General features: G+C 37.1%; 4 protein-coding genes across 4 annotated transcripts; 1 reads left to right on the plus strand and 3 right to left on the minus strand.

Annotated features, from left to right (window-relative positions):
• Positions 1 to 384: 384 nt before the first annotated feature.
• On the minus strand, positions 385 to 11,203 carry LOC131317780 (uncharacterized). Its single transcript, XM_058347409.1, has 8 exons — positions 10,671 to 11,203; positions 6,888 to 7,061; positions 4,982 to 5,241; positions 4,654 to 4,881; positions 4,493 to 4,585; positions 4,166 to 4,348; positions 3,568 to 4,065; positions 385 to 550 (listed from the first exon to the last, which is right to left on the minus strand). Exons 1-7 carry the CDS (start codon positions 11,092 to 11,094, stop codon positions 3,586 to 3,588), a joined length of 1,842 nt encoding a protein of 613 aa, XP_058203392.1. The 5' UTR covers positions 11,095 to 11,203; the 3' UTR covers positions 385 to 550; positions 3,568 to 3,585.
• On the minus strand, positions 7,518 to 8,757 carry LOC131317781 (uncharacterized). Its single transcript, XM_058347410.1, has 2 exons — positions 8,644 to 8,757; positions 7,518 to 8,559 (listed from the first exon to the last, which is right to left on the minus strand). Exons 1-2 carry the CDS (start codon positions 8,740 to 8,742, stop codon positions 7,822 to 7,824), a joined length of 837 nt encoding a protein of 278 aa, XP_058203393.1. The 5' UTR covers positions 8,743 to 8,757; the 3' UTR covers positions 7,518 to 7,821.
• Positions 11,204 to 20,838: 9,635 nt separating the features above from the next.
• LOC131317785 (dammarenediol II synthase-like) lies at positions 20,839 to 33,252 on the plus strand. The gene is made up of 18 exons (XM_058347422.1): positions 20,839 to 21,053; positions 22,010 to 22,198; positions 23,474 to 23,563; positions 24,356 to 24,553; positions 25,597 to 25,681; positions 26,123 to 26,289; positions 27,533 to 27,721; positions 28,391 to 28,504; positions 28,615 to 28,734; positions 28,812 to 28,934; positions 29,029 to 29,127; positions 29,204 to 29,263; positions 29,472 to 29,518; positions 29,614 to 29,757; positions 29,895 to 30,072; positions 30,866 to 30,946; positions 31,735 to 31,818; positions 32,898 to 33,252. The coding sequence occupies exons 1-18, from the start codon at positions 20,856 to 20,858 to the stop codon at positions 33,018 to 33,020; spliced, it is 2,289 nt and encodes a 762-aa protein (XP_058203405.1). The 5' UTR covers positions 20,839 to 20,855; the 3' UTR covers positions 33,021 to 33,252.
• A 12,858-nt stretch (positions 33,253 to 46,110) lies between these two features.
• LOC131317787 (beta-amyrin 28-monooxygenase-like) lies at positions 46,111 to 48,985 on the minus strand. The gene is made up of 4 exons (XM_058347426.1): positions 48,528 to 48,985; positions 47,902 to 48,378; positions 47,171 to 47,358; positions 46,111 to 46,498 (listed from the first exon to the last, which is right to left on the minus strand). The coding sequence occupies exons 1-4, from the start codon at positions 48,964 to 48,966 to the stop codon at positions 46,196 to 46,198; spliced, it is 1,407 nt and encodes a 468-aa protein (XP_058203409.1). The 5' UTR covers positions 48,967 to 48,985; the 3' UTR covers positions 46,111 to 46,195.
• Between the last annotated feature and the right edge of the window lie 23,104 nt (positions 48,986 to 72,089).

Raw genomic sequence — 72,089 nt, forward strand, 5'->3', positions numbered from 1 at the left:
GGGAATATATTACCTATTTGCCAACTAATTATTTAGTCGGGGAATGGTTTTAATTATCACCGACTAAATTTTAGTGGATAAATGTCTTTTCAAATCAACTAATTTGTAACCTATTAGCGACTAAACTTTAGTCGGAAAATGTTCCATACCAATTCATCATTCCAAAATTTTTTACAAATTTTTTCCATATTATTATTCCCTATAAATTTCAACCAACAATCATTAAAAGCAGAAAATTGCCAATCTAATGCAATTAATACTAAATAAAAATTCCAAGAAATAAATACAAACTTTTATAAATAAAGGTGTCCACCAAATAGTTAAAAAACAACTTGTATCCAAATTCCTAAAGTGCAAAATAACACGTTCACCGTAGGGGAAAAAAAAAAAATCCAAGCTCAGTAACAAAATATATCCAAACCTCGTGAACACTCAACTTCAACAAACGGATAACCCAAAAAAACCCAAGCACGTCCACAACCAAAATCCAACGTCAATCTTCATAATCAATAACCAACATCCTGCACGATACTCCATTAAAACGCCGTCCCTGAAAAAAAACCAAAAAAAAAACAATCTATCATTAGTATTTAAAGTTTTCTATGAAAACATCCCTCAAACTATCACTCATTTTTCTACTTCATCCTTGAACTATCAAAATGACCTATTTCGTCCTCGAACTATCCATATCCCACCCTACTTGGTCCATAACCTAACGCCATCCAATATTTTGGATGGCAAACCCAACAAAAAACTGCACTATGGCAGAGCTGAAATTCCACCTTCCCAACACATCTGGCGCCAAGCCAGATGGGTTTTCCTCCATTTTGTGCTCTATATAGACTCACACATGGGGCAAAAAACAAAGTACTCAAATTGCATCTATTTTTCAAGTCACAAACCAAGGTCAAACTCTGGTTCAAAACTGTCAAAAACCAAGTCATTATAGCAAGTTTCCCAGTACTGGAAAGGACGGGTTGAGCTCAAATTGCCCAAAATCTCTAGCAAGTTCTACATGCATATGGCTGAAGACAGAACTCAAAATATGGGTAATGACATTAGAGAAAATAAAGTTGTACATCATCATTATAACTTAGTTACTCAAGAACTAATGCACTTATACCATTTTTTTTTTTCAGTCTTTCCTTTATTGAATCACAATTGTCCGATTTCCTTTATAAGTCTGACTTACAAAAGCCAATTCAACCCTTCATCAGAATATCGTTTATCAAGTAACAAATATGCCCTAATGCCAAACTATTAGTCATACTAACAAATCTTCGGGGAACTCACACACACACACCCACGTCACTCCTTCAAACCTCAGGTTATTATCTATTGAATCTCTTTTCATAAATCTCCTTTATGATTCCAACTCGTGGATTCTAACCTAGCTTTTCACCAATGTATCATCACTATAACAGTCAAAATATATCTTCCTAGTAAATCATTAAGATAAAAGAAATAATGTTTGACTAAAGGTAGAGCATACAACGCTATCTTTATTTTCGACAACATAGAATTCTCTTTCACACAGCTGGTGGAATGATAATAAAATAACAAAACTTATATTGGTAATGGTAAGCTGTAGCTTAAGTAAAGGGTGTGTGTACATGCGTGTGCGTGGGTGAGAGTACGTGTTGGTACATTCTCGGTTCTCTAACAACTATTTTCTCTTTCTGTCCCATTTGACTAACCAACTTATCATCGAAATATATACCCTACTCATGAGGAGGAGAAACATAATGCAAGAAATGACACGTTGAAAAATAACAACACAACATCAAGACACTCAAACATACATTCAAACCTATCTATCAATTCTCAAGTTAACATCTATCGTACCCTTCTTCGTGTCCCCTTATAGGGATGTAAGCACATTATAGGCATGTAATAACGAACAGCGAATCACATTTTCATTTACTCAAACATGACCCACATATCACATTTGCATCTACACGCCATCTTATTCTAGAGAACAAGTCCAACAAGCCGTCATGAGGCTCCGGTCAGTCTAGGGTGCTTCCTACGTTCAATCTGCCAAGAACTCAGCAAGCTGTCCCTTCGTTCAAAAATTCGAATAAAATAGAACAAGCACTTTACAAACCTCTCATTCACCCCTGTTAAGCAAAATTTCGTTAGGGACGCAATGGTACTCTCGGATTTGTAAATGAAGGTCTACTTCTTGAGTTTTTGAAAGAAACCTCAGTGCTGGTCTTGAACGGACCAGTCCCCGAAAAGTAACCATAACTCACTCAAAACTTCATCAAAATAGATGAGACCAGTTGGGTTTAAAAGTTAACTTCTTTTTCTTGCTTTGTGTGAAAGAATCACTAAAAAATAGGACATGTGGAAGAAATGAGACTGTCTCAAAGTTGACAGCTTGGAAGAAGGAAAAACAGGGGTCCAAAACTTGTTGGGTTTGACCTACTTCCTCCAAATAAACCATGTTCATAAAAAATCACGCTCATAGTAGATAACAAAAGGCATAATCAGTCCAAAAATCAGATCATTTGAAGGTCAATTGATGCTCTTAAAAATTCGTGCAAAACAAGAATTCTGCAGAAAACAGAGACAAGGTACAAGCCCCTTGCTAGAAGATCACCAAAACCTTGGAAGAACATGCTCAAACACATGGCTTATAAGAGCTACTACAAGGACCACGAATTTTATGGATCGAATGACTTTGAATATCAAAACCAATACTCAAGTCAACACATAGCCATGTAAAGAGAGAGGAGAAATCCCTACCTCATGGGTTTTGAGCAACCCAGTGGTGAACATGGAGTTGAAAACATCCATACACACAAAAAAGCACAATGCACCCAGAGAATAAGAATGCACGGCAAACACGTGGACAGATTTTTGAACCAAACATCTCTCAGAACCAAATCTATGATACCATGTTCAATCACCAATTGTTCCGAAAGCGTTAGCGGCTACCGCCAACTTATATCAAGTTGCCCAACACCAACAACAGCCTAACAGCCTTGAAATGACGGATGTAAATAATGCATGCATGTAGGAATAAGTTACGCAGAAAGGCAACAAGTTATGGACTGCCAGAGTAATTTTTTCACTTGGTTGGCAATGGTTCAACTCTATAGCTTACACATACTGGTGCAGGTTTGATACCAACTTCTAACCAATACTCTAATGTATCTTAAAGCATCATGGCTGCAAAAAAAAAAAAAAAAAAACAAAACCTGATCTTTGGGCAGGACACAAAACATCTACGTCAAGTGAAAATAGATTTTAGGATTTTAGGCTCCAGCTATCAATGTACCCACAATAACTACCCTTAAAATGTCCAGATCGGGATGTCTTCACTGGCAATAGATTTGGAGTCTAAGCATGCCACAAACTTTATACACTAGTTGACAGACTACTTCACGACTATCCAAACACACAAAGTAAATGCAACACATGGGTACTTGGAACTCGTAGCTTCCCAGTCATAAAACCATTGATTATTCAACCTCAAAAGAATTAAAAAAAAATTGCAATTCCAAATTTCCTACTTAGCATCAAAGTAAATTCTAAAAGTGATATTCTCAAACTACGTACCATAAATTTGAGCCACCATCACCCTGCTCCCATGTTGCCTCGTCCACCATTCTGCATTTGGGTCATAAAGCTTTTGAATACCTCCATCTCTTTTAGAAGTATAGACCGCTCCTCATCTTGTCGCCTTTGTGTCTCCTCCCACCGTCTTTTCTCCTCCTCATACTTTTCCTCACGTCGTCTTTGTTCCTCCTCGTGTTGTCTTTGTTCCTCCTCCCTTTGCGTCTTCTCCTCTTCCCTCCGCGTCTTCTCCTCTTCCCTCTTTCTTCTTTGCTCTTCACGAATTAAATCCAACTCATGTTGAAGTTTTTGCAGCTGGTCCTGGCGTGCTGCTGACTGTGAGTTGGATTTGGAAAGATAGGTAGATGGCTTTGGCCCATTCCCTAATCCTCTAATGTAGTTCTTTGTCTTCGACTCCCCAAGGCACTTTATTGAAAGTTCTTCGGCTGATAATGGAGTGCCAGATAGAGCTGCCTCATCACGTATTCCCACCATCATCTCCTATCATTTCGGAAAAAAGAAAACAAACAACAAAGACATAAGGAATGGACTAATTAAAAAGCAGACAACAAAAGTAAAGGATTGAACATTAAATGCATACATGTTTCTCTTGGCATGATGAATTGATCCATTCATTTGTATCTCTCAATCTATGTGATGCCTCGAACAAATCACATAAATCGAGCTTCTTTGTTCCCACACTACCCTCATTACTGTTTGACTCATTACCGTTTCCAGCATCATCATTTCCCTCATTGGCAATTCTTTGCTTTTCTTGATCAGCCTAGCATATTCAAATAACCATAGCATATTAACAATCCAACAAATAGCATCGACAGAAATCATAACAGAATAAGCACAACCATATATCATCAATAGCAGCACTACGAACAAAAGTAAGTACAGCACTATGAGCAAAATGTCTCACCGCAATAGTCATCACGGCAGCAAAGGATCGAGAGCCCGTAGTATGACCATACGGTACAGCCTCCCTATTTAATTTGCCAGCTATTTTGCGGGCCTAAAAAAATCATTTGTTAGATATTAAGTTAAAGTTGGAAATGTAACTCCAATAAGTATTCAATTAACCTCTCGTTTTGGATCCTTGAATACATGATCGATCAAGTACTTCCAGTCATCTATGGGCATCTCTTGAAATGGATGATGATATGCGTCTAATCCAGCTTCCAATGTCTTTGTATAGAAATTGTTCATTCTCCATTTCCAATCTTTGTATATTAGATTTGCCTTTTCTTGAAAAATTTGCTCAACTAACTCGGTGCCCTCAACGCCATTTTCGGTGACTTTAAATTTGTCCTACAAACATATATGAAAGAATTCACTAACAGAATGCAATCTGCAGTCTTTATATTATGAGGGTGTTATGCTGGTAACCATTCAAATTTGACATTCTTACCCGGACTGCTTGTAGGACAGCACGTTTCAAGTCATCACTAACATCATTCCACGAGGCGTAAAATCCCTGAATAGGACATATCCACCTAATTTGTGTCCCTAGTTCACTTGCCACCTTGTTTGCATTTATTCCACAAAACGCTCTCATTTCTGGCGTCACATAAGCTGAGATCCTCTCCCCTTTATTCTCAGCAATTATTCTTCTAATTCTTTTTCCACGTGTTGGCCCTCGCACACACCGCCGCTTTGCTGAAGGTGCACCTGTAAACTAACAGTAAATAAGCCAAGTGGCTACAAGGATCTAAGCCAAGAGCTAAAAGAAAAATGGACGGATTGGGCCATAACAAACACCACATGTTTGGGAGTGAAACACATGCAAAAGAGAGTGATTGGCAGCAACTGAACCGGACAGTAGCAGCAGAAAGAAAAGTGATTGGACTCCTAAGCATTACAAAAGCATTACAAGAGTGATATGGAAGTAACGGACAGAACTGCAACATCCAAAACAGGATTCAAAGCAACAAAATACGAAAGCTGGACAGATTTTGCAGACAAGGAGATACAGACAAAACAGAATAGAAACTGCTAATTACAAGGAGATACAAACAGTCCAGTTCAGAAATGAAAGTGTCCACAATGGTTAAGATCAAATGAATATGCTAACCATAACTAACACTACTGGAACTACACAAATGTGCTGACCAAAAGCAGACAAATGCCCATCAATAATACACTTGAAAACAGTAGAAGCGAACCATAGTGCAACTAGCAGAAGCAGTAGCAGTAGCAGAAGCAGAATAACAACTCCAACAAGTTAGCATTAGCTTGTAGCATAACCTGGACAGAACCATGTGTACTAGTAGCATTAGCTCCACAATGCAACTAGCTAGACATGAAGCATAACTTGGACAGAACCATGTGTACTAGTAGAAGTAAGAATGTACAAGTACACATATGGGATCCAATACTAAGCCAAGCATTGCAAAAGGTTGAGAACTTTGTGTAATATGCAACAAAACTTTGGACCGTATGTATGTTTCTGAACAGCTCCAATGTAGTGGATGCGAAGACCAACATGCAGAGTGCAGACAAAACAGCATGGAGATCCATCAATTGACACTTCCAATTTGATATAAGAAAAACATTTGTTGCCTGTCTTAACTATTGTTAACATCAGAAGAACGAATAAAAAGTAAAAGAATGATGAATATATAACTAGCATGGTCAATTTCCCCCCAAAAATGAGCAGGGTTCTCATAGTTCTGCACTTTTTTTTGGTAAAGAAGCCAAATGTCTTTCCAGATGAACCATGACCAATGCGGTTTTTACTTCACAATTATGTCAGCAAGTTTCAAACATTCAGCATATTACATACTTTTTTCTATCGTAGAGCTGCTCTGCGTTCTGCAGATGAGTCAGAGAGTCTGATTGTGGCAAGAACTGATTCTAGAACCTTGTATGATTGAAAGTGTCCACAAATCCTCATGCTTACTTCTAACGCTGAACTATAATGGACTCAACTCAAGTTTTGAAGAGACTCTTACGTCAGAAACGTTATGATTTTGTTACAATCAAAACTACATGTTAGAAGCCAATGGACGTGCCACCATAAAAAAATAGCTTCCCATACTCTCCTAGCCACAATGCATAGGATAAAGATATGGTCAAGTGATTCTCCCATTTAGAGTGTGCAGATTTAACTGAGAATGTGACATCATTGTTGTTTAATGGTCTTATCCACAGGTCTGGTCATTAGTGCTTGTGATCTTTGCATGATCGGCACGTTAATGATTCAAATTCCTCAAATACATGACATGACAGATTCAACTCATACAAAAGGCATGTAGTGAGATACATATAGAAAGGGAGGGAGGGGGAGAGAGAGAGAGAGATACAGGTGCATTAACCTGAAGCACTAGCATGGGTAGAAGGAGATGCAACAGTCAAAGGAGTAGATGTCAGAATCTCTGAAGCGGGTGTTGGAGCTTCTGTTTCAACTCGTACTGCTGCAGTGTTACGCATTGTGCTAGTCGAGTTGGAGGATGCACTGCTCTTTTTTGATCCAGGAGGCATGATGCAATCTGTCAAATTTTGAAACACTCCATTTACATACAAGCATATCAAAGAAGTGAATTATAATGAGAGATATGTAAGACAAACAATGTGCAAATTATGAGGTATGTAGCATATGATAAACAATCAATAACCATATTGCTCAAGAAGTCAATTACACTGAACCTTTGTCACCCATATGTAAGCATAGATGTAGATAACTCTAGATCAGAAAACAAAATACAATTTTTTTTTTTTGGATAGCTCTAGCTAATTGGGTAGCAGTTAAAGCTGCTACAAGCATCATTAAAATCCAGCACTACCAATTGACAAGTAAAGCATAACACCATCAATATCAAAACCATCACAAGTAGCTTCATAGTAGGAGCTGCACTAGTGGAATCTAAATCCAGATTCTTCAAGAACCAAGTATAAGATGCATACACAATTGCATTTCAATCCATCAATAGCACCACATGCAGCTCAACCTGTTAGCATAGAATCACAACTGGCCACCACCAACAGAAACAGATTTAGAAGCAAACACTACTTGAATTCAGCACTAGAATTCTCTACTTGAACACAGCGTGACTAGCTAACCACAAAAGATAGTAGCCACCAACACAAACCTACATCTGATCTTCCAAGGGACATCCCCCAAGGCTAGGAAATGAACAAAATCAATTGAAGTGGACAAATCAATGGGCCACATACAACAGCAAAGTAGCTAAAACTAATTTCAGCAGTTAATCTTAGGTACAAGTAGGGACCACCAAATTTCTTGGTACATTAAGCTTCTATGTCAAAATCATCATCAGAATCACTATGATTTTCTTCCTCTTCTTCATCGTCTAGATCAGCCATTAAGTTTTCTTCATACTCATCGCTATGATCTTCTTCCTCACTAGTAATTGCAGGTTCAATATCATTTCTCCGCAAAGAGGATACGATGGGAGGATCTTCAACGACAATTGTTGGAACCTCAGTAGTTATTTCCTGCTGGAAAACTTCATTGGGAGACCCGCTGGTTTCAAAACTTTCCGTCTCTGGGACATTCCAGATTCCTCGACGGTGAATTCGTTCTACTACTTTCCAATGCTCACCCAACTTGGTATCTGCAATGTAGAAAACTTGTTGGACTTGACTTGGAAAAACGAATGGGTCATCCTTATACCATCGACTTCTTACATCAATACTTGAGCAATGTGCATCAACCCGAAAAAATCTACTACAACCAGAATTGTACCATTCACACTGGAACAAAACAACTCGATGACCGAATAAATAGGCCATTTCCCATACTTTGGTTAAGAAACCGTAAAAGTTTATTGTTTGGCCTTCATGCTCCCCTTCCACTACCACCCCACTATTCTGAGTTGTATGACGGTTGTCCCGTTCAATAGTAAGGAAACGGACGCCATTAGAAATGCACCCTGAATATGTGTTTATTATTGGCCCGGGTCCGTTGGCCAATGACCATAACTCATTAGTTGCTTCTGGAGACCCTTGATTCCGCAATTCATTCACCTACATTAAAAATTACTATTATGCTACTTTAAATAAACATAGCTTAATGCGACAAATGAGAAAATTCAATTTTGTATGTCTTACATGCCGTTTGAACCACTGAGGAAACTCTTTACGTTGTCTCTTCGCAATGTCAAGTGTATTGCCATTTCCCAACAAATTCTTGTGTATCCTAATTAACATAGAGAATTATGAATGATGATAAAACCACAACCAAATATAGAAAAAAAATTGTTGTAAATACGTACTCTAGATATGGTTCTACTTCAGGGCTATTGTTCAAGATAAACCAATGAGCCATGTCACGTTGGTCAACAGGTACATCAGGTGCTCTCCGGATTATACTAAAGGGACGGATTTGCTGAGTGAAAGCCCTTAACCCCACATCGTGCTCACCACCATCGTCATTCCGTTCTTGGCGATTAAACACTGTCTCAATTCCATCGAGATACATAGAACATACATTCTTTACAAACGTAAGCCTCCACAATTGAACCTTCAGGATGAGCTTTATTGCCAACTAATTTTTTCAAAACTCCAAGTAGTCTATACAAAATACCACAGTATTAGGTTATGGTTCAATGATTATAGCTAAATGACACAATTAGTACAATAGGTATACATACCTTTCAATGGGGTACATCCATCGATAATGCACTGGCCCTCCTAGTTTAAGCTCGCGAGGCAGGTGAATAGCCAAGTGTACCATTACGTCAAAGAAAGCGGGAGGGAAAATCTTTTCAAACTTGCAAAGCACAAGTATAATGTTCTCCTGAAGTTTATCCAAATCGCTCTTCCTCACTGTTTTTGAGCACAACTGTTGGTAGAAGCTACTGAACTCAAATAACGCGGTTCCAATTTCCTTGTTCAAATAGCCACGCATACCAATCGGGAGAAGCCTTTGCAAAAGGACATGACAATCATGACTTTTGAGCCCCGATAGCTTGCCACCACGAGTGTTCACACATTTAGAGATGTTTGCAGCATATCCATCTGGGTACTTGATCGATTTCAAGAAATTGCAAAAGCCTTCTCTCTCTTTCGCTGATAATGTGTACATGGCCGGGGGCTTTTCAAATGACCCATTTGCACGCTACTTTAGGTGCAACTCCTTGCGTAATTCCTGATCCTCCAAATCCTTGCGTGCCTTTTCCGTATCCTTGTTCTTTCCATCTATGCCCAAAAATGTCCCCAACAAATTTTCACATATGTTCTTCCCTATGTGCATGACATCGAGATTCCATCGAAGATTGAGAAACTCAAAGTAAGGGAGCTCAAACAAAATGCTTTTCTTTCCCCAATTCAAATTTTTCTCAAACTCATCTCTTTTTCTTTTCTTGCTGTTACTTGGATGTTTCCCAAACGGCTCGTATGTCCTTGAGTTAATTTGTTCTAATATTTCTTGGCCCGACAACTCCACAGGTCTGGTCCTATCCTCAAATTTCTTCGCCAAATGTGGTTCTCAGGTAGCCAGCGGCGCGCACCCAAATATCCAATCTTACTCCTCAACTTAACTGATGAGAAATCACAATTGCAAATGGGACAAGCCAAATAACCCTTCGTAGACCACCCAGACATCATCCCATATGCAGGAAAATCGTGGATGGTCCAAAACACACATGCACGCATCGTAAATGTTTTTCCAGTAGAGGCATCATAAGTTTGTACACCATTCTTCCACAACTCTTTCAACTCATCAACTAACGGACGCAAGTAAACATCAATATCTTTTCCAATGGATGATGGACCAGGAATAAGCAGTGACATGAAGCAAAAGGGTTCTTTCATGCACTTCCACGGGGGGAGATTGTAAGGCACCATGATTACCGGCCACATACTATATGATTGACTCATGTGTCCAAAGGGATTGAAACCATCAGTAGCCATCCCAAGCCTCACATTTCGTGGTTCAGCAGCAAAATCGGGAAATCGCTCATCGAAGTTCTTCCATTCCTGAGCATCAGCCGGATGACGCAATTCGTCATCATCTACACGTTTGTCTTTATGCCATCTCATATCAGGAGCTATTTTCTCACAACAATATAGCCTTTGTAGTCTAGGAGTCAATGGTAAGTACCGCAATATCTTGCGGGGGATCTTTTTACCTGTACCATCGTTCACCTTGTACCTAGGCTCATTACACTTTGGGCAATTTTCCATATTTGCATTCTCCTTCCAAAAGAGTGCGCAGTCATTTATGCATGCATGAATAGGCACATATCCCAAACCCAAATCCCTTAAGAATTTCTTCGCTTCATAAGTGTTCCAAGGAATAGCCTCATCATAGTCAGATCGCATCCCTTTAATAATATTCATCATAATATGGAACGTGTCATTCGGCATCTTCTTGTAGACTTTAACATGAAGCAACTCAACAATGAATGCTAGCACAGTCTTTTCACATCCAGGATAAATTTTACGTTGAGCAGCATTGAACAACTTATTGAAACTCCGAACATCACCCCTCCCAAGATTAGCAGGCAATTCATCGCTATCGTCATCCAAAAGGCCACCAACAAAGACCTGTTCCAACATATTTTGCAATGGGTTGCCATCCTTAGGGACCTCCCCTCCAGTTTCATCCCCAATACCTTCATTGGGGTGATGATGGTCATCATCATATGCTTGAGGTGCGGGAACAAATTCCCCATGGTGCACCCAAGTCTTGTAAGAAGAGTCAAATCCTTTCCGTATCAAATGGATCTTAACAACTACAAAGCTATGTTTTCTGCCATTTAGACAATCATTACATGGACACCGAATCTCAGGCTGTGGTCCTAAATTCGCCATCGCAAATTGTAGGAAAGATTCCACCCCTAGTATATACTCTCTACTTGCCAACCTATTTCTTCTTATCACCATCCAACTCTTGTCCATTACTTATAACCTACAAAATTAATTAAAGGTTACACAACATTGCTATGTTTTTTTTACAACACTACATATGGCCTAAGTATATGCACAAAATAGAAAGGAATAAATAATGAAGCATAAGAACACCGTCAAAAGAACAATTGTTATTCATTCACTTCCAATAACAACTGTTACTATCCACATGTTCAGAACAAATGTTTTTTCCCTTCCATGCAATCAGAGCAGTAAACCATTTAAGAGAATAGTGGTATATCAGTTTTTTTTTTTTTTTGAAGTTAGAATTGTCACGTTTTTCGGCCCTTTTTGAACTTTAAAAGTGGAACAAATAAACGTACAACAAAACTAACATGCACTAATAAACCCGCCTTTATTGTTAGCTTCTTCTTTTTTTTGTCCATTTCCTTGACGATATTCAAATGATTGGATTTTAATTCGCAAAAAAAAAACCATCACGACATCATAGTAGTGGGGTTATCCTCAAGTATCAGGTCTTTCTATTCTTGCAGCAAAAACATTTGCACTGCCTATGAGACTATGACCAAAAAATGTTATATGGAATAGAAATTCTGGAAGCAAAAGACAATAACAGAGCTAAACTCACTATAACGAATCCAAAGCAAATGGCAGCAGGTCATTAATGGCAACTGTGATACAAAGAGCTCGAATGAACACAATAAGAAACATGACAATGAAAAATGTTCAACAGGCAGCACATTTTGACTCAACCAAACAAAAAACTTAAGGAACACAAAAAATAGCAAGGTACAACACTTGAAATGCCAAAAAAACAGCCATGTACCAGGACTCAAGTTTCAGAAAATATTATGCCAACAACTGGCATAATGGCTAAAGCAATATCCAGAATCTCACATGGTTGGGGGTCAATAAAGGTGTGCCTTAGAATAAAGAAAAATCAGTATGATGCCCATGTCATCAGAAGTACCAGAAAGTCAAGAACAAAAATTAATCAAACACAACAAAGTGAACAAAAACTTACAAGCTAACATATTTTACTGGCTAATCGAAAATATTACTCAACCACAATGATAACCTAACAAGATAAGAAGTGCAGATCCACTTATAAGTTGAGATCCATGTGCACGTTCAGAAACACGCAGCAGCAGAATCTTTCTCAACATGACCTTCAGTATAATTTCATTCTTTATTTTCGCCTCCTAAGGTGAGGGGGAAATAAAGTATCGCTCATTACATATCTTCCCATAATTATTTGTTAGCATGCTGAAATGTGTTGTGACACTACAACAAAATGGGGATTTAGGGGCACTTTTGAAATGGCATTTTTTCAAAAATGCCTTATCAAGTTATTAATGCGGCACCATCTTCTAAAATGCCTCATTTGATTCCCCTTTTGCGGCAGTCAGCATTGATTCCAAATTTAACATATTTATTTTTTTTATGGTAATTTGATAAGGCAGTTTAAAGTGCCTCGAAAAGCTAGATTTAATAGGACACTTGCTTGGAGATATAAAACTACGACGTTTTTGTAATCGACAATTTTTTAAAAATTCAGCTAGGGAATTTTGGGCACTTTTTAAAAGGCATTTTTACAAAACTGCCTCGTCAAGTAGTTAATGAGGCACTTTTAAGTGCCGCAAAACAATTTCCTCACCAATTTTCTATAATTTGCGAAATTGGAAAATACATCCTTTGTTGAGTTTCCTCTGAAATTGGAAAATACAACTGTGTTAACTATTCGGCGTTTTGGTTGCATTATTCAGCTGTTGGATAGTTTCAAAGTGAGAAAACCTTGGAGACGTATCTATTCAACACCAAGCGTTCCTAGTAAAAAGCCAAATGAGCTTTCTGTGGAGGAGTTTTTTTTTTTTTTTTGAACACGAGCACTTTCCTTGTAATATGGCTAAAGTACATAAATATATACATCCTTAGTTATGTATACCCATGTGTCTAGTTAACGGCTGTAATTTCTATTCCCTTTTTGTGGTTGACTCCAACATTGGTCAGTTTGTGCAAGGACATGGGAGGGGTTGTGCATTGGAGTGAGTTGGGTTATGATTAACAATACTACACAAAATTACCCTTCAAAAGGATTGTTTAATTGTGTTCTTGATGTCCGCAGTTCTTTCCCTAAACCCTCTCTTTTCCTTCCGAAACAGGTGGTAATTCCAGATGAATTGAAGGCGGAAAAGTTTCCCCACTATATGGGAAGGACAAACAGCTACCACTCCGCTTCTGTTTTAGGACCTATTTACGACACTATAGAAAAGTCATCCCAATCCGAAGATCTTCCAGCCAAAGGTGAGAGTTATGTAAATAGTCCTTGCACTTAAATTCCTTGATGATGATATTTTGTTCACGGGTTCCATCACTAGACATCTAGTTAACGGGACAAGATTGAGGTTGTGGATTTTTTTTGCTATGCCTTGAATGTCCTACAAAACATTACAGTTAGAGTGGGTAAGGTAGAAGCTAGACCTTTACCGAGAGAATTGGTGGATGGTGCCGTCACTGCCATCACATCGGTATTTTATATCCTTAGGCCAAGTTTGTTATTAGCTTATCACTTTGTTAGGCAAAGTCTGTAAGCATATCATTTCCTGCTATCCAAAAGCCCATAATCTCACACGTTTTGTCTCCCTTTTTTATGTTGAATTTGAGGGCATAGATATAATCTTGTTGAATGTCTTATCTGATGAGATTTCTATGTCTTCCTCAGGTTGCAGTCATCCCAAACTGTAGCATTTTGGCAGCAATGGGTATTATTTGGCCTGGATTGATTGGTAGCACCCTGCTTGACCAGCTCAGGGATCAGTTACACTATATTTCTTTACAAGTCACTGCTGCATTATATGTCTTATTATAGGTTCTGGTCTATGGAATTTGATTGAATCTAGGCAATACATGGCTTTCATCATTCTGTTTGGCAATCCATGATAGTAATTGATTTAGTTAAAGTGAACTTGTCTGATGTTAGAACTATGACTATAGCAGGTATTTGTGATTCAGGAACGCTTGTAGATTAAGTATCTAAAGCTGATGGAAAGCTACAGAGTTGATACTGTCAATTCCATATGGATACGAATAGTTAAAATGGATAGTGCTGTAGCCATGGATAATTTGCTAGTATAAATTTGATATTGCAGAATTTCAATATGATGATTTCTTATTGATTGATGTTAGGTATTTATTGGAAAAAGTATGAGGTACGGTAAAAACAATACAAAAAAAACTTCGGTAAGTACCGTCGTGCCCTCAATCCTTTTAATCATTGTATCCATTACTATGAGTCTATGATTAATAGCTCCCTTTTGCTTAGCCCAAAAAAAAAAACTATCTCCTGCTCTACGGACAGCAGCACCAACTAGAAAGTTTATAGCCACCCTTCATCAGATCATAGTCTAAAGCAAGGACAAGCAGCACCAACTAGAAAGTCTATAGCCACACTTCATCACATCATCAATAGTACGAATGGAGACTCTAAAGCAGTTGGCAAGAGAGAAAATAAAACTCCACATTTATTGGTACTACATACATCCGTGTAATCTTCTTTTCTTTTCTTTCTTGCTAAGTCCATGCAATATTCTTAGGAAAAGGATTTCTTGTCCCCCAAAGAATCGATTATCCATAGGACCTAACCAATAATTTCATTAGTATTACAACGATTCCACCTCATCATAGGACATAGGGCCCATGCCCACACGCACAAAAGAAAAACAAAAAAAACCTGAGTAAGCCCCCAAAAAGGAAAGAAAGATAACCAAAAAAAAAAAAAAGACAAAGAAAAATTGGTTGGGAGGGGAGGATGTGTTTGTGGTTCTGCTGCCTTGTTACGAGAAAGTTCATGGGATTCGTCTTGCTTTAAGTGTGTATTGTGCTCACTATAGGAAGATTTCTTTTTCGAGTTTTTTCTTTATCTCAACACGAGATATTGTGTGATCGGTGTCCTTTTTACTTCTTTTTAGGTGGGACTTGAAGGAGAGTACATTGGACTTGGTAACGTAAGTCTTGCGAATAGTTCAGTATGGATTCAGGGCAGTGCCATTCCATTTAATGAAAGTTTGATATGGTACAAGGTATGTGGATCAGACAACGTCTCATAATTATGGAACATGAAACAATATTGAATAAAATTGGTTGGTTATTTTGTCTGCATTTCTCATATAAAATTGCTGTTGGACAAAGCCAAAATTTTTTGGACGAAAAATTCCAGTACTGAAGCTTTGAGGCCCTGGGACTTGGGTAGGAGTATCAAGTACTAAGGAACCCAACCCACACTAAGTCATTCAAGAAACTCACACTCATAGCCCCCTGCTCCCATTTTGGAGCAACCTAATGAAGTCTAGAACGCACACTTAGAGAAAGACACTCTCAAGTAGTATGTTACTGAGGCATCTTCAACCATCAGCAGGCACAAAACTCTCCTTCTGAACAAGTTTGGCTTACCCTTCCTAATACCATTTGACAACCCACCCCATACAACTCTAAACATCGAATGGTATTCAGCCTATGGTCGACACCAAAACTGGAATCAATCTCCAGTGGACAAATAATTTGTAGGCCCAATTACTGTAAAAGGGATCCCCACCGCATCGAGCCTCCAAATAATCTCCCTGGATTACAACTTATTTCATTTGCATATAATCTCCCTGTATTACAACTTTGGTTGCACTTGTAGCATAGCGATACTTATTCGTAAAGTTTGAAAATGCTTTCAAACAGTATGTTATTCGGCCACTTTTGGGTCAAACGGTATTGAAACACATTTTTTTCAAGAAATTTCACACTATCGATGCTTAACAAAACTCTAACATACATCTTTGACCAATAGTTCGGCAATAGGGCAAACCAAGATTAAGAGAGCAATAAACCAAATCAGTAATTAATGTGACAGTAAATTTGGGGGTTCAATGTGGTACATTTTTCACCATATAACAGTCACATGCAAAACCCAGATTATGAGAGAAATCAACCAAATCAGTAGATAATCAATATATTTAACACATGCAAAACAAAGACTGAGCTTGGATTGTACCTGTTGAGGAAAAGCAGAGCGACCTCAGCCTTGAATAACGAAGACTGGGCTCTGATTTCTGATGTAGTTCGAGGAGAGAACACGGCTATAACGAGGACGGCGTTGGGGAGACAGAGACAGCGAGCTATATACGTTGGGCGTTGGAGAGAGAGAGAGAGAGAGAGAGAGAGAGAGAGAACTCCAGATTATGCGCCCATTCTCCTGCAATATTCATTCACGCCAACAACTATATGAAAGCTACGGTTGAGTCCCAGCCGCCAAATTGGAAAACCGAGTAAACCCAATTGATTTTTTCGTTTGAGCACTAAAAACCCAAGTCGATTTGTTCATTTGGAGCACTGAAATCCCAGATTGGAGCCGGGGGTAGAGAGAGAGAGAGAGAGAGTGAGTGAGTACCTAGCAGGAGCGAGCGACAGAGAGACACAGCGGCTCGACCGCGGCTGGAGATGCAAAGTCGAAGGAGAGGGGTTTTCGTCGGGGGGTTTGATTGAGAGGATCAGGAGGATCTGAGACCACAGTCGGAGGAGTGAGGGATTTTCGTCGAGGGTGTGGCAGCGGCGGCGGTGCTGAACGGTGGAGACCGCGCCTGGAGAGAGTGATTGAGAGACCACGGTTGGAGCAAGGGTCAGAGGTTCGATTGAGAGTGGAATCGACTGATTGTCGATGCGTGAAGGAGATGAGGGAAGGGTATAACTGGATGGGTTTCGATAACATGTAACGGCGCCGTTTCATATTATAAAATATTTGCCGACTAAATATTTAGTCGGAAATTACCTAAATCCCGCCATTTTTTTTCCGCAAAAATTTCAGATTGGCGCAAAAAATTCAGATTGGCGCAAAAATTGTATCATTACCGACCAAAAATTAATTAGTCGGTGATTTTTTTGTCTTGGCCGACTAAATATTTAGTAGGGAATAATTCTTTGAGTCGGAATACCTTGCTGCGTCTAAAAATATATATTAAAGTCTTATAACACATCACCCAAGCCCCACTTGAGATTTTTTTTGCTCGATCTGAACCATTTATCTTCTCTAATATTATCAGTTAGATCATTCTTACTAATATTACAGATGATTTGTTTCCGTTAGACAATTGATCGAACAAAAAATACCATTTTTCTAATGAATTCACGTCTCGATAAAGGCATATTCTAAACTTGATTGAGCCGCAAATTTACTGGAATGAATAATTCAACAAGTGCAAGAAAATCAACAATCTTGATCGTCAAGATTGTCTCGCGATCTTGTGGCTACTATAATAACAAGTACAACATAAGAATTAGTTAACTATCAAATACATCAAACATATATATAGTTAAGGTAACTGTTGAGTCATTTTTTATAATGATCGATCTGAACCGTTAGGATTTCATGTCTTACTTGTTATAGCATTGTCACTAAAATCGGAGATCATTTGGTTTTGGCGACCACATTATCAAAAGACATTTAATGCATTTGGAGACGTTTAAGTGTAATAGTGAACTAACCGAGGCCCACTTGAGATATTTTTTCACAATCGAAATCATCTATCTTTGACGTAATACGAATTTGAACATTCATACCAAGAATGAAGTTTAACTGCATATGGATAGGCACTTAATCGGACAACAAAATTCTTTACATTTAAGAATTTATGTGCCAATAAACAGGCTTCCTTGGCCCGATCAAGCCAAAATTTTACGACAATCTTATAATTAAGAAGGAAAAAAAAATGAGCAGTAGTGATCGACAAGGTTGCATCGTGATCAATGTCGTTGGAACAAATATTTCATTTCTTTTGACATTTTTAAAAAGGGGGAAAAGTTGATATTCCATGACTAAATCTATTAGTTGGGAAATGTATTTGATTTTTTAATTCGGATTAAATGATATTACCCTACTTAAATATATTTGGTCGGAAAATGTAATTTCGTTTTCCATTTTATTAAATTCAAAAAAATGATATTTCATGACTAAATTGAACTTTTGTCGGCAAAAAAGAAAATTACAAACTAAATTTGTTTAGTCAGAATTCATTTTCTATTTTATTAAATTCGAAAAAATGATATTTCACAACTAAATTTGTTTAGTCCGAATAAATTTTTTATTTTATTAAATTCGAAAAATGATATTTAATGACTAAATTGAGCTTTAGTCGGCAAAAACGTAAATTACTGACTAAATTTGTTTAGTCGGAATTAATTTTTTATTTTATTAAAATTCGAAAAAATGATATTTGACGACTAAATTGAGCTTTAGTCGGCAACAAATAAAATTACCGACTAAATCTGTTTAGTCGGAATTAATTATCTATTTTATTAATTCGAAAAATGCTAATTACCGACTAAATTGAGCTTTAGTCGGCAAAATATAAAATTACTGACTAATTTTGTTTAGTCGGAATTAATTTTTTATTTTATTAAAATTCGAAAAAATGATATTTGCCGACTAAATTGAGCTTTAGTCGGCAAAATATAAAATTACTGACTAATTTTGTTTAGTCGGAATTAATTTTCTATTTTATTAAATTCGAAAAAATGATATTTCACGACTAAATTGAGATTTAGTCGGCAAAATATATGTTTTGGCCGACCAAAATAATTTAGTCGGCAATTGTTTTATATTTTACCGACTAAAAATTATTTAGTCTGTGAATGGCTTATATTTGCCGACTAAACAGTGTTTAGTCGGCAAATTTTAGTCGGGAATTGTGTATTTTGTTGTAGTGATGCTTCATCAGTCAAACAACATAGGGGATCATTTGGATTGCAATCCATAATCGAAGGACGTAGCCCTGGATCCGCGAGAATTTCAGTCAAATTGAGTACCACACAACTCCGTTTGGAAAGAGGAGAGCTCACATTTTGTTTTTTGAGAATCACGGATTTCGTCAATCTTTTGCTTTATTTTATAGTATCTCGCCGTATCTGTAAACAAAAAATAGGGTATGCTTCATCAGTCAAACAACAGAGGGGATCATTTGGATTGCAATCCATAATCGAAGGACGTAGCCCTGGATCCGCGGGAATTTCAATCAAATTGAGTTCCACACGACTCCGTCTAAAAAAAGGAGAACTCACATTTTGTTTTTGCGAATCACGGATTTCATCAAATTTTCGCTTTATTTTATAGTATCTCTCCATATCTGTAAGCAAAAAATAGTTTATGCTTCATCAGTCAAACCACAGAGGGGATCATTTTGACGGCCGTGGGCATTATTTTGTTGAATCGATGAATAAAAAACAGTGTATGCAAGAACAAGAAGAACATTCTAACAACTAAAAACAAATTAGCTACCGCAAGAAAAAAAAAATCGAAAAGATTTGTAGGCTTATTTTATTTATCTGTTGTATGACTTGCTTCTTTAACTAATATATATAAACTATAGGTATGTGTCACTCTTTGAAAAGAGTGACGCATAGATAGTTTTTCGAAAAACCTGAGCTGCGTTGTTATATAGATGTATAATTATGTGATATTTTTCCCTTGTTTTCCCCACAACGCCACAAGAAGCAGATCAATCGCAAAAATACGAAGACGGAAACGGAAGGAGAAACAACCCTAGTTTTTTGAGTGAAGGAAGGAGAAAACGAAACGAAGAAAGAAAAATACCCCCACTGTCCAAGCTCCGGCATCCAACGATTTCTGGCGATCGGCGGTGCAGCTGGTTCAACGAGCTTCGACGACGACGATCGGCTCTCTGCTCACTGGGCCGCTGGCGATTTGGGTGGGTTTTGGAAAAAGGGAGGAAAAGGCGTGGGTCTTGGAAAGCCGGGGAAGGGGACAAGAAGGTAGAGTATTATTATTTATTCGTTTAAGTTAAAAATCAGATTTTAAAAAAAAATCTGAATTTTTGGAGCAGTGGGGGCACAGTGGTCCCTTGATAAATCAGCCACGCTGCCTTCTCCAATATATTCTGTGATGGCACATGATTTTCCTTAGATTTGTTAGGAATTTGATGCCGTTCTCCGAGCATAGGATTTTTCTTAGCATGGCATCAAATATAAATAACTTAGAATGGCGTCGTTGTCGTTAGAATTTGATGCCATCACAGGATTTTAGTGTTTGATGCCATGACAGTAGTTTTCTTAGCCCAGCTTTTGTAACACTTCCATTATCGCTAAAATATAAAAAAACCGTCGCCATAGTCCATGTTTTTAGTGAAAATACATCCCATTTCTAGTGACGCTTTGGGAAGCGCCGCTACATGCCAAATTTCTATATACACCTGCTCGTTGCATTTGTATCCAAGCTAACATATCATTTAACTTATGAAGGTCAAGATACTTTCATTAATTTGTATCATACCCTGCTCGTTGCCTTGTTGACTTTATGCATGATTGTTTTTGAAGTTGTTTCATGCAACGTCAGCTACCAAGAGAAAGGGCAAGAGCCATTGAACTGAGTTCGAACTGAGTTCAAAAAAGAAAAGATGTGGAAGCTAAAGGTTGCAGAAGGCCAAGGGCCATGGTTGTATAGCACCAACAACTTCGTTGGTAGGCAAATTTGGGAATTCGATCCTGATGCTGGGACACTGGAGGAGAGAGAAACAGTTGAAAAAGCTCGAGAGGACTATCGGAAAAATAGATCCCGGGTTCGTCCTTGCGGAGATGTTCTCATGCGAATGCAGGTAGATAAAATCTTAAGAAAAAGTTTGTGCACGCAGCAGATCGTACACAGATTTTGACACAAAATGTGGATGGTTCCATCCGGTGCACATTAGCTCTAAAAAATAATACTCCCTCCGTCCCATTTTTAATGTCCAGTATTCCCATTTGGGCTGTCTCTTAATAAGTGTCCATTTTGTAAAGTTAGTGGATAAAAGTGGGTACATTTTCCATTTTGCCCCTAAAAGTAGATTCCATTTTGAAAAGTTAGTGAGTAAAAGTGTAATGATAATGTCTCCATAGAGGGAAAGTAGAGAAAGTAGAGTTAAAAGTTGATGTGAAAGGTGTAATGATGATGTTTTTTTAATAAGTAGGAGTTATGAAGCGGGACACTTAAAAAGGGACGGAGGGAGTATATGGTAGCTCCACGTGCTAGACATATATTTAACTGTTTAGCATATCTTGTCAACTTTCTTAATTAGTCACCTATCTCTATTGACAAAATTGGGAAGTTAGTACTATATTGGGCCTTGTCTCTTGCCCCAGCCATGTTCAAAATATTCTACAGGAGTTGTATGCAGTTTGTAATATTATTTCTAAAATTTATTTTATCCCACATGCGATTTGTGTCACTTTAAAACACCAAAAATATTGTTTTTCAAAATAATTTTGAAATTTTAGTGTATCGTATGAAAGAACTCATTGAGAGACTTTCACAACAATGCAAAAAAATAAAAAGTTGAATATTATATTTGAGAAATGTATGTTCTTTTGGGGTTCGAAAATGGCATGAAATTTGTGGAGGGAGAACAATTATGAGACAGAGGGACTATTTAGTCTTAAACTCAAGTTTTTTAGAATAATTACTTTGAGAAAATTAGTTTTCTTTGATACACCAATAATTAGATTGTGTGTAGAAAATTCTTGAATTGTTTTCTCATCAGTTTGCATGTATTGATCGATGAAACCAAAAACGCAGCTTAAAAAGGAAAATAGCAACATCGATCTAAGCATACCACCAATGAGACTAGGGGAAAATGAACAAGCCAACTATGAAGCTGTTACAACTGCTCTCAAAAAGGCCGTTCGATTGAGTTGTGCAATTCAGTCAAAAGATGGACACTGGCCAGCTGAAAATAGTGGCCCGCATATTTACACACCTCCCATGGTAAGTACTACTTCATATGGTTGCAATGAGGAAGATCCTCAAGTCCCATCTAGTCTATTTAGCCTGTTTGAAGGCCCTATCCATGCCTACTTTGATAATCGAGACCGTTCAAATTTTAGCTCTCATTGAGAATATAAACACGTCGAAAACTATATTTATCAAATATTGTTTAAAAGTTTTCAACACATATCTATGTTTAAAAAGGGTTCCAATGCAATGTTTCAAACTTTATGGTTTTCGTTTTCCACATCATAAATGTGATTCAAGAAAATAATACTTGATTTTCAGTAAGTATGATTGGGGTGGATGATTTGCAAGCTTTAAAAGCGGTCTCAATTTGAGAAACCGAAAACGAGTTGGACCGGATGGTCAAGGCCCTTTGCTATAAATTGTAGCTTCAGACATTGCATTGTTGATTCAGAATTGTTAGCTTTTATATAAGGACTCGTTCCTTCCGTGTGATTCAGAATTTATTAAACGTGATTATAATCGGGCTGCATATTTGAGGGCAAAGAAAGCCCTCTCTAGTGGGATGTCCAACTTGTGGACTATTGCTTTGCCCCGTTCCATACTTTCTGATGTTTATGGTTGTTCGCCCTTCAGATGAATAATATCGTTCCATGCACTTTGACAAAAAAATAAAAAAACCATAAAATTAAGATCTACCATTTGTTTCGAAGAACCAACATTGATTTTGTGTCTTCGTGGTATTTGGTTCTTTCAATGATTGATGTACGTCCATCATCTTATTTCTTGTCGACCGTATGATCGATGCAGGATGTATGCAGACTCGCAGAGTAGAAGAATTCATTTATGAATTTTTTTTTTAAATTTCGTATAATTATTTTAGATTTAATCTTCCATTGTAAAATAATTAGGAAACAAGGATAAAGATTATCACTTTGTTAAGTGGGGGGTTCTAGTTTCCTTTTCAGTTAGAACTCTTTAATTTATGCAGACCTTACATCATCATAGCGTACTGGACACGGCCTCCGATAAATTTTCTCTATCTCTCTTTACTCGTTACTCTCAAAAATCTTCCTCAAAGTCCAAACCGAATAGGAAAGAAAGAGACATAAAAATCACCGATACTTTCCACTCAAATACGGTTTTTCCCATCACACATTTTTGTGGGGCCCCAAACCAAATGACGGAATATACAGAAATATGTGCTGACGAAAGGTGTTGGGACACTATGTGGTAGTGCCAAGACGCAATGAGAAAAAAAGAGGTGTACAAACTCAATTTTGATCAACAATTTATTGGAATTTGCAGCTCATTAGCCTATACATTAGCGGAGCAATCAATACTGTATTAACAGCAGAGCACAAGAAGGAGATGATTCGATACCTTTACAATCACCAGGTAGTAATAAAAAATCTTGCTTGCAAAATATCAAAAAACCAATGATATAGACACAGTCAGACACACACATATCTAAACACATGTGTCTAAAAGCGTCTAATGCATGTGGGTCCCACAAAGTAAATGTCAGACTCACAAACATTGAAGGGTTTAGACACACGTGTCCAGAAATTTGCACTTTCATCTGTCATTCACATTTTTTTATTTCAAAGAGCACCTACATACACACACAGATCCTAATATAGATATGTCTGCAACCGGTGTCTTATGCATGTGAGTACTACACACGTTGAACGATTTCGAATACATTTGAGTACGGATGAGTATAATGTTCTGGCTGTATTTGTAGAAATTTCATTTAAAAAATACTAATATTACTTGCACAGACGTACGTAGCAGACACAATGTACAAATAGTTTTTGGGACTCATCTTAGGTCACACAAAGATGATCGGAGCCCCTCATTTTGTTCAAAATATTTTGTTTATGGTCCTTGTAAAAGACCAGTTCAATCAGATACTCTGGTAAAAGCCTTTACAAAACATCAAACTTTGTCTCAAAATTCAGGCTGAATTCTAAAGCAAAGTAAAATGTTTTACCGATATCCGATTGAACTGATTCTTTATAAGGACCATAAACGAAATATCTTGCACAAAATGAGATGCATCGATCATGTTGGTGGGATTCGAGACGGGTCCCAAAACCAGGAGTATGTACTGCTATGTCTTTGCAAATTGCACAACTCTAGATTTGTGATATGTTGTCTAAATTCATGAATGTTTTTACTATGCAGAATGATGATGGAGGATGGGGATTCTGCATAGGGGGTCATAGCACTATGATTGGCTCGGCACTTAGCTACATTTCGTTGCGTTTGTTAGGAAAAGGTCCTTATGATGGAGAAAATAGGGAAATGGAACGGGCTCAAAAATGGATACTTGATCATGGTGGTGCAACTCAGATACCCTCCTGGGGCAAAGTCTTTCTTTCGGTGAAGCTCTCTAAACCTAGTTCTCTTAATATCTTTTGGCTAAAGTCAATTTTGTGAGTATGTACGAGTATATTACTGCTTGCTAGGTATGAGGAAGAGATAAAGTTGTGTGTATCGGCCATTTAACTCTACGAGAATGATGGCAATATTTTATTTCAATCTATCGAGGACGTACTTGAAGAATATAGCAAATGAGACTAACAACTCCTAAAGCAACAATGTAAGATAAGTCAATTTTTTGTTGATCAAGACAGAAACTGTTAGACTTGTCCCACATTGCTTATCTAAGCCACCCAAACTTGGTTAATAAAATCTAGAGGTTACTCTATCTATTGCCAATTGGTTTTAGGTTGAAACCCTCCAAGAAATCTAACATGGTATCAGAGCTAAGTCTTGGAAAGTCTCACATCGTATGGTCAAGTCTCCGTCACCCGAGTCAAATCTCCTGGTTTCCTCAATTAGTACCTCCATGTGCATTCGGACTGCACGTGAGAGGGAGTGTTAGACTTATTCCACATTGCTTATCTAAGCCACCCAAACTTGGTTAATAAAATCTAGAGGTTATTCCATCTATTGTCAATTGGTTTTAGGTTGGAATCCTCCAAAAAATCTAACGATAGAGGATTTTTACGTAAAATCAAGAAGCATGGAGGTTGTTGGACTTTTCGCAGATTAGTGCCTGGATCAATAAAAAACGCAAGCCATCAAATTGTTTCAGAGTTTTCAGATGAGAGTTTAGAGGTTCAGATATAAATGGAAGAGGATAAAACATGAAAGTGGGTTGCGGTTGATCAGGATGGGTAGTTTTTAATTTCTCATTTACGGCCTTCGTATGTTATACTAGATACCTGCACAAAACTATCTTACATTTTGCATCGAATTCGTTGCATATTAAATCTTAACGCCTAGTCGTTTCATCAAACAAGAAAATGAGCCAATTGGATAGCTGAGCGTTGGCACCATTATCTGCTTGCCTTAGTGACATTGTTTGAAAGAGGATGAATTGTTTAAACATTAAATTGTGTATAGACTCTACTGTGCAGGTTCTTGGAGTGTATGAATGGTCAGGATGTAATCCATTGCCCCCTGAGTTTTGGCTTGTCCCTTCGTTTTTGCCCTACCATCCAGGTGAATTAAAGATGGACTTATACTAGTAACTTTAAATGCACTTTTGTGTCCAATAGAAGTTCTTTGCAGAAGATTAAAGTATGCGAAATATGCGTATTTGGCTTGTTTCGGCATCTATGCACTATGACTAAGACAAGGCGTTAAATGCACACGATCCTCTGAATTTTCAAGCACCGCCAGGAGCACTATTTGTCCTCTTAAGCGACACAACTGATCAAACTCATTTTTTTTAAAACAAAGAGTCGGTGGATTTGAGGAGGGAGATTTGGAGGATTGTGTGTGACCGTTTTAGTTGCGTCCGATTCTCGGATGCAGAGCTTTATGTGGTATTGAGTTAACCAACTTGTTTTTGTTTTTGCAATTCACCTAATTTCTTTTAAACTCTAGAAGCTTTATTACTTGGTTTGGTCTGACATTAATTTCATACTTTGTGTAATTCAGCAAAAATGTGGTGTTATGCTCGCACAGCTTACATGCCAATGTCGTACTTGTATGGGAGAAAGTACGTAGGGCCGATCACAAAACTTGTCAAATCATTGAGACAAGAAATTCACCGACAGCCATATGAGGAGATAGATTGGAATAAAGCACGCCATAGTTGTTGTAAGGTTGGTGCATGAATTCTAAAAGTATTTCAAGCAAGATTTAATGAGAATTACATTTGAGTATCAACTTGGAAGTCAGTTTGTGTTGGATATAATTCTTATGTTGAAGAAGGGTTAAACATGCCTCGAAATTATGTCGGGTATAACCTAAGAACTAAGCAAAGACACTTATAAGAAGGTGACATGTGTCAAACACATACACTTATATGGAACTTTCCGGACCCTTATTCAATATTCGGACATGTATTCGATACAATTTTTTCCTGTCCATAATTAAGAAATAATGATCTCTATTTAAACACATGTCCGACACTCTTTTTGCAATGTTTTTGGTATTTATTTGGTGTCCATGACAAAGACATTAGTAATATATAATCGATCGACACTTCTAACAATGTGATCATCAAAGCAATCAGAATATGACACTATGCTACTTCCTCTATTGTGAATGGTTTACCCCCTACGAAAAATCATGCAATTTGAATATAAATAATAACAAACTTTAGTGCATAATTTTTAAAAATTTTACTCCACATTCAAGAACTCCCCAAGTACTTTAACTTGGTGCAAAGAAATTTTAACAATTATGCACAAAAATACTTTAGCTATTGATCTAAAAATGGCACGAAATTTCGTAAGGGATAAGGAATTTGGGACGGAGTAAAACATGCGATCATTAAAAAAGTCGTTATATGACATTTCAAATGCTATACAAATCCACTTAACGTGTGTACACAAATTCATCAAGAATCTTTTTAAGAATTTCTAACCATGACCATGCCCTATTATTAAGGGGTTTCTCGAGTCCCATGTCAGAGTCCTATATCAGGCTAAATTCTTCATAACTTACTGTACCTTGTCTATTATTTTATTCGGGATTGGAACGCAAACTGATGGTCATACAAATGTACAGAAAACATGTTTGCGTACGTAGTATTGAATGTATCCAAAAACGCTTCTGTATCATACCTTTTAGAGAAAAAGCATATCCATGCATCCGTGTCGTGTAGTGTCATATCCCATTTTCCATCCGTGCTTCTTATTATATAACTAGTAAACAAAAATTCTAGTGATGTAATATACCTCAAGGAAGGAGGACACAAATGCTTCCAATTAAACAGCCGTTTAAAAAATCTCAGTCTTCCCATTTGTCCAGCTCTGCTAACTCTTAATTCCCCTGTATTGGCTGCAATTGGAGAAACTATTTGAACAAGTTAAAGCTTAAAAAATATAAATTTCAATGCAGGAGGATGTCTATTACCCTCACACATTCGTCCAAGATCTGCTTTGGGATTGTCTTCATTATGTGAGCGAGCCAATCATAAACCAATGGCCGTTTTCCAAGATTAGAGAGAAAGCTCTTCAAAAAGTAATCCAGCACCTACGGCATGGAGCAGAAACTACCAGATACATTACTCTAGCATGCATAGAAAAGGTGAGTAACACAAACAGGTGAATGAATTTATTATCAGTACGTTTTGTCCGTTGATACTAAGAGCAGTTAGAAAAGATGTATTTATCTATGCTTTGAAAGTATATTTAAGGCATAAGGTGTCCCTCCCGTGACACTAGTACATTCTTTACATGGGTGCACTTTCACTCCACCTTCTTAATTTCTTATCCACGTCGATATGAAAGTTAGCATGAATGCGAAAGAAAAAGAAGGCCTTCATCCTTTTCAGTAAGCAAAATTACCAAGTTCAGTTGTAATTCTCTAGGCCAAGATGTACATCCGTCTTGGTAGAATAAAAGGTACTACTCAGTGCACAAGAGTTCTGCTGCTAATAAGTCACGATAAAGGCAGTAGTTAAACAATCTTACCACATTTTCTGTACGTACGAAGTCGAACTTTCTAAATGGAACCAACTTTTCAATGCTAGAGTTAACAACATTTGTAATGACTCCATGCATTATGATTCTTAGATGTGAAATTCACAAGGTATTTAAGCTTGTGCAAATACATCGTAACATATAAATGCGGATTTATCCCATGAATCTATCTCCGTAAAGATGTGCTCTTGGTTGTGAATGTTTTCCATCATTTTTCTAGGGAACCAAACTCTTAAGAATTTTTATCAGGAAATGGTTGTTTATTGCAATGTAGGGTTTACAAATGATGTGTTGGTGGGCGGAGGACCCCAATGGTGATGAGTTCAAGTATCACATTGCCAGAGTTCCTGATTTCTTGTGGCTTGCAGAAGATGGAATGAAAATACAGGTCCACATTACAAATTAATGATGTTGGTTGTGCTTGTTCGATTGTTAGTTTTATATGTCAAACATAGTACCGCGCACTACTCATTTGCTGACTAGTGGCTTGGATTGCAGAGTTTTGGCAGTCAATTATGGGATTGTACCCTTTTGACTCAGGCCATTATGGCAAGTAATTTTGTAGATGAATATGGAGATACTCTCAAAAAGGCGCATTTTTACATAAAAGAATCACAGGTATTTTTCTGTATACCAAAAAAGATTAAAACTTTGTACAACTTCAACTTATTCCTTCTTTGTTACTAAATATGAAGGTCAAAGAAAACCCTGTTGGGGATTTCAAGAAAATGCATCGTCACATTACTAAAGGAGCATGGACTTTCTCTGATCAAGATCAAGGTTGGGCTGTCTCAGACTGCACATCTGAAGCATTGAAGGTAATTTAAGTCTTATTAGCTCCACGACACTATAACAAGAAAGATTACTTGAAATTCAAAAGCATGTTTTTCTAATCAACTGACCGTTCTACAGTGTCTATTACTACTTTCGCAAATGCCATTGGATGTCGCAGGAGAAAAAGTGGATGTTAAGCAACTATACGAGGCCGTGGATGTCCTCTTGTACTTGCATGTATGAAAAGCATTGTATCTTAGTAATTTTTATACGTTTTGACTAGAACTGTGACTCTTAATGTGATTTATTTCAGAATCCTAAAAGTGGTGGTTTTGCTATTTGGGAACCAGCAGTTCCACAACCATATTTAGAAGTAAGTTGTTCTCTTGTTCCAAATTCCTAGAGCATTGTATATACATGTAAAACAATAAGTAGTTATACATTACTTTGTTTTCTTTTCTCTTGGTAACTCCAAATTACAATAGGTTACTCAAATAAGACAATGTTTGGAGTCTAATGGAATATTGCGTTTTTGAAGCTTATTTGCTTACTCGGTCTCTCATTTTCCCCCTTTTGTTCAGGTGCTGAATCCTTCAGAACTTTTTGCAGATGTTACGGTCGAGCGAGAGTACGCTCTTGTACTAGTTATTTCCTTGTATTAGCCCTGGAGAATTTTCAATAGCTTAAACAACTGTTATTGATTGTGGCTATACTGGGATTTAGGCATGTCGAGAACACTGCATCCATAATTGAAGCTTTACTATTGTTCAAACGCTTATACCCAAGGTATCGAGGGAAGGAAATAGATACTTCTGTGGAAGGAGCAGTACGTTTCCTTGAAAATAGACAACAACCCAACGGTTCTTGGTAGGTTCATTTTCTTTTGAAGTAACTTGAGCATATGAGAATGCATACATGATTACATGATTTGGGTTTTGCCTGGAGAGATGATACAATGCATACAATTTGTGACCTAATCGAAAGGCAATTTTAAACATTGACAGGTATGGCTACTGGGGAATTTGCTTCATTTATGGTACATTTTTTGCGCTAGGAGGGTTGACTGCTGCTGGGAGTACATATGACAATAGTCAATCAGTTCGTAGAGGTGTTCATTTTTTGCTTTCAATACAAAATGAGGAAGGTGGCTGGGGGGAAAGCCAGGAATCATGCCAACTTATGGTAATTGACCTCTTCTATCATCTGTTACTACCAAGGTTGTCAATAAAAAAAAAGCCTGGCAAAATGCACCGATTTGGTGCAATTGGTACTTTGACCATGGTACCGGGCGATACATATCGGATTTTTAAATTACTAGTCGGTACTGGCTGGTACCGATCATGCATGTTCGCATTTCTTTATTTTTGTTTTTTAGGAACTAATTCCCTACAGCAAAGAACTATTGTACTGATATATTTTGAAAACAGCTAATTCATTCTTTTGTACTTAAGAACTTATAATTTCAGTTTCTCTGATATATGATCTTCATAGTCTCTGTAATTATTGTTTTCGAGTACAAATTTTCACGTCAATTGGATATTTCAAAATTTTAAAACATATCTACGTATGTTGTATTTATAACAATCAAATGGATATATAAAAAATGGAATTTGTAATTATGTACATGTATGCACCCTACCAATAAAAAAACCAATACCAAAACCGGTAGGGTATGTACTATGTAGAATAACCTTGGCTACACACAATGTTGGTTTTGATGTGAAACCAAGCAAGAGAAATAATTGCTAAGTAAAATAAGAAATATATTACTAGCATTCTAAGCCACATTTGGCCTAAGTTATTTTTTAGATTTTTTTTTTCATGTTTATCTATTTTTTATTTTTTTAATTGTGACCATAAGCTTAAAAAAATTCACTAAAAGGAAATCCAAAACAATCAGATTACTTTGGATTGTTTTGTATCTCTACTATCTAATTACTTGGTTTCTATTTGATTATGTCATTCTTAAAAACAGATATACAAACCGCTTGAAGGAAATCGAACGAATTTTGTACAAACATCATGGGCTATGTTGGGTCTTATTTCTGCTGGACAGGTGAGTATTTACTTATTATGATGAATTGTAAGTTCCTTTTTTCATTCAAATTTATTTGTTTAGGGATCTATAGTGCACAAATATCCTTCTCAAGAAACAACAACTTCTTCTTCTTCTTCTTTTTGTGGTAAATGGAGATCGCTTTAAAGAGTTCAAATATAGAAAGTATGTCGTGTTTCATGAAAACCAAATATAGCCCCAAAATATTTTTGGTTTAGAAATGTTCATGATACAAAGCTCTCGAAAGAACTCACCTTGAAAACCAGCTTGCAAGGAAAAGGTACCCAGGAGCTTATAATGTACCTTGCCAAGATCAAACTTAGCCGATGTAGAACATTAATTAAGATCGTAACATACCACCACGCTCCGGGGTCTACCCCACGACGCACCACTTTATAGACTGAGTGCCCCATTTTTGGCAGCTCTGTACCTATCAATTTTCAATCTTAATCCAGCCTATAGATCGCATCGTCCTATTTGCAGCTCAAATCACATCGTGGTGATTAGCTCTAATAGTAAAGGATCTAGAATCTTCGATAGGACTTATCATTGAAAATTGGGGAAGGATGCCCGAGAACTTATATAAACAAGGCCAAGAACTAAGTTGATGCGGGACATTAGGATCGCAACAGCGCATGCGTGGTGAATATTTATTCACGAAATAACTTGGTTTACAATTCAAACATGATATATTCTTTGTAGTAGACATATATAAGTGCACAATATTATTCCTTGTTCATCAAATACACTATTCAGAAATTTATTAGTTTTGGCTTTTCTACTACTAGGCTGATAGAGATCCCACCCCATTGCATAAAGCAGCCAAACTGCTAATTAATGCACAGATGGAAGACGGTGATTTTCCGCAACAGGTAATATTGATTGCCTAATTTTGATAGTTGATCATATCTGTAAGTTTTGTTGTGGAAGATTCTTCTTCTTGCATGATATCTTTTATTTTGTCCTAGGCATCTAGCTAGAATGACCTACAATTAGATTCTCATCATTCGGTCAATCCAATATATTACTAGAGTTAGAATTCTGTCCGTCGGCAGTTTCCACAGCGGAATAGAGCCCATAGAGTAGTCTATTCACGCAAAAAAAAAAAATCAGCTTTATCAGACATAGACATCGATAGGGATATATCAAAAATAGAATTTTTGTTTATAGAATAGTTAGTCTGATTCTATTAGTAATTTTAAAGTTATACTGCTCACGATTGTCTATTAATTTTATAAATCAATTTTTATTTTTGATATACCAATCTATGTCTCTGATCACAGATAAATTTTCGCATGGATATACTACACTACGAGTCTTACAACATAAATGGTTCAGATTACTACAATAACTATATAGTGGGCAATGGCGGAGGCAAAAAACCTACAATTTCTACCGCTTGCAGAAAGAATTTGAACCTAGCTAGTTCTACGCAATACTTTTCCAAAATTACTAATCTCTAAAAAAAAAACTGCAGTTTCCCATTGTGTTCGTTATTGTTCAAATAAGGTTATCTCATGAAGATAAAATTCTTGTTTTGGTGCACTGTCTGAAATGTTGATTTTTTTCTAAAAACACTAGAAATGAAGTTTTTGTTTTGGTTTTTTGTCTGAAAAGTTCCAGTGTTCTAAAACAAGGAATTAATCGGCGATTAATCACCGATTAATAGCTGGCGGGGCCTATCCGATTACGTTTGAGTAACGATTAATTGCTAATTACTAATTAATATGCACCGATTATTTGCCGATTAATCCGATTAATGGCTCGAAGGTGGCCGACTGCCCGATCGACTAGCGCCGAGCGACTTTTGGAACATTGCTGAAAACAACATAATTTAGAAAACAGTTTTAGGAAGATATCTGGCAAATAGCTAGTTTTCAATGTATGTTCTAAAATGAGAATTACTATAATACCATTCTACTAATATTCTTCAAGCTATGTATCATCTCAGGAATTAACTGGAGTCTCTATGAGGAATTGCATGCTACATTATGCTCAGTACAAAAATACGTTCCCCACATGGGCACTGGCAGAATACCGCAAACATGTTTGTTCTTCTATCCCAAAAGCCTAATCATGAACGTAGTATGCGTACAGTCCAACTGCACGCAATGTGTGTGTATTTTTGAATCTAAATAACCAGCAATGAACTTGCGCATCAACGAGGGGTCAAATGCCATGCAAATAATGCGAGTTCGGATGCATTTACAATCTTCGTCGTTGCATTGAAGTACAAACAATGCACGTTCTGTGTATCCGAGTCGCGTGCAAGTTCTATGTAATGTTTGCAATTCGTCTATTTTCAATCTGGCTTGAAAACCTTTCAATAGTTTACGTCACCGCAACTCTTTTCCAGTACTTAAATGAAACTTGGCCGGTATTTACTCTATAGTTTTCTTTGCAACCCCCGTACCAATTTCAACAGAAAGGAACTTTTAGAAAATAAAGGTAATTTCAAACTCAAAAATTATGTGTTTACGCAAATAATTTTCCTACCAATATGGATCTTGTTTGATAGATTTCATTGAGATCTTTTAAACGGTGAAAAAAAATTAAAAAATTATTTTTTATTTTCATTATATTTGAGCTTAAAATTACCTTATTTTTTTTTAAAAAAAAATTTAAAAAGAAAGCGGAACAGGACAAACAAATTCTTTAACTGGTTATTTATAGCCATATATGTACGACCAAACTAGACTCTCTCTCTCTCCAACGTCTTAAATATCATCTATGCCAAAAATGAGAGAAGACTGGAAAACAGGGGAAACAAATGATGACCTTAATGATTGCTTAGCGATTAGACAAAAAATTGGTTAGCAGATGCATAAACAGACCAGACATTCAGAACTTCAGGCATGGTCTGAGAAATAAAACTACGGTCTTGCTATTGTCAGCCTACTGGGCTGATGATAAACACACTAGAAGACAAGAAAAACACGTATTTCTGTGTACTTTTTATACCATTTAATATACATTCACACACTCATTATTGTCAGTCCACTGGGCTGATTTTAGAATTTTCCATAAAAAAACTAACCAGAAAACCCTAAGTACCTGAAAAACAGTGGATGGAAGATCGCTCTAGCCCGTGATTGCAGACAACAAGAGCTAACTCATGAAACACAAAATTGGGCGCCACTTCAAATGCAAACGGGATCCTTCCCACCCAAAAATAAGCACTGTTTCTTTACATTGGACGCTTCCCAACCCCGGAGGACCTCACTACATCTGGAAAGATTAAGTGCTCTGCCGATATGTCAAAATTTTGAAGTATAGTGAGCTTTGTTGATTGGTGATCTTTCCCATAGCAAAAAAGTGCGCAGATTGAAGAGAAAAAAAAGAATTAAATGGAAAAAAAGAAAGACACCAAATTATCATGGAAAAGAGAAATACTTGTTCTTAATGTGGGATTGTAGGGAAGAGAGATGTGGCGAAGTTAAAAATAAAAAGAAAGAGGGCACACATTGTTACATTTGCGCGCCCTATGTGAATTGTAGTGAGTCATTCTTGGACGCTTGAATGTTTTACCTAGCCTTGAAACGTTTTAAATACCCAACGTTATTAACCAGAATTAAAGTCCTATTTGATCCTAAGGACAATGGGCTGTGGATCGATGAATAAAGAGAGTTTCGAATACTTGGCATTCCGTTCATGAGATCGTGCGTCCACTTTATAAAGTGTTTCTTTTCATGTCGTCGTGTGTTAGATACTTTGTTTTAATGTTACATATCTTCCGTTTGCACACTTGAGAGTTCAAAATATTAGAGGTGATTTTGGTTCAGTTCGGTCAATTCAGTTTTTGGAGATTTGGACAACCGAATAATCGGTTTGGTTCTCAATATTTAGCTACCGAACACCGAACCGATTGATCATCAGTTTTTCGGTTTCGGGTGGTTTTTTCGGTTCTGTTCCGTTTTAAGAGATGAACTCGGAAACAAAGAAAATGTGGTGTTGAATCCTTGGTTCATAGCCAAAGGAAAAAGCAAAAGAAAAAAACCAAGAAATGAAAGAAATGAGCAGACACCCATTTCAGCATATGTGTTTTTGAATCATTGGTTCATACCCGATCCTTGAGGAGAACCCAAAAAACCCCGACACCTTCAGCAAATCAATAGGAAAAAGACCCAAAAGATTGTTGTCACTGCTTTTGGGTTTTGTAAATTTTCTTTGTAAGTGCATGACAAGGTGAGAATTGAAATCGAAACTTGGTCCGGAGAGTACTTTCTATGACATTTCACTTTCGACCGTTGCCCGTATCCACACGCTATGATAGGTCTCATAACTTATTTTTATGACTAGATAGCATTTAGAATTGGTTTTCGAACATGCATGCCACTAAGGGAAATCAGAGAACTGAAGCCAGGAACCGAGCCTCAATGTCTTCGACCCCGATGTCTGGCTAAACCCCTCTTCTAGGGATGTCCGGCTATACCCCTCTTCTAGGGCGTAGATAAAACTCAAACTCCTAGCAACATTATTTATGTTTTGATTTAGGTTTCATTATTCGAATCACGGTTGTATAACTTTAAGGATTTTTTATCTATAACATCAAATTTATTCCATCAAATCTTGTGTATGAATTCATAGATTTTATGCACATTCATATAGCGATTTTAATTGTTTTATGATAACTGGTTGGATGGATTATGGAGTACTACGTAACACGCGTCGTGCCGATGAGACAATCCGTACTTTGATTTGAGACAGATCGCGCTAGTAAGACGATTCGTGCTAGGCGGAGATAGTCCCGATTGGTGATTCATAAATTATCTTTAGGAGATACTACGTATTATACAAAGTACAATCCCTTGAGAACAGAGTGCTCAAAGATCATGTACCAAGGAAAAGTGGAAAAATCAACACAGTACTTGTACAGAAACTCAAACGAGATCAAGAACTGCGTTAGGGTTTCAATCACGTTGGATATCTTTCTTTCTTGAATGAAGACAAAGAGTGCACAGGAGGTTATATACTCCTCACTTAATATGAGATTAGCTAGCCCTTAACTAACCGACTAAACTAATCACAAACACTAACCAATTGCCAGCTATGCTTGTCTAACAAATACAGAAATTGACCAACAAAATACAGAAATTATAGAAATCACCCTAATGATTTCTGCTTACAGTCCCCTGCAAACTCATGGGGGTATCAACCACCATGAGTTTGGATTTTAGAAACAAAAACCTATCCACAGAGAGATTTGGTGAAGATATCAGCAATCTGCTCTATAGTGCCAATGTGCTGAACCTCCAATTGTTTGCTGAGAAACTTTTCTTGAATAAAATGATAGTCGACCTCAACATGTTTAGTCTTGGCATGAAAAACAGGATTAGCAGCTAAAGAGATGGCTAATTGGTTGTCACACCAGATAATAGGAGAACTAGAACCAGAAACATGTAAATCCACCAAAAGTTGTTGAATCCAGGAAAGATCAGCTGCTGTATGAGCCAAAGACCTATACTCAACCTCAGTAGAAGAACGGGCAACGGTGTGCTGCTTTTTGGCACACCAGGAAATCAGATTTGAACCCAAAAACAAGCAAAAACCTGAGGTAGACCTGCGATCAAGGTGATCACCTGCCCAATCGGCATCTAAGTAGGCTGTAAGTGTTAGAGGACTTGGTACAAACAGAAGACCTTGGTGTAAACTACCCTTGATATATTTGAGTATGCGTTTCACAACTATAAAGTGACTATGTTTAGGATTGTGCATATGCTGACATGCCACATTAACAACAAAGGAAATTTCTGGTCTTGTCAATGTGAGATATTGAAGAGAACCCACTTCAGTTCTAGACCACTGTTGGTCAGAGAAAAGGGGATCAGGATCCAATACAGCAGGCTTCACGGAGGAAGGAGAAAAACTAGGTTTGCAATCTTGCATACCTGTTTTGACTAGTAAATCTGTAGCATATTTGGTTTGAGATAGAAGCACACTAGAGCCATGTCTCAGAACTTCTATACCCAAAAAGTAGCTCAAAGCCCCAAGATCTTTCATAACAAACTTAGTACCAAGCAGAGAAATCAGATCAGCAATATATGAAGTATTACTTCCAGTGACCAGTATATCATCAACATATACCAGAATAAAAGTAGTCCCTTTATCATTGTGAAGAGTAAAGAGAGAAGCATCAGCCTTACTATTAACAAACCCTTGACTCAGCAAAAATGCAGAAAAAGTGGAGAACCATGCCCTTGGTGCTTGCTTGAGACCATACAAAGCTTTATTTAACTTGCACACATAGTGAGGAAAAGATCTATTTTGATAACCAAGGGGTTGTTTCATAAACACTTCTTCTTCTATCACTCCATGTAAGAATGCATTGGACACATCTAATTGACGAATGTTCCAATTACGATGGACTGCCAAACTCAATACCACCCTTACAGTAGGCTGTTTAATAACTGGACTGAATGTCTCAGTATAATCCAACCCTTCAAATTGCTGGTTTCCATTTGCTACCAATCTTGCTTTATACCTTGCTACACTTCCATCAGAGTGATGTTTAATCTTATAAATCCACTGACATCCTATGATATTGGCATTAGGTGGTGGTGGAACAAGTGTCCATGTACCTTGTTTGACTAAAGCTTGAAATTCTTCCCCCATGGCTTTTTGCCACACTGTATGTTTCATAGCTTGAGAAAAATGTGTAGGCTCTGTAGTGGGCAAGATGGAATCAGAAACAACTGCACTGAGACTTAAAGGGATATTTTGGTTTGACAATGCCATTCTTAGACCTTGTGATCATGGAATGAGAAACGGGATGTTGAATAGTAGTTGAAGGTAAAGAAACAGAAGTAGGACTATGAGACAAAGAAGATGATGAAGGAGAAACAGGAGTAGGACTAGAAGATTGAATAGGAGAAAATCCATTAACATGAACAGAAATAGGCAAGGAAGAAACAGAAACATGAGAAATTGAGAAAGAAACAACAGGAGAGATAGATTCATGTGGAACAATAGGAGAAAAAGAAGGAAGAGAAGATACAGAAACAGAAAAATGTACGACAATATCATCAAAGGATGTAAGAGGAAAAGACAAGGAAGAATGAGGTATAGCACAGGGAGAAATATGAGAAGGTTTAGAAAGAGATACAAAGGGAAACTCATGCTCAACAAATTTGACATGTCTAGAAACATAAACTCTATCTTTAACTGGATCATAGCATTTATATCCCTTAGATGTTTCACTATACCCCAGAAAAACACATGGTGTTGATTTTGGAACAAGTTTATGAGGAACATAAGGCTTAAGCCAAGGATAACAACAACATCCAAAAGGCTTCAAAGCCAAGTAGTCTGGAGTACATCTGAACAGAACAGTAAAAGGAACTTGAAAATTTAATGAGGAATATAATGAGGTAACCTATTTGCCAAGTAAACAGCTGTAGTAAGAGCTTCAAGCCAAAAATGACTAGGCATGTTAGCTTGCAGCAAAAAAGTTATTGTTGTTTCTATTACGTGTCTGTGTTTACGTTCAACAACTCCATTCTGTTCTCGAGGATGAGGACAAGCGGTTTGATGAAGAACCCCAGTGGACAAGAAAAGATGAAGCAGAAAGTGATTGACAAATTCTCCCCCATTATCACTTCTAACAATCTTAATAGAAGTATGAAATTGAGTAGAGACATAAGATTTGAATTCTACAATCTTTTACTTAACTTCAGACTTATAATGCACAGGAAACAACCAAGAGTATCTTGAAAAATCATCAATGACCAATAAGTAATATCTAAAACCTTTATTAGATGGGATGGGAACAGGGCCCCAAACATCCATATGAACAAGTTGAAAAGGAGCAGTAGTTTTAGAGACAGATAAAGGAAACTTGAATTTATGGCTCTTAGCCATAATTACAACAAGAACAATTGAGCATTACAGACTTAGAGATAGGTAAGCTAAGCTGTTTTATTAAAGCAGAAAACAAAGGAGGACTTGGATGACCAAGTCTTCTGTGCCACAACATAGCAGAGGACTCAGAACTCACTAGAACAGTAGAACCTGAGACAGAAGATGACCTTTTAGAGTTGTTCATAACTGGATAAAGTCCCTTGTGACATGGTCCCTGATAGAGAATTCTATGAGAAGCCTTGTCCTGAATGACAAGACCAGAGGAATCAAAGATAAAAAAAATAATTATTATCTTTGGCAAAATGGTAGATTGAAATAAGATTGTGTAATATGTGGTGTGTGAAGAACATGGGAAAGATGAAACTGAGCTTTAGGAGTAGGAAGTAAACCTTGCCCAGTATGGGTTACTTGAAGAGAATTGCCATTCCCCACCAAAATTCCTTCTGTCCCATGAACAGGTTGAGAAATGTCTAGGTTCTGCAGATTATTGGTAATATGGTTTGCTGCTCCACTATCAAATACCACGGTTGTTGAGGAGAAGAAGATGTGGAACCAAAACCTTCATAACCACTGTAATTTCCATTTACAGAACCGTGTCCAAGTCCAGGACTAGCAATACCAGAAGGACCAGCAAAAGCAATACCAGAAGGACCAGCAAAAGCAATACCAGAAGGACCAGCAGAGCAGCAAAATGAGCCTGTGCAGACACAGAAGTTGGTGCCATTTGTGACATTTGAGGCAAGACACCCCCAGTAAAGTTGGAATGTGGAAAAGAAGAATGTACTGGTCCCTTCACAGAAGTTCTAGTTCCTGAAAAAGAAGCCTGGGAAGGCATCATAGGAAAATTATACTGTATAGGTGATGAATTCATCCATGGACTTCCTTGAGAACCTCTCCAATGACCACTTGAAAACTGATCATAAGCAGGAAACTGAGCTTGAAACTGAGGTCTGTAGTAACAAAAACTAGTGATATGATTAGATTTCCCACAGATTTCACAGGGATCTCTTGGAAATCTAGGACCTCTTCCTCCTCTTCCTCTATAGAAATTTTTGGAAGAAGGGGGATAGAACTGTGGTTGAGGCATAAACTGCTGTGATGAATAGGAAGGGAGAAAGTGATTTGAATTGTGGTTTGCACCAACTTGAGGTATCACAGGACGCATAGGAATTGATGTGAAAGGGCTATGTAGTTGCTGAACAGACTGCACAGAACCTAACTGTTCTTACGGTATCGAACTTGGAACTGAAGAATTACCATGTGTAGCAACCAACACAAATGTAGTCACCACTTCATCATCTTTTATCATTTGCATATCCTCTCCATTTAGTCTGGTTATTAACTCATCAAATGTAATATCATCACCCCTCAATCTGACAGCTGTTTTAAAACCATCAAAAGCTTTGGATTTCAGTCCTCGGAGTGTGTGAAACACTAGATCATCATCTTCCATGGGACAACTTGCAGCAGCTAACCTCTGTGCATAGCCCTTAATTGTGTCTATGTATGCTTCCATGGTAGAGGTTTTGGTAACATTATACAAACGATCTCGTACATCATGAACATGTGCCCTAGATAATGAATTGTACCGACTAGACAATGATTGCCAAACCTGATAGGCATGATCTAATCCAAGAACATAAGGTAATGTATTCTGTGATAAAGACGCAAGTAAGCAAGACAGTAGTTGTGAATCAACTAGATTCCACAAGGCAAACTCATAATTGGAAACCATAACACCATCTGTATTTCGAATCTGAGGGGTTGGACATACTGCAGTACCACTCAAATATCCTAGAAAGCCATTAGCCTTTAATACACTTTCAACTTGAGCACGCCATAAGAGATAATTGGCTCTATCAAGTTTTATATTCACCAAGGAATGAAAGTTAGACACTAAGAATGCAAGAGATGAGGGGAGAGTTACTGATGTAGTGGAAGTTGAACTCACAGAAGATGAATTGGAAGCCATTGATGATCAAAGAAGAACTTGAACGACATCACCTTTGAGAAGTCGCAGAGAAATCACCTTCGAGAAATTGTCTTGCAAAAATGGATCTAGATCTGTGGACTTTCGTCTCACGGCTCTGATACCATAAGGAAAAGTGAAAAAATCAACACAATACTTGTACAAAAACTCAAAAGAGATCAAGAACTGAGTTAGGGTTTCAATCACGTTGGATATCTTTCTTTCTTGAATGAAGACAAAGAGTGCACAGGAGGTTATATACTCCTCACTTAATTTGAGATTAGCTAGCCCTTAACTAACCAACTAAACTAATCACAAACACTTACCAACTGCCAGCTCAGCTTGTCTAACAAATACAGAAATTGACCAACAAAATACAGAAATTATAGAAATCACCCTAGTGATTTCTGCTTACACCATGTACTAAACTACCAACGATTTAGAAACTATTCTATGTAATATACAATTCCAAAAACGCAAGGTATTCAAGTGAATGTACCTCTAATAGACGTCAATTGTGGTTTCTGCATCCCTTTCCCGAATCAAAGATGTAGGGTTATCCCAAAATCAACAGTATATGGGGGGGAGGGGGGGGAACAAGGAAAGAGCGAGAGAGAGAAATTCAGGGGAATTGCGCGAACGTGAGAGATACCTGATGGCGTCAAGCGATGTGAAAGCGTTGTAGCAGCTACGCTAGACCTTCTGCGTCGTGGATCTGTTATAGATCTTGATTATTAAAACATAGATGTAGAGAGATATAGGGACAAAGGGAGAGAGAGAGAGAGAGAGAGAGAGAGAGAGAGAGAGAGAGAGAGAGAGATCGAGGAACATACCCGATGGATGGCGTCAAGCAATGAGAGTTGCAGCACAGTAATGCTCGGGCTAGGGTTTATTGTGAACGATAGAGAAAGAGGGAATGAGGAAAGGGAAAGGTTAAATGGAAGGCAACGCCAAAAAAAATTCGGTTGAATTTGAAGTAAAAATTTTTTTGGTCATATTTTATAGTTAGCGGGGATTAGAGGGAAGTTAGTTAACGAAGGGTCAGAGGCTATTCATACCCTGAAACCCCAAATTCCACCCCTCGTAAGACTCGAACCATATAGTCTCCATGGAGGAGGGACATGAGCAAACTTTCTCAGCAAGCATGCATGGTTTCTCTTTGAAGTAAAACGAAGTGAAAAAACTCATAATTCTTTTTTTTATCCCGCTTTCAAGCAAAACGCGATTCAAGTAAAAATAACTTCCGTCACAATTCTACACTAGACGTGAGTAAAATAAGAGATTAAATTCTTTCCACCGGCGGTGGAAAACCCCACTTTTTTACCACCGCCAACATTTTTGGTCCTACCATGTGTTTATTATTGATCTGAACAGTTTATCTTGTAGATCCCACATAATAGTGTATCCATACAAAAAATAAACTTGATCGGATATCGATAGGAGTATCAAAAATTAAATTTTGCTTTGTAAAATGGACAATTTATCTTTATTATTATTGACAAAAATCAGATCATCCATTTTATAAACCAAAATTCAAATTTAGCATATCTATCGACTTTTGATGAAGCTGATTTTTTGCATGGCAATAATATAATGTGGATCGATCTTGTAACATGAACGGTTCAGATTATAATAATAGACACTCGGTGGGGCCCATAATAAACGGTGGTAGAAAAATTAGATTCTATACACGGCGGTGAATATAATTTATTCTCTTATAATAACATTTCTCTTGGAAACGTGATAAAAAATAAAAAATTAACCATTATAGTTTTGTTAACAAACCGAGATTAAACATTCAACTCCTATTTCTTTATCACACTTTCATTAAAACTGTGATATCAAACTGTTGAGTGTGTTCTTTATCTATTTTCTGGTAGTGTTGCTAGGGCTTGCAATTCTAGAGTGTCCGGATTGATTCTAAAATTCGAATAGTTTAACTATTGTTGAAAACGAGAGAAAGAGTGGATTCGAAACCCTAGAACTTTTTTTCATCAACTTTTTCTATGTTTTTAATCACTTTAATTACTATTTAGTAATTGGATTATTCTAACCTCCCCCCAAAAGGTATAGGATAATAGTTAAAATGTGCATTAATATCCAAAAAAGATGTATGGATATTTGGAAAAGTGTATTAATATCTGTAAGACGTGCATTGATATCTGAATTTGTTTGGAATTATTTGCATAAGATTAACAAAACCGCTTTTAGAAAACTCTCAATCATCAAGCATATTTTTCTTGGATTAAGATAGACAATATTAATTGGAATTATTATAACTTAGCCTTATAATCCATGAGGAGCGATACTCGGAATACTTATCACTGTTCGTTTGAGTAGTAGTAATTGTTTCGTTTTATTAATTATTTTTTATACGGGAACAACAAGGTTAATAATTGAACACTTTGATTTTGGACAAAAGCTACGTCTGTGAACAGTGGCCTGAATTTCTTCGGTTCTCGTCGAAAATGGCACAGATTATCTGGCGGCGTCTGGACGATCAGGAGAACCTTGACTTTGATTTTGAGGGAGCTGATTTTCTAGTTGAAAATAGCAGCACGGAAGACCGAAGGTATTTTCTTTGTATGAGGGAGAATTTTTACGGATTAGCCTAGCGCTTTGATACCACTGATGCGCGCAAACAGACTAACAGAGGAGTATCAATCTAACTTTCACAAACTTTGTATTTCACACACTCAATTTGTATTACACTGAGAAATTAGATTTTTCTCATACACTCTCTTATGTACACTTTGATCACTCTTATTTCCATATACGGAAAGTTTCAAATGAGGACCTCTTAAATGCGTACTCTCCTCTTCTGATTGAATTTCGATAATTCGAGCTACTCAATGTGTTCAAAATGTGATTTTAAGGGTACCCGCGAGAAATCGGGAAAAAAATGACCGGGAATGGCTTGATTTAAGCAGTTTTTTATTGAACCTGCTCAATGTATTCAAAACGTGATTTTAAGGGTACCCGCGAGAAATCGAAAAAAAAAATGAAAGGGAAAGGCTTGATTTGAGCAGTTTTTTATTGAACCGTTCAATAAAAAACTATTCCGATGAAGCCCATTCCGGTTTTTTTTTTTTTTTTTTGCTGATTTCTCATGAATACCTTCAATAAAAAAATGCTCAAATCAAGCCCTTCCCAGTCAATTTTTTTTTCGATTTCTCGCGGATACCCTTAAAATCACATTCTGATCACATCGAACGGCTCAGATCATCGAAATTCGATCTGGAAATGAGAGAAATGGGGAGATCCGCGCGCATTTAAACTAAAATAAGGACCCCTTCATAAAAAACGGACTGTTTCCATACATACTTATAGTCTTGTACAATCAGATTATAAGCCAATTTATAGGCAGAACAATAAGGAAAAAAACAAAGATGAGATAATCTCTCATTTAAATTTTGCAAATCGAAGAATATACCATGGAAGCTAGCTCGAAAGTCAAAGATTTTCAAAAATCTTCAAGCTAGCATGATATATTGAATAGTTCACCCATAAATCTTCAAGTTTATCCTTTAATTTCTTCAAAACTTACCGTTTGCTTCGAAAAAACAAGACCGTGGACTACGTAGAATGGTCCCAAAAAATCAATGTTTGTAACGCGTAGATCTTGTTTCGAAGAGGGATCCGAAAATATACTTCTTCCATTGCATAATGCTCTTATCTGATTGAATATATATATACTGGGCCATGAATCTGCGATGCTTGCTGATCGAAAAAAGAAAATCTGTGATGATCTATTTTGCATCACGATTTTGTTGATGCTTAAGCATAATAGACCATTCATGTCAAAAAAAAAAAAAAAGCATAATAGACCATCACGATTTTGTTGATGCTTAAGCATTAATGTCCAAAAGTGTACCAAAGCGTATCAATATGAGAAACACAAAAAAATTGGTAGGTATTATCCAATACGAGATTGGTATCTAAAACCTTTAAGTTAATACAACTCCTCGAAGCAACTAATAATAAGGATCAAGCTCTGTTTGTTTGAGCGTAAAATATTTTTCAGCAAAGTGTTTTACATAATTTTCGGTGTTTTGTTGTATAAAAAAAATGAGTAAAACATTTTTCATTAATTGAATAAAAATGACTTACCCTTAAATCTTTTTTTTTTTTCTTGGCAAAAGGAAAATTTATTAACTCGAAAGGGTACATCGAGAGGGGAAGCCGAGGAGCACAAAAGCTCGACTCAATGAAGGGGAAGAGGATAGCAAAACATAAAACAAATCATCCAGCAGGAAGTTGGATGATGCACACCTTAAAATTATAGTTTGAGCACACGAATACCATCTAAAAACCCTTTGAACTCATGAAATGTGTATATCTTAATATCGAATTTTGCTTTTATCTACATGGCCACCCTGAACTTGATAAGATCCACCACCTCCTCCAATCGTGCCATAGCATTATGATAAATGTACTCATTCCGCATAATCCAAATAGACCAGATCGTTGCAAAAAAAGTATGCTTCAATTCCCATAAGTGTTTTTCCAAATTACCCTAAAATCTTATGTGAGTTATTTTTTGAAATGAACCTGCTACTTTCTATTGCAATTCTCACTACTCAATTTCCTCAATCTTTAATCCTAACTCACATTCAATTCCCCCTCTCCCTCTCCTAAACTGAATTTCACTATTAAGCCCTCTCTCTCTCTCTCTACACTATTTTGTCAATTTTTGAAAATATTTTTGATGTGCTAACCACATATCGAAAAATGAAAGTTTAAAGTTTGTTTTCTGAGAAAATATTTTACATTGAAACAAACATAGCCCAAATCTAGTTGGAAATTGGAATTTGAATGGCAGGAAATAGATCGAAGTTCCTATCAAACAGTAGTACTAGTATAACTAAACTAAACATGCAGATAGTAGAAATATTTCACTTAAGTCTCTTGAGTAATAAACAATATGTTCTTCCTAGCAGTTTTTATTTTTCTTATTTCTCTCCAAACATCCAATGTCATTCAACTTGTTGCATTTTAGGTCTACATTTTTATTTTTATTTTGATAGGCCATTTTAGGTCTACATTATACATACATAAAGTGGATATCCTTTCATGGAGCTAAAGAAACATTACAAATGCCCGATGTTCTAACTACTCCCTCCGTTCCACTTTGTTCCGTCTGTTTCTTTTTTGGGACGTCTCAAAAAATTGTCTATATCTCATTATTTATAATATTTTATATATTCATATGAATCTTATTTGATAAATCTCAATTTAATTTTTTAAACAAAGTTTTTGAAATCATAAAAAACATTATAGATTGTGAGATATAGACATTTTTTTTGGACGTCCCAAAAACGAAACAAGTGGAAAAAGTGGGACGGAGGGAGTAATACTTAATGAACTGGAAAAGTCCAAACTATATATCCAATCTTGAAGTAAATTACATTCTGAAAAGTCGATTAAACGTAGCGAGGATGCAGGTGAACTGGAAGTCCTTTCTCCGGCAGTGGCATCATGCCGCCTACAACTTTCTCATTAGGGTCAACCACTTCCCATCTAAACTTTTTAACCACGTTGTGAACGAAAGCGAGGATCACGAACCGAGCGTACTCTTTCCCAGGACACATTCTAGGTCCTCCTCCAAATGGCACAAAAGTATACGGTGGCAAACTGTCACCTTCCATGAATCTTGACGGGTCAAATTTACACGGTTCCCGAAAGTACTTAGGGTTTTTTTGTGTTGTGTTAACGGTCCAAAACACCTGAAAACAAAACATTTAGTCATGACGGCAATAAATTGTGCACAACTATTTTTTCTTCAAAGAATGATCAAATAGTAATACTTAGATGCACAAAAATTCTACATTCGACTCCCTCTGTTCCAATTTATTTGTTTAACTTTTTACACTTGTGTGACCAAAAGATATTTGTCCAGTTTCAAATTGACCCTTCACAAGGGGTTTTTTTTTTTTTTTCTTAAACAGCAACTCTTGCTTGATATCCTTTTTCTTTTGAAGCAACAAAATAGCAAAGCTAAAGTACAAGATTATGCAATGGAGAAAGTGCATTCTTATTAATGCCAAAGAGGTGAAGGGTGTTTTAGAAAATCTGAAGTTCTTCTTTTAATCATCGTGCTGACTTAATAATTTAAAATCCTGCACCAGACAAACAAAAAATTATTGTTTGATAGATCTCGATGAGATCTTTTGAACGGTGCAAAAAAATCAAAAAATTATTTTCATAAATACAATGTTTTTAAGTTTAATTTGAAATTGTAAATAAGTACTTATTTTTTAAGAATCCTTAGCGGAATAGGACCTCAGACTTACTTATATATGATGAACCCACATATATATGACGAATACAGAGTAGCAAACACAACATTCTTTTTTTTTTTTTTTTAATTTCTTAATTTTGCATGTTTTTATCCACACCTTCCACCCCTTTGGAACAGTGAAACCGGCATATGAAAAGTCGGTTTTGGCCTCCCTGAATGTTCCTAGAACTGGAGGAACCATCCTGATTGCTTCACACACCACTGCCCAGGAGTACTTCATCTTATGCATGTCATCCCAGCATAGGGGTTCTTCAGGTTGTTTTGACTTTGAGATCTCCAATTGCTCTAAATTTTGCAAAAAGAAAAAAATAAGTACGTTAGCCTGTGAACGAGCAACGCATGGGAGCAGAGAAAAACATATATAAATTTTTTTTTTTATGGAGAAACAACCTCATTGTTCATGGCAGGTTACAAATTTATAGTCAAGACAAATTCTCATTCGGACTGAACCATAAGAGTTGATATTGTATACGAGGTTTTGATTATGAGATCTAGTAGAGAGTAAATTTTAAAGGAGATCGAGAGTAAAATTTACTTCTAGTTTTTCTACCTTGTGTTAAAACAAACAAAGGAGTTTTAATGCTATCTTGAGTTTCGGATTATATTTTTTGGGGTTCGGTTTTTCTGCTTGTTTGGGTTGTTTCAGTGGTTGTTTCGGTTTTGATTTTTTCTATGGTGTTTTGGTTGGCTCTTTGCCTTCTTTGGGTTTGGTTTTCGGGTGGCGTTTCACCGGTGTGCCCATGATCCGTTAAATCTTCATAATCTTTTTCAAAGATTTATAAAATTTTCTTTTGCCGATAAAAAAACAAACAAATGAGTTTTAATTACCTGATAAGATCTTATGATAAACATCAGGTCTCTCTCCAACAAATTTCATGAAAAAAGTTATGGTATTAGCAATTGTACTATATCCAGCGACTAAAAGCCCCGTTATCTTCTCACTGATGTCCTCATCCGACATCCCTTCAACGATCATCGCCGTACACATATCCTGAGTGGGCGCCCCCGAAGCCACTTGAGCTCTCTTCTCCGCTATGACATCCGCGAGCTCCTTGCGAATCACCCCAGTGGCCTTGATCGCGTGGTAAAACGCGGTCCCGGGGATGTTTAAAGGAAGAGTGTGCATCCCGTGGGTTACCTTGTTGAATTGACAGACAAGTTTCGCGACCCGTTCTGGGTTTTCAATGCCCAGAAAGAAGCGACACGCGAGGGTCAAGGTTATAGACCTGGAGAAAGGGTATATCTTCACTTCAGCTTTGCCTTCCAAGTGAGTCTTCAACTGTTTTTGGATCATGGAGTCCATACCTGCCAAGTAAGAAAAACTACTCAGAAAAAAAAATATATATATATTCTCATGCATGATGATACGACGATGATGGTAACATGCCAAGCACCACATCAGGTTGTACGAAGATTTTTTTTCCCGAGAACTTTGCTTGTATATATAGAACTACCTGCCACGTATTTGACCAATGCCTCGGGCTTTAAAATAAAAGCCAGGAACTGCGGCAACTTCATCTCGTCGTTGCTCAGACCCTTATCGGTGTTCTGCTGGGTGGAGAAAAAGAGCTTCTGGATGGACTTTGGCAAGTACGCGGTGAAGTGCTTGTCCTCGTTGGAGAAGAGGAATTTGTGGCCGCTGGGGCCGCATATGATCACGAACTTCTCTCCGAAGAAATTGGTCTTGAAAATGTCCGGAGAGTGTTTCTTCATCCTGTCGCTGAGGAACTTCTCGGGGTTTATGACGAAATCCAGGGTTTCACCCACAATAGGCCACCCAGAGCCACCTGGTGGCAGATTTGCATCAACATTGGATGCATCATTTCTGAAAGCAAAGAAGCTAATAGTGAGGAAGATGACAAGAAACGCTATAGCTAGTGAGAAAGCTTCCATGGAGTTCCTATTTCTTGGAAATGTACTGCTCAGGGATTGGGATTACACTGACATTTATAATAAAGCACTCCACTAAAAAAAAGGTTATTGTGTTTAAATTAAATATATATCTTGGACCGGACGTTGTTTAAATTAAGTCACAAGGCCAACAAAAGTTGACTATTTGTAGGTAGTGTAGATCCGAGATAAAGCATAAAAATAATAATTTCCAAAAATATTAAGATAAAAGTAATAATTTACCAGATATATACGTCTGAAGTTTGGACTTGGATCTTTTATCCGGGATTCGATGTCCGAGTCCTCTATCCCACATTTTTTCTTGTGCCACGTTACCACTCCAAACACCCTTTAACATCCCTTTAACTTCGATCTTCTGATGCTGTTACATACGGATTTGAAACTTCCCTTTTATGTTTTTGTTTATGGCTTGAAAATTTGTGGAGACAAAAGTCTTGGATTATTTGTTTAGGATTTTACTCACCCACCTTTAACCATATTTTTTAATAGGAGTGTGGGAAAGGTCCAAATTACTTTAGTTGATCAGGTCAGAGCTTTGACCACCTTATCAGAAAAAAACACGCGGCACCTATGGATGAATGACACGCGGCAAATAAGTTGGGGCTTGTTGAAGATGCAGACGACTTTCAAGAACTGGAAGGCTTGCGCCAAGCAAACTTGCGACCAAGCAAACTTCGACAGAAAGGGCCGTGGCAGGCCCACGAACACAGAGGCAAAAGAACGCGCGCTAATGCGCATGAGGTGATGTAATGTGCACGCTAGTGCGGGCGAGGTGATGTCATTCTCGTGACCTGGAGGAACGACAGGGACACGTGTCGAGATATTATTGGGCTGTCCTGAGAACCGACTAAGACCCAAGTGTCTATAAATACCCGACATTTCCTATGATTTGCAGACTGGACTTTTCCTAGAGAGAGGATGTGGTGGGTACTAATCAAGAGAGAGAACATCCTCCTCACCCAATCCATATAGGAAAACTTGCATCTTACACAAGAAGGATAAAGACGCGCTGCCTTTGTCTCTTCCGCAGACAGACTGGGCCGCGACAAGCTCGCAGACAAACAGGGCCACACACAGACAAGGTCGTGATAGGGTCGCAGACAGATAGGGCCGCGTACAGACAGGGTCACGATAGGGCTGCACACAGACAGGGTCACGACAGGCCCGCGGATAGACATGGCTGTGATAGAGCCGCAAACAGATATGGCTGCGACAAGCCTGCAAACGGGCAGGATCCATGACAGGATTTGTCCAACAGAGGCTTTGGTCCCTGCCTATAAATATTAGTTATAGTATTCATTTCTAGAGATACACACACACACACAGCTAGAGACAAAGGGATACACAGAGATACAGAGATAGAGAACACAGAGAGAGATAAAGACAGACAGAGAAAGTTGAGACAGACAAATTTCTAGAGAGAGAGAGAGAGAGAGTTATCTCCTCTAGAGAGAGAAGACAGATTCTCAAAGAAAGGGAGAGACCATCTCCCTCAAAAAAGATGGAACTACGTTTGACCTGATTCCCTGCATACCGGGATACATAGGCAACCCTGATGACTTGGGCTCGGTCGCGATTTATGCTTTCCTCCTCGACCCTTCCAAATCAATAATCCATTCCCCCACTCTAAACACTAACCATTCTTTACCTCTCCAACACATTTTATTCTCATGAATATTTTGGGCTCTATTTTGAACCTCGAGGAGCCCAGTCATGATTTTGACCATTCCTACATAGGCGACTCTGCTAGGGAGATGGATTGGTTTGATGTTTAGCTTCAAAGATGTTTGCAAGAATCACTTGTAAATATAGAGGATAAGAACCTACGGTGACCACACTACTCCACTGGTCTATAGCACTGTGGGGGGGCTAAAAAGAAAACAAAGAGATCCAAAGAGTATTGAATCCGATGGAGCTACTTCATGAAAGCAGCTATAGAGATAACTTTTCTCTTTGAAGCTGAAAAAATGGCTTTAACCCACTAAAGATCTTCTATTCAGTCATAGAGAGACCATTGCTGAGAAGAACTCGTTGTCGAACAAGCCTTGGTGAAGTTCATATGGCTGTAGGAGCAGCGAACATGCCACGAGAATCAACCCGCAGACAGAGCCGCAGTAGGCCCACTAGGGCTTTTGTAGCCCCTACCTCAAACTGATTAATGTGTCCAGGGGGGAGAACATCTCGTAACCTGAAATGACACTAGAGTTAGCGCGAGTCCTGTTCAAGGGCGAGGGGCGCTAGATGCACCGAACAGGTGCCAGAGTTAGCGCGAGTCCTGTTCAAGGCCGAGTAACGCGAGATGCACTGAACATGTGCCAGAGTTACCGTGAGTCCTGTTCAAGGGCGAGGGGTGCTAGATGCACCAAACAGGTGCCAGAGTTAGCACGAGTCCTGTTCAAGGGCGAGTAGCGCGAGATGCACCGAACAGCTGCCAGAGTTAACGCCAGTCCTTGAAAGTAGCGCGAGATGCACCGAACAGATGCCAGAGTTAGCGCGAGTCCTGTTCAAAGGCGAGGGGCACTAGATGCACCGAATAGATGCCAGAGTTAGCACGAATCCTGTTCAAGGGCGAGTAGCGCATGATGCACCCAACAGGTGCCAGAGTTAGCGCAAGTCCTATTCAAGGGCGAGTAGTGCGAGATGCACCGAACAGGTGCCAGAGTTAGCGTGAGTCTTGTTCAAGAGTCGCTCCTAAGAGAGCAACGCGAGGTGGCCCAAACATGTTCCAGAGTGCATATAGGGCCGTGACAGGCTCACGCACAGACAGGGCTGGCAGGCCCATAAACTAACAGGGTCGCAGCCGGCCCGCAGACAGAGAAGGTCGCGATAGAGCTGCAGATTGACAGGGTTGAGGGACTAAGGCAAGTAGCGCGAGATACCCATTTCTGAGTTCGAAGCAGAAAGAATGAGAAAACTAACACGTCTACTAAGGTCACGAGCCTAGAGCCGAGTTATTTCAGATAGAGCCTCCAAGCTTATACAAGCAGTTACCAACCTAACAATGATGCTCAAAGAAAATGCAGATAAGACTTACTTGTATATGCTTGATAGAAGTGTGTAACTTAGACACTTCTATCAGTAAGGGGGTTATTGTGGGAAATGTCAAAATTACTTTAGTTGATCAGGTAAGAGCTTTGACCACCTTATTAGAAAAAAACACATGGCACCTACGGATGAGTGACACGCGGTAGATAGGTTGGGGCCTTTTGGAGATGCAGATGACTTTCAACAACTGGAAGGCTTGCGCCAAGCAGACTCATGACCAGGCAGACTTCAGCAGAAAGGGCCATGGTTGGCCCACGAACACAAAGGGAAAAGAATGCGCGCTAGTGCGCATGCGCGAGGTTTTGTCATGCACGTGAGGTGATGTCATGCGTGCTTCAGTGCGCGCGAGGTGATGTCATTCTCAGGACCTGGAAGAACGGCAGGGACACGTGTCGAGATATTATTGGGCCGTCCTAGGAATCGACTCAGACCCAAGTGTCTATAAATACCCGACATTCCCTCTGATTTACAGACTAGACTTTTCCTGGAGAGAGGAGGTGGTGGGTACTGATCAAGAGAGAGAACATCCTCCTCACCCAATCCATCTATAAAAACTTGCATCTTACATAAGAAGGATAAAGACGCGCTGCCTTTGTCTCTTTCGCAGATAGACTGGGCAACGACAAGCTCGCGGACATACAGGACTGCTATAGGGCCACGCACAGACAAGGTCGCGGTGGGGTCGCAGACAACAGAGCCGCGCATAGACAGGGTTGCGGATAGACATGGCCGTGACAGGGCCGCAGATAGAAAAGGTCGCGACAGACCCACAAATGGGCAGGATCCGCGAGACATGATGGGTCCAGTAGAGGCTTTGGTCCCTGCCTATAAATATTAGTGCTAGTATTCATTTCCAGAGACACACATACAAAAAGCCAGAGACAGAGAGATACACAGAGATACAGAGACATAGAACATAGAGAGAGATAAAGACAAACAGAGAGAAAGATGAGACAGACAAATTTCTAAAGACAGAGTCATCTCCTCTAGAGAGAGAAGACAAATTTGCAAAGAAAGGGAATGACCATCTCCCTCAGAAAAGATGGAACTAAGTTTGACCTGATTCCCTACATACCGGGATACATCGGCAGCCCTGATGACTTGGGCTCAGTCGCGATTTATGATTTCCTCCTCGACCCTTCCAAATCAATCAATTCCCTCATTCTAAACACTAACCATTCTTTACCTCTCTAGCACATTTTATTCTAGTGAATATTTTGGGCTCTATTTTGAACCTCGAGGAGACCAGTCACGATTTTGACTGTTCCTACAAGGAGTATATAAAAAGTCTCAGTTTATTTGTTTAGTAATTTTTCGGATCATATTATTCTAAAGGGTTATAATTAATTTTTGTTTCTATGACTCTCATAATTAAGTATCGGTTCCAAATAAAAAGCAGATCCTTAGTTATGAGAATCCTAGAGATAAAAACTACTAATTATAACCCTTTACAATAACATGATCAGAGAAATAAAATCTTCACACCCATTCAAACTGATTGAAATTGGAGCACTTAATTTTTTAATATATAAATTGTATAAAAAAATTACGTGCTCCAATTTTCAACCCATTTGACTCGGTGTGAAAATTTTATTTTTCTGATTAATTTATTCTAAAAGGTCATAATTAATATTGGCCTCTAGGGCTCTTACAATTAGATAAATATCAGCTCTTTATTTAAGATCCTTGATTATGAGAGGGCTCTTACAATTAGATACGTATCATCTCTTTATTTAAAAGACCAATATTAATTATGACCTTTTAAGATAAAATAATCAAAAAAAATAAGATTTTCTCACCAATTCAAACAGATTAAAAATTGGAGAACTTAATTATTTAACCATGTATTTTTTTAATATATAAACAATCTACAAAATTTAAACAGACGAAAATATATATTTTAATTGGTGTTGGGTAAAATAGATAGTGTTGGTGTAGCTGTGAAAAAAAAGTTGATAGCTAAACAAAAAATATTACTGTTCATGAGGTAGTTTACCTATTTATGGTGTACATGCTCTAACAGAGCAAGAGAAGAAGTTAAAGGGACGTTAAAGGATGTTTAGAGTGGTAACGTGGCACAAGAAAAAGGACTCAAACAGGGAATTCTGGACGGAGGCCGGACTTGTGATTGTCACGGTTTTAAAACTTTGGCTGATTGGGCCGTCATTAAAAGTTGTAAGATTCTATTACGATTTTTGTCTGTGATTAAATCTCACTTTAAACTGAGACATTAAAAAGAAGAAGGTATGGTTATATAGGAAATAAGATCACAGTACGCATTAGCAACTGTAATCAAAGATACTATAAGATCACGGTGTGGGCTACGATCACGGTTGGTGTTTACAACTGTGATTAAAAATAAAGATAGATTACAATCAAAACCGTGTTTAAAATATCATAATAAGAGCAACTTTATCAGTTGAGGTAAAATAGCTAAGCAAAACCTTCAAATGAGCATTACACCAAATTAGGTAAAGGCTTAGGTAAAATCCATCTATGAACAATGCTTAGGTATATATACCTAAGCACTATTCACCATGTGTATATTATTTTATTAATTGTTCTCTCTCTATCTCTCTCTCTCTCCCCAGAAAAGAAAAAGAAAATAAAAGTAATAATATTTTAATAGAAAATAGGTTAAATAAATAATATTGGTGTAGTGTTGAGAGAGATGTGAGTAGATAAAATAAAAAAAGTACACTATTTACTAACATTTTTACTTAACAATTGATAAACTTGCTATAAGATAACGTCTTCGATGCAAAATCGTGATCCGGGTCCCTACAGTTTAGCATTTGTTCCGTCTTCAACCTGTGCAGCAGTAATTTTTTTGTGGTGCAGCAATAATGTCTCTTTTTTGTGCAGCAATAATGTTGCCATGCTGCAATAATTTTTGTGCAGCAATAATTTTTTAAGAACGTTTATATATTAAAAAATATAGTTAAAAAATTAAGTGCTTTAATTTTTAATTCGTTTAAACGGGTGTGAAGATTTTATTATTTTAATCATCTTATTCTAAAGAGACATAATCAAATTTTATCTCTAGGGCTCTCATAATTACGTTTCTGCTCCATAGGATTGCAAATTGATGGTTTTGAATTTTTTTTTTAACTAAAACGTTGCCGTTTTAGGATTGCCGTTTCAGAGCAAATATCTTTTTATTATTATTTTATTTTGAATGGTCATAATGAATTTTTTGTTTTAAGGTCTTTCAACAAACATCCTAAGACTCATTATTTAGTTTCAAGACTCTCTTAAAGTGTCCATTGAAAGGCCTTGGAGCCAAAAATTTATTATGACCATTTAGGATGAAATGATCGGAAAAATAACATCTTTGAACCGATTCAAACGGATTGAAAATTGAAACACTTATTTTTTTACACCGTTTATATATTAAAAAAATAGTTAAAAAATAAGTGTATTCTAAAATTTATTACGACCATTTAGGATGAAATGTTTAGAAAAATAATATTTTTACACCGGTTCAAACGGATTGAAAATTGAAATACTTTTTTTAATTATATTTTTTAATATATATATATATATATATATATATATAGGGAAAAAAGGAAAAAAATAGTCAGATTAACTTTTAACTATATATTTTAATAAATAAACGGTTTAAAAAAATAAGTGTTTTAATTTTCAATCCGTTAATTTGAATCAGTGCAAAGATGTTATTTTTCTAATCATTTCATCCTAAATGGTTCTAATAAATTTTTGGCTCTAAAACTTTTCAATGGACATCCTAAGAGCTCTATACTAAATAAGGAGTCTTAGGGTGCTCGTTGAACTGGTTAATGTTGTACTTATATATATTTGTTTTTTTAATACAGATTTTTGAAAGCATAGAAATATGTTAGCTTGGGCACATAGTGTTGGTCTTAAATATGGTATTGTGGTGGTTAATTGAAAATAAAATTTTAGTTAACCAAAAAAAAAAAGAAGAGGAAAAATGGGAAAGGAAACAAATAAAAAAAATGAAAATTAGAAGAAAAAGAAGGAGAAGAAGAAAAAGAAGGAGCGGGGTGGAAGAGGGTAAAACGGGAAGGAGGGGGTGGGGTCGGGAGGGAGGCTGTGTCAGAAGGGGGGGGGGGGGGGGGGGGGGGGGGGGGGGTGTGTGTGTGTGTTTTGAATAGCAGCTCTCATGCTGCAGCAATAACGTCTCTTTTTTTGTGCAGCAATAATGTTGCCATGCTGCAGCAATGTCTCTTTTTTTTTGTGCAGCAATAATGTTGCCGTGCTTAACCTCCCAACTCCCAAGTACTAATTGTGATTGTAAATCCCAAGCAATTCTATAATTACTGTAAACTCAACCCAAACAACCCTAGACGACACCCTTTCTCTTCCTCTCACTCAACCCTAGCCATCGCAACTACTTTTCTCCCTTCCCCTCTTTCCCATGGATTCCATATCCGTGTGAGGCGGCGGAAGAGAAAAGCCATAGTACTATTCTGACTCTATTTCTTTATTTTTTCTTTCGTCTCTCAGGCCCTTTTTGTCTTTGAGAGTTTTCTCAAAAAGTTATGAGTTGTTAATTTTGTCTTTAAAGGAATATTTTTGTCTACAGATCGGATTCTCTCAATCAAAGTTGTTTCACAATGATATCTATGCTTCAATGTTTTATCCCTATACAATGTTTTTGGCAGGGTAACTCATGGCAGCTTAACAGATCTGTAGTTCTTGCGAGTTAATTGGTGCATTCAAACTTGGTTAGAGTACATCTGATCGTCTGGATATTTGGTATCTTTTATCCTTAACTTTACATTTTTTCTCGTTTGAGACTCCTAATTAGATGTTAGATAGTTTAAAAGTGTCGTTATTACCTCATGCCATGCCTGAGTTACGATGAAAGACATCAATTGCCTTGTGATTTACTCGTTTTGTATTTGTTAGATGATTAGTTTGGCTCTGTCTAAGTTCTTTATAATGATCTCCATTTTATAAGTGTCGTTGGGCGTTTATTAATACAATCTTCTCACTTTTGACAAAAAAAAAAAAAAAAAAAACCTCCCATCTCTGGTATTTGTTGGCACCATAGCATATAATTAAGCGTTTACAATTTTAGAGTTTGAAACCACAACCAAGTCTGCATGAAATACATTAAAAATAAGAACTAGGGAAATAAAGGTAGACATACGAATCTCCTGCCAAATCCGGCGCGCGTCATTTGCCAACGCAGCTGCAAGTACACCAATTTGCTTCACGATAGATATGCTTGATAAAAACCTTTTCAAATCCTTGCATCAGCAACCTACAATCAAGCGAGATGTTGCCAAGAGGATGATTAACCGTGTTAATGTCGTGCATCAGATTCAAAACAGCCATGGCATCCACTTCTGCTTCCAGCCTTTGAATGCTCTCCTCCTTTGCAAAATTCTAACCGTCTCTCAAGGTCAATAGTTTTCTGCCTTTAAGCTTGAATCCCGAGTAAGGGACCTGTGAAAACCACCTATCCAATTGCCACAATGATCCCGTCCACCTCCAGACTTTGCCTTCACAACTTCGCACTTCAAGCCCCAGCTATCAAAGTCCATTGAATTTGATTTTGTTCTCCCTCCTTAGTTTTTCCTTAATCATTACATGACCATGACATAAGCTTAATAGTATTGATAGTCAGTCCGTCCTTCTATTAATTCTGATTACTTAAAAAGAAAGATTTTAACAATATAACCTACTGCTTGTGTAAGATTATGAATTATCAAAGTTACAAGATCTACCGTAAAATTTTACGAAATTTTTTTATCAAAGAAAAACAAGAATCATAATTTCAGCTTTTCAATAACTTAAATTGTAACCAAAATCATAATTTCAGTTTTTCATGACTTAAGCTGTAACAAATATCTAAACTTCAGTTTTTCGCAGCTTAAGATGTAACTAATCATAACTCCAACTTTTCATGGCTTAAATTGTAACCAATAGAATATTTTTAGTTTTTCATGGATTAAACTGTAACAAACATCATAATTTCAGCTTTTCGCAGCTTAAACTGCAACCAATATCATAATTCTAGTTTTTCGTGGCTTAAGCTGTAACCAATATCATAACTTTAGCTTTTCGCGACTTAAACTATAACCAATAGGGTTTTGTTAACATATTCCCCATAGGCATATGATAAAAACGATATATTCTCCTTCATTTATTGTTGTGTTCATGGGAAATTTAAATTTGGAACATCAGTCATAAACTCTTCATTAATTATTTTTGAAAGGATCAACTTTTTTTATTTTGGACAAAAATACCCACAATCAAACATACACATTTTCCTCCAAAAACACTTTCGGCATATAAAATCAATGACGATAATATCTTCTGAGAGACAAAAACTTGAAAAGTTGAAAACGAGCCGGGCTACTTTAAGTATAGGTACTGTAAAACTTCCCCTGATCACTTGGCTTCTCCATCACAGGTGAAATTCAAAACGAGCCGTGCTACTTGCACCGATGGGGTTCCGATGGACACGCGGGGCCCACTCCAGGTTCCGCACAGATGATCCGAGCCGTTCAATAATTTTTAAAAAAAACTCGAGTGGGCCTCCAAGAAATTAGCTAAATTCAATATGAGTAGGTACTCGATCTAATCTTTTATTTTTTTGTTCAGATTTAAGAAAATCATTGAGCGGCTCTAATCATCCGTGAAGAATTCGGAGTGGACCCTGCGTGCCCGTCGGTATCCCATCGGTATGAATTCCATCGGTCCCCTTAGTATATATAACGGGACCTTACTAATTTTTTTTTAGCTTACTGTGGTGCATCTCTAGTTCTATAAATGCACATAAAATGTATATACAGAGATGTACACGTACTGTTTTTCTTGTTTGCTAGTATTTTTTTTTTAAAATCTGATATGGGTTTTGAAATTTTTCAAAGAATTTTTATACCGTTCACGTGTCCATGGAAGGTGAAAAGGCCGAAAGTTTTTTTTGAAGGAAAGGTTTATGTTTGATTAGAGCATTTTTGTCCAAAATAGAAAAAGTTGATCCTTTCAAAAACATTTAATAAAGAAGTTATAGCTAGTGTTTCAAACTTAAATTTCCCATACAAACAACCATAAATTAAGAAGTATATATAGTCTCTATCATACACCTATGGGGCATACGTTAACAAAACGCATATCCAGTTTTGTAACCAATATCATACTTCCAGTTTTTCATGGCTTAACTGTAACCAATATCAGACGGAAAATATATATTTTAATGGATGTTAGGTAAAATAGATAGTGCTGATGTAGTTGTGAAAAAAAAAGTTAATAGCTAAACCAAAAGATATGCGTTGTTCATGAGATAGTTTACCTATTTATGGTGTACATGCTCTAACAAAGTTAGAGGAGAAGTTAAAGGGACGTTAAAGGGTGTTTGGAGTGGTAACGTGGCACAAGGAAAATTGTGGGACAGAGGACTTGGACAGTGAATTCCGGACAGAGGACTTATGATTGTTATAACTCAATCACGGTTTTAAAATCGTGGTAGATCGGGTTGTTATTAAAAGTCATAAGATTCTATTACGATTTTTGTCTGTGATTAAATCTCACTTTAAACTGAGATATTGAAAAGAAAAAGGTATGGTTATATAGGAAATAAGATCACAGGACTCATTAACCAACTGTAATCAAAGATACTATAAGATCACGGTGTGGGCTACGATCACGGTTGGTGTTTACAACCGTGATCACCAGCCGTGATTAAAAATAAAGATAGATTACGCTTAGAATCAAAACCGTGGTTAAATATCATAATAAGATAACTTCTTCGATGCAAAATTGTGATCCGGGTCTCTAAAGTTTAGCAGTTGTTCCGCCTTCAACCTGTGCAGCAATAATTTTTTTGTGCAGCAATGTTTATTTTTTGCCGTGCTTAACCTCCCAACTCAGTATTTTGTCAGCGACACAGCATAATTAAGCGTTTACAATTCTAGAATTTAAAACCCCAACCAACTGAACCAAGTCTGCATGAAATACATTAAAAATATAACTAGGGAAGTAAGGATAGGCATACAAATCTCCCGCCAAAACCGGCACGTGTCATTTGTCAACGCATCCGCACGTACACCGATTTGCTTCATGATAGATATGCTTGATAGAAACCTCTTCAAAGCCTTGCATCAGCAGCCTACAATCAAGCGAGATGTTACCAAGAAGATGATTAACCGTGTTAATGTCGTGCGTCAGATTCAAAACAGCCATGGCATCCACTTCTGCTTCCACCCTTTGAATGCTCTCCTCCTTTGCGAAATTCTAACCGTCTCTCAAGGCCCATAGTTCTGCCTTTAAGCTTGAATCCGCAGTAAGGGACCTGTGAAAACCACCTATCCAATTGCCACAATGATCACATCCACCTCCAGACTTTGCCTTCACAACTTCGCGCTTCACGCCCCAGCTATCGTAGTCCATTGATTTAATTTTGTTCACCCTCCTTAATTTTTCCTTATTCATTACATGACCATGACATAAGCTTAATAGTATTGATAATCAGTTCGTCCTTCTATTAATTCCGATTACCTGAAAAGGAAAGATTTCAACAACATACGTCACTGCTTATGTGAGATTATGAATTATCAAAGTTACATGATCTACCGTGAAATTTTTAGAATTCTTTTTATCAAGGAAAAGCAAGAATCATAATTTCAGCTTTTCAATAACTTAAACTGTAACCAAAATCATAACTTCAATTTTTCATAGTTTATGTAACGACCAAGATTTTTGCCCTACTTTTTTTTAAATAAAAATTTGTAATGTTAAATTCTGAATTCAATAATTAATTAGATTGAATAATTAAAATACTTTATTAGGTGTATAATTGATATTACTTACTAAATCATATTCGATATATATATTATATTATACTTTATATATATCTCTAACTAAAATTCTATCAAAACTAATTCTAAGTATATTGAGTGTTTTACTTTATCCTTTAACTCTAAATATATTGAGTGTATTTTTAAGTATTATCATGGCTTGGATCGAGCCCATGCAAAGAAAAAAGCCGAACTAACAAAAATTGTTCGAACGAGCCGAGCACCTCGTGTTTGTGACTCTAGACCTTATGGCCGCAAGGACTCTTTTGGACTGAATCTAGTTAATTTCTAACACAGTGCTTGATTTCATGTCATGAATACTCATAATTTATTTTATCTTTTATTCAATTACATTTGTTAACCTGTTATTTGTTAATCCTTATTAATCTAGCACTAAGTTAGTATAATCCATGACGTGATGTTAATAAGCTTTAATTGGTAAAGCATTATAATCTAATATACACGTAAGAGTATATTTGTTTTTTACTAAGCACCAGATTTATATACTTGGCTGTATTAGAAATATAAGAGATTTAAAAGATAATGTAAAACACCCATATCTGAAGAAGTTTAGTAGCTTTCACTGAAACAAGGTAGTTAATAAAAAAAGAAAAAAGAAACCACTAATGATAACTATGGAGTTAATAAAAATAATGAAGCTTACATTTCATTAAAGAAAACTACATGGGATATCATTTTAGTAATGAAATTTATCACTTAAAAAGAAACCCTATGTTTTGTTTGAACCCTAACCTTTCCTATGTGTCAAAACAATTAAAAGAAAAACTAGTAAGATGATTTAAAATAAACACTTGTTAAAAATAGTATATTTTTTAAATAAAAAAAATCAAAAGTTCCTAACTAAGAAAAAGAATAGAAATTTTATCTGAATTAACATAGTGAGTAAACGATGTATATTTTTAGTAAGTAAAAGAACCAAAAATCTAATAAACTTTTCTTATTGTGTATAGAAAAGAAAAAAAAAACGAGTACTGCTATGAGTACTGATCGGCCGGGAGGGAAATCATACCGACCGGCCGTGCCGGGCCGTCTCCGGCCACTGGGCGGCCGATCAAAGCCGTCCAAAAAATTAAAATAAAAAATCGAGGGGCTCTACACGGGAATCAACGGCATCCGAGATGTGTAGGGTGCTCGGATCAAGCATCCTACACACCTCGGATGCCGTTTATTCCCGCGTTAGGCCCCTTGGTTTTTATTTTAAAATTTTTGGATGGCTTGGATCGGCCGTCCGATGGCCGGAGACGGCCCGGCGCGGTCGGTCGGTACGATTTTCCTCCCGGCCGTTGGTACCTATATCATTAGCGAAAAAAAACAAGATTTAGTGAAATTGCAAAAAGAAACCTAAACTTAGCAGTTACTATTAAAGTAACTCTACGGTTTACGAAATGACTTTTTGATCCTCAAACATTAGAAGTTATTAAAAGAACCTATGTGCTAAAACATAATGAAACCCAAAAGTCACATGGACAAATCCAAATACTTTGTGTATTTCTTGTGCCCTTTTAAACTGTTGATTAATGCTTGATTGATTTGTATGCAAGTATTCTGCTGTGAAAACATATTGGAGAATGTGAAAAGGTTAATTCGAATTTAAGCTCACTGGTGTACAGTGGTTCAGTTATCTTGTGTCTGTGGTTATATTATGATCTGTTTGCTCGTCATTTGAAATGATTGTTTTGCCGATTGAACCGGAAACATAAAAAGGATATTAGGGACGTTGGATGAGTTGTGGACTTAGAAATTTTGTAGATGTTGTTCTGGTTAACGAAAAAAGGAAACAGATGAAAGGTTGTGGGCTTAGCAAGACCTCGGGGATGGTCTAACAAGACCTCGTGTTATCGGGGGTAGCCTGGTAGGACCATGAGGGTAGCCTGAAAGACCCGGTGTAACTAAGGTGGCCAAGTGGGACCTCAGGGGCAGCCTGGCAGGATCTCAGATATTGAGGGTAGCCTAACAGGACCTTGAGGGCAACCTAATGAACCTAGAATTGTGAGAGTAGCCTACTAGAACCTTGGGATGTTGAGCGTAGCCTAGTAGGACCTATAAAGTATGTCCAATGAAACTCTACGTTTGAAACGTGGTGAATACTTTAGTATTGGAATGATTATATAGGTTGAGATTTTGGAATTTACTTAAGTTGATGGTTATATAATGAAATAAGTTTTGTGCTTTTCGATTCTTACGTCTTTTTATTATAAATGTGATTGCTTGTAGAGTAAGGGTTAATGGGTAAGATTTATCTACTGAGTTTCAAAATTCATTATAGTGTCGTTGGGCTGGCGTTTCATGCCAGGTAATCAGGAGACCGAAGAACAGAATCCTCTACAAGATGATCAGTACCAGGGTGAGGACCTCTCAGCTGAGAAAGAGGAGTTTGTCGAACCTTGGATGTCTTAACCTTAGAAACTTTGTTAATTTGGAGTAATGTCATTTGAATTTCAAAAAATGTTATCACATTTGTCAAACTCTATTTTATATTTGTTGAGTTGCAAGAGAATTAAGTAATTTTGAATTTAATATTTGAGATTTCCGCTACTAAACTCTATTTAATAAAATTTTATATCTTAAATCAATTTTATGAATTATTAAATCAATTAAAATTAATTTAATTAACGTGTCCAAAAATCGGGGCGTTACAGTTTAAGCTGTAACCAATATCTAAACTTCAGCTTTTCGCAGCTTAAGCTGTAACTGATATCATAACTCCAACTTTTCACGGCTTAAACTGTAACCAATAGAAGCTTAAACTGTAACCAACATTATAATTTCAGCTTTTTGCGGCTTAAACTGTAACCAATATCATAACTTTAGCTTTTCGCGGCTTAAACTGTAACCAATATCATAACTTTAGCTTTTCGCGGCTTAAACTATAACCAATATCATAATTCTAATTTTTCGTGGCATACATTGTGACCAATAACATATTTCTAGTTTTGTAACCAATATCATACTTCCAGTTTTTCATGACTTAACTGTAACCAATATCATAATTCCATGGTGTATATTTGCTAGAAAAGAAATTCATATGTTATATATATAACCATATTTTAGTAAGCTAAAAACATAAACTTTTACGAAAAATTCATGTAACGGGGATAATTCATAACTCATCGATTTGCATTCGAATTTTACCATAAAATCTAGCGAGGCGTAATGGGTCCTTTTTTTTACTCCATCTGTTCTTTTTTAGAGTACAGTATTCCATTTTTTACTGTCTCTTGATAAGTGTCTATTTTGTAAAGTTAGTAGGCAAAAATTGATATATTTTTCATTTTGCTTTTAAAAGTAGATTCTATTTTGAATAATTAGTGAGTAAAAGTATAATGATGATATCTCTATAAAGGGTAAGTAAGAAAAGTTATTTATAACTTTTAGAGTGTAATGATGATATCTGCATAAAAAATTGGATTTACGAGGTGGTTCTTTAAAAGGTACGAAGGAAGTTATTTTTATTTGTTTTCTTCTTCCTTTTGGTGTGTGTGGTGTGTTTGTGCCTTGTGTGGGTGGTGTGTTTCAAGTCCTGCTACACACACAGCAGATCTGTGCACAGATTGTACACAGATTTCATTGTGGGTCCACAAAGGGTCCCACACAAATCATCCGAGCCGTTCATTAAATGTAAAATATTTTTTCAAGGGTCTCCATAAAAAATAAGCTCAATCTGATACCTATAGGTACTTCATCCAATTATCTAACTTTTCATTCAGATTTCCGGATACTGAAAAGTTATATGGTTGGATCGAGTACCTATAGGTTTCGGATTGAGCTTATTTTTTACTGAGACCCTTAAAAAAATATTTTACATTTAATAAACGGTTCGGATGATTTGTGTGGGACCCGTGGTGGATCCTACAAAGAAATCTGTGCACAATCTGTACACAGATCTGCTGTGTGTAGACTTTCTGGTTTGTCGAGTGCAAATGGGTATCTAACATAATCTTATATTATCTATATATTATCCAATAAAACCTAGAAAAATCCAAGTATATTTCACAAAATTTAGGAATATCCTAAAGGAATCTAATCCGGCTCACCTTAGATGTTATATATATTACACCAAATCACTATATTTTTATGATGCTCACTCCGGGTTCCACAAAAATATAGAAAAATACCCATAAATTTTAAAATAATATTTTATGGAACTCTATTTTTATCGGCTCCAACGAATATCGGTGAGTATTATTTTTGAATTCGAAGGGACGAAACTATTCAATTATGCAGTTTCACCCCTACGAATTTAGAAATAATACTTATCGATATTTGTTAGAGCTGATTTTTTATGGGCATTTTTTTGAATTTTTGTGGAATACGGAGTGGGCCTCACAAAAAATATAGTGGATGGTGTAATGTACCTAGACTTATTGTTCATCACTCTCCATTTTGCATCCGAATTTTACTGTAAAATCTAGCGAGGCGTATTGAGTCCTTTTTTTTAGTAATTTTTTTCCTCTTCTTCCTCTGTTCTCTTTCTTCCTTCTTTTATTTATTTGGTTGTGTTTGTGCCGTACGTTTGTGGTGTGTTTGTCCAGTGCAAATGGGTGCCTATTTATACTGATAGACCTACAAAATCTAGTAGAATCTAAAGGATCTAATCATATCTGATCATAATCTTGTATTATCTAACATAATCTTATATTATCAAAATATTATCCAATAAAATCTAGAAAAATCTAAGTATATCCCACAAAATTTAGGGATATCCTAAGGAATTTAATCCGATTGATCACTCTAAAATAAGATGCCAACTCTTTCCACAATTCTACCTCTTGCGGCGACTCGTGCCTCAATCCAGCGCAGCGCTGCGATGCTATTAGCAGGGTTGGGATGATATCAAAAATCTAAAAATTGTCACATACACAAGAAAATAATTAAGCTAATTTTTTTCCCTATAGGCTTTAAGTTACAAATAAGTATGTTTCTTATATTCTAACGGTAGGTGGTCACTAAAAATGTTGGGTCCTTATTTATTTTTTCTTATTCTTTTTATCATCTTATTATTTTTTAATAAAAGTTGGGGTGTTACATCCTTCTCACCTTAAAAAGATTGGTCCTCCAAACTTGGTGAAACTTAGGATTTAAACGTAGTGCAACCAATCCTTATTCAAAAATTAAAGTTCTGGATAACGTGCTCTCATATCATTCTCTTTTTCCCATGTGACTTCTCCACTGGAATTGGTCTCACTAGACTTTAACTAGTGGAATGGTTTTATTCCTTAATCGTTTTTTCCTGACGATCCTTGGTCGATTTTCATAAGTTACGTCCTGCTTCAGTTCTATTAGCGGCGATGCTAATTATACGTGTGTTGGGTCTGACACATAAGGCTTTAGCATCGTTTTAAAAGTCTAGGTTTACGAATCGGACATTTATTTAGGGACGGTGGGAGTATTATTTTTTAACATGTGCATAAATTGACATGCATCCCATCCTAGAAAAACGTACTCTGCCAAACGGTAAGCTGTGCTAAAAAATTCAAACCCGTGAAGTCATGTATATTAGTAGCAAATCCGTGCTATCCATGAGACGATTCCATGATTGAATAAACTAAGCAGAATTTAAAGACCCGGTTAAGGAAATCACGGAAATTCATCATGTTGGATCTTTAAACTAATTTTAGTCCATGCATACTTCCATTTTGCACGATTTTGCAAGAAACTGCAGTATCGTGCATAGTTTAAAAATTACCCGGGACTTCCGTGTATATTAATTTAAGAAAGAGTCAACCTACATGCAAATGTCCAAGAAATTATTGATGTACCAAACTTAAATGAGACAACTCAACATGCTAATCGCCTATGTATTATATCTATTTATGGAGATTAACGTGAAAGTATTATCTATTTGATTTCTATTCTTTTTTTCACAAAAAAAAAAAAAAAACATTAAAAACCGAAACCTGTGATTTCCTTTCTTAATCTCTTCCCTTTTTAATATTTTTGTTTGTTTTACAATAACATGAAAGCATCAATTGGGGATCAAATCCACAACAGCATCAGTTGGGATCAAATCCACAATCCATATTTTGACAGCCCATTCTTTAGGTGCAATACATTATTTAATTTCATGTCACAAGAAAAAAAAACACGTGTTTATGTTTTGGATGCAGAAGTTGACGTATACCCATAGGAGAGTTTTTTTTATTTTATCAGCAACAAGATTTTATTGAACTCGACAAATGGTACATCATATCGAGGAGGTCAAGCTCTAGATGCAAGGAAAACTTAGATCATAGAGCAAGCCAAGAAGAAAGGAAAAGAAGAAGAAAATTACGTTCAACAGAATTGAAAGGAACCCAATAGGAGAGTTAGGGCAACCTTCGGTTGGTCCGGGATTGCATGACGCAGTGAATTAATCTGAATGTCGACCCAGTATATGGTAATCAGACGTTTGATATATGCTGTTTATTTTTATATTAACGTAACAAACAAAAATAAGTTGTCTAGATACAATTTTTTGTGTTGTATCTAGACAATGAAGTTGGGATGCATCTGTCAATGTCAGCGGTATCTGAAGAAATAAATGTATCTAGATAATATGTTGATATGCATCTGTAAGTGTTAGCAGTATCTGAAGAAATAGTTCAAGTGGTAAATATGGATGTTGACCCGCCCGATGGTAAGCAATTATTAGTTTTCGCAAAAATTTTAACATTATATTGATACCAAGATGATATGTACCCGATAAAAAGCTAAAGTTTGATATTCCCTCCGTCCGTAAATAAATTTCCAGACCGCAAACCTAGGTTTCTAAAATTATGCATTTTATTCGTTAAAAAATTCAATCGATATCAATGAGTTCTTTTAACTTGTGAAAACCAACATAACAAATAGCTTTTCCCTTTCGTTTGGTTGTGCTTCCCAAAAGATCTGTCCACAATCTGTCATTTGGTTGTGCTTCTCTTACTGTCCAATCTTGTTTTCTTTTCTTCCCTTGTGGAAAGCAAGTTTTCATTTGAACTTGAGCATAAAAGGTTAATTGGTGATTTTTTTTTTTAAAAAATGGTTTGTAGTTTGCTGTTGCTGCTGCTCTTTTTATTCAACTACGCGGAGACTCTGTGCACGTGCTCATGGTTGTTGATTCGGTGTTTGTCATCGTTCACTTACTCTCTTTTATGCCCGGTGTCTTATTCGGTGTTTTTATCATCGTTCACTTAATTACTCTCTCTAATGCCCGGTGTCTTTTTATTCCTTGGTTTTTTTTTTCTCTCTCTTTCTTTCGTCTCTTTGAAGTTTTAGTTCCTTCTCACGAAGGTTTGGTTCATTATTGTAGCCATAGCCATAGCTTCCATGGTCAGCATTTAAATTGTGGGGAGGTGTCGAAATCAATAGAGATGATTCCTTTTTAGGGGCTTGAGACTTCGGAGGTATGAGGAAGGGAGAGTAATGTTAATAGCAATAGCAAATCGATCGTCACTTCCATTTCATTTTCCCAATAATGTCAACTTATAAATCAAAAACAAGATCACTCAAATTATAACCAAACTAAAAGTGTGCATCGAAAAATGGGGTGTACAATTGCATTTCCCGTACAAGCCAAGAGAAGACTTTACAAAATAGATTGAGGTTCCCTAGCTAGTTGAAAATATCTACAAGGAGTAGTACTTTTAAAAGACATTTTACAAAAATGCCCCCCTGCTTTGCATAAGAAATCACAAACTTGCACTGGTATTCTTATTAATTTCCCACGCAACGAAGGGATGCCACCGTCTGTTTCCAGTTTCCACGGTAATGGAACAGATGCCTCTCCTTGGAGAGATTTTTCGGTGCCGAACGGGTATATATGTCAACGATCTATCATTTGGTTGTGCTTCTCATACTGTCCAATCTTGTTTTCTTTTCTTCCCTTTTGGAAAGCAAGTTTTCATTTGGACTTGAGCATAAAAGGTTATTTGGTGATTAAAAAAAAAAAAAAATGGTTTGTAGTTTGCTAGCTGTTGCTGCTGCTCTTTTTATTCAACTAGGCGGAAACCCTGTGCACGTGCTTATGGTTGTTGATTCGGTGTTTGTCATCATCCACTTGCTCTCTTTTATGCCCGGTGTCTTATACGGTGGTTTTATCATCATTCACTTAATTACTCTCTCTTATGCCCGGGTGTCTTTTTATTCTTCGGTTTTTTTTTTTTCCTCTCTTTCTTTCGTCTCTTTGAAGTTTTAGTTTCTTTCTCACGAAAGTTTGTTTCATTATTGTAGCCATGGCTTTCGTGGTCAGCATTTAAATTGTGGGGAGGCGTCGAAATCAATGGATATGATTCCTTCTTGGGGACTTGAGACTTCGGAGGTACGAAGAAGGGAGGGTAATGTTAATAGCAATATCAAATCGATCATCACTTCCATTTCATTTTCCCAATAATGTCAACTTATAAATTAACAAGATCACTCAAATCATAATCAAACTAAAAGTGTGCATCGAAAAATGGGGTGGGCAATCTCATTTCCCGTACAAGCCAAGAGTTGAGCCAAATTCTTCGACAGTGCACAAAGAAAGTAAAAAAAAAAAAAAAAAGGAAAAAAAGAGAGAAGACTTTACAAAATAGATTGAGGTTCCCTGGCCAGTTGAAAATATCTACTACTCCAGTACTTTTAAAAGACATTTCCAAACATGCCCCCCTGCTTTGCATATGAAATCACAAACTTGCACTGGTATTCTTATTAATTTCCCACACAACGAAGGGATGCCACCGTCTCTTTCCAGTTTACACGGTAATGGAACAGATGCCTCTCCTTGAGCCCAAGAAGAGGACGTATATATATTTGCTAAATAAAACCTTTAAACTAATTGGATATCCATTTCTAACTAATGGCATATTTTCTCATCATCTTTTAAAAAAAAAAAATGGCATCTCTTCAGTATAGGAAAACGACCTCTACAATCTCTATCCCAGTGTTCTAAAAGGCGCTAGGCACTAGTCAGGCAGCGACCCACCGCCTAGCTCCTTGGCGCCCGCCCTGCAATTAAGTTTTTTTTTTTTTTTTGGAGAGTCCAGATCCTAGGCGCCCGCCTAGCTTTGCCTAGCCCCGCCGAGTGCCTAAACAAACTGCCTAGGGAAAATTGTGGCGGCAACTCGCTGCCTAGGCCACTTTTTAGAACACTGCTCTATTCAATGATATATAAAACAAAAGCAAAACCAATAAAAAGAAGGTTGCTGATTTTGCCACTTTCTATTTTGTTAACGTCACTCTCCTGCAAGTGTATTTTTGCACCAAAAATATACTTGCAAGGGAGTGATGTTAACAATAAAGGAAGTGGCAAAATTATTTCCCAAAAAGAAATGCGATTTGCAGTTTTGGTTACAACGGACACACCCCGTTGCCCTTCTGGAAACCCATCATGTTCGATAGCAAGACCTCTTCTCGATGTTACCAAAAGGCATCCGATACTTCAAGGACAAAGAAAATTAATTTACAATTGATTCATTCATTCAAGGATTATCAAATAAGGGCATATATCCAACGAGTATACGTATCGCCGTTCAAAAAAAAAAATGCCATTCCAAAAAACTGAGTATCCGTATCCTTTATCCTATATGGTCATCACACGAATGTGACACCCATCTCTATCTACTCAAGTAGTCATGCTCATATAGACTCCAACCTTTTAGAGTGGGCCCTAGCCACCTGAGTGTGATCAAGGATATTGTCTAAATTCAACATACATCACTAAACAATGCCCTATATAGTGGGTATCCGACGAGTATCCGTATCGCCGTTCAAAAAAAAAATGCCGCTCAAAAAAATGAGTATCCGTATCCTTTATCCTATATGGACATGACACGGATGTGACACCCATCTCTATCAACTAAAGCAGCCATGCTTCATAGGTCATATAGACTCCAACCTTTTAGAGGGGGCCCTAGCCACCTGAGTATGATTGAGAATATTATTTAAATTTAACATACGTCACTAACCAATGCCCTACATAACTTTGATTACCAAATATATGCAAATATCAATAAAAGCTATGTGGATTTGCAACCTCCGAAAACCTTCACATACAGACGTTCATGTAATATACGGTATATACTAATACAATTGATCGACTATTAATCAACAAAAGAAGGGACAAACTATTAATCAACAAAAGAAGGGACAAAGTAATTTTTATGTCGGCAATATACCTGATAATTTTTTGAACTTTCACCTAAAGAAACTTCACGGTAACTCCGAATTTGCCATCCGTGCATGATTAGGAGAGATGAGGGTCTCGATGTAGTTGTCCCCAACTTCAAATTTATGTAGTATCTCTCCGTTAACATCTACTATCTGTCCATAAGATTTCAACAAAAGTTCGCCTTCTCTGATTGTCCCTATATTTGAGACATATTATTTCTTCTCTAATCTTGGCTTCTAAGTAAAGTTGATGTCAACTATTACTTCCTTGCATAAGAATTTCTTAAAATCAAACATTACTAAGGCTTCATCAAAGTGGTGCTAAATGGATTCTTGCATGCTGCACCCAAAAGGGTGGTGGGTTGTTAAGCTGCGTACGTATTACTTATCCTTGTTAGAGATTCTACCAAATTCTTATTGATCTCCTTTCCAATAACCCATAGGTTGTGTTCGGATCATAGGCTTGTGGAGGGATTCCAATTGGTTTCCTAAATAATCCCCAACTTCATGATCCAAACACATCATTAATACTGTATGCCAAAGAGAGATTTATTAGAATAGTGTACAAAACCGAATCCAGCCCGAAACCCACCTTATCTTCTTCTTCTTCTTTTTTCAAATTAAATCTAAAACTGAATCAGTGTTTAAGAAAATCATGTAGAAACTACCCTTATTGATGTGGATAGGTTTGGGTATCAATCAGTTCGGATGAGATTGCCAGTACGGGTTTGGCTGGACATCCTTCTGGAGGGGGATATCCTGGCTTCCCAACATGGATACAAATAGGAATGTCTCCAGTCTCCATAATCTGGAGGGATATCCTTCTCTGATCCAAAGCAGGAAACCAACTGTCTTCACCAAGTTCATTGACAATACTATCAGACTGATTATGGGGGTGGAACTTCAATTGGGTGAATGGGAAGTGTTTAAAGGTATTGTATCCAAGAATCTTTAGCATTATCTCCATAAAGGATGTTACAATAGCAATGGTTTTGAGCAGAAAGGAGGAACACTTCAATTGGGAGTTTCAATTCAGGAGAAGACTGTTCAGCTGGGAAGAAGAGGAGTTTAATGTCATGCTGTCCATGCTGGATGGATTGCACATCAACTTACAGCCAGATCCTGATCATCCATCAT

The sequence above is a fragment of the Rhododendron vialii genome, chromosome 2a, assembly GCF_030253575.1.
Source record: "Rhododendron vialii isolate Sample 1 chromosome 2a, ASM3025357v1".
Taxonomy (NCBI): Eukaryota; Viridiplantae; Streptophyta; class Magnoliopsida; order Ericales; family Ericaceae; genus Rhododendron; species Rhododendron vialii.

Excerpts from the sequence above, each read along its gene's own strand:
- LOC131317781 (XM_058347410.1), bottom strand. The coding sequence starts at position 8,742 with ATGTTAATTAGGATACACAAGAATTTGTTGGGAAATGGCAATACACTT. Across the intron at positions 8,560-8,643 it reads CTCAGTGGTTCAAACGGCAT|GTGAATGAATTGCGGAATCA; the intron begins GTAAGACATACA and ends TTTTTAATGTAG.
- LOC131317780 (XM_058347409.1), bottom strand. The coding sequence starts at position 11,094 with ATGTTGGAACAGGTCTTTGTTGGTGGCCTTTTGGATGACGATAGCGAT. Across the intron at positions 7,062-10,670 it reads TAGGTACAAGGTGAACGATG|ATTGCATCATGCCTCCTGGA; the intron begins GTACAGGTAAAA and ends AAAATTTGACAG. Across the intron at positions 4,349-4,492 it reads CTGCCGTGATGACTATTGCG|GCTGATCAAGAAAAGCAAAG; the intron begins GTGAGACATTTT and ends TGAATATGCTAG.
- LOC131317785 (XM_058347422.1), top strand. The coding sequence starts at position 20,856 with ATGTGGAAGCTAAAGGTTGCAGAAGGCCAAGGGCCATGGTTGTATAGC. Across the intron at positions 26,290-27,532 it reads CACGCCATAGTTGTTGTAAG|GAGGATGTCTATTACCCTCA; the intron begins GTTGGTGCATGA and ends ATTTCAATGCAG. Across the intron at positions 28,935-29,028 it reads GCACATCTGAAGCATTGAAG|TGTCTATTACTACTTTCGCA; the intron begins GTAATTTAAGTC and ends ACCGTTCTACAG.
- LOC131317787 (XM_058347426.1), bottom strand. The coding sequence starts at position 48,966 with ATGGAAGCTTTCTCACTAGCTATAGCGTTTCTTGTCATCTTCCTCACT. Across the intron at positions 48,379-48,527 it reads ATTGGTCAAATACGTGGCAG|GTATGGACTCCATGATCCAA; the intron begins GTAGTTCTATAT and ends CTTACTTGGCAG. Across the intron at positions 46,499-47,170 it reads CTGTTCCAAAGGGGTGGAAG|GTGTTTTGGACCGTTAACAC; the intron begins GTGTGGATAAAA and ends TTTTGTTTTCAG.